The sequence below is a fragment of the Psittacula echo genome (genome assembly GCF_963264785.1).
Source record: "Psittacula echo genome assembly, chromosome: 7".
Taxonomy (NCBI): Eukaryota; Metazoa; Chordata; class Aves; order Psittaciformes; family Psittacidae; genus Psittacula; species Psittacula echo.
This window is the reverse complement of record NC_137740.1, coordinates 63,281,436-63,353,524: the sequence shown is the minus strand read 5'-3', so window position 1 is coordinate 63,353,524 and position 72,089 is coordinate 63,281,436. Positions and strand designations below refer to the sequence as shown.

Sequence of the window (72,089 nt, the reverse complement as noted above, 5' to 3'; positions counted from 1 at the left end):
TTTCTAACACATGGGGTTTGCATGTTTGAAGGGAGAGGCCACGCTGGTCAGGCAGAGCAGCGCAGGGATGGGGACATGCAGCAGCCTGCCCATGCAGCGGCAGAAGGCTCGGACCCCAGGCCACAGGACCCAAGGAGGGCTCGCTTCGCGCAGCAACCTCACCAGTAACGTGTTACATACACTACCTGTGGCAGTTGCCATGGGAACCACTTTTCCTTTTCCCAGGCAGGGTACCACAGATGTGTGCAACCCACCAACTCGCTCCTTGTGAATGATTCCCTTCTCAAGGGCTCAGAGTAACTCAGAGGCTCCTCTCCAAAAGTTGCTTGAAGTGTTGTTAATAAATAAACTCTTTCTGGGGGACTAATTCCCCGTGTGCCAAGAAAGACAAGAGAAAAGGGGAGGAAAGGGCCAGGAGGTGAAGTGTGCTGGGTGCCAAAGCATTAGATGCCCCATCGGAGCTCCTGTATGGCCACAGATACAAAGGGAAGCAGTTGAAGAAGGGAAGTCCTATGTAGGAAAACGTAGCATGGAAATACAATTTCAACTTAAATGAACCGTGAGTATTATGAACCGATCAATCAATGCCAGTAGGTTTCACTGGAGCCGCTATTGTAAGTCATAGAATCATAGAATCAACCAGGCTGGAAAAGACCTTTAAGCTCTTCAAGTCCAACCGTTACCCCAGCACTGCCAAGGTCACCACTAACCCACGGCACTAAAACCCAGAGGGTTTTTTTCACAGTGTGCCATTTTAAAAACCACCTGCAAGCTTAAAATCATACCTAGGTTGGAGCTGAGAGTTGAGAAGGGCACATGAACAAGGCAAGGGTTTCTTTTGGTACAGTTATTAAGTAAAAGTAAATGCTCCTTTCAAAGCGTTAGAAGTGAAGACTAAACAGTTCACTAATGCAGGTGTAAGCTGTGCATCCTTTCAGAACGTAACACAAGAAGAAATCTTTCGTGCATAGAATTCAGTTCCCGAAGTAAAGCAAATACATAAAGCAAATCGGTGCATTCACAGTCAATGACTTCTTTGCTTTAGTAAGCTCTCCAGAAATAAACACACAATTATTACACTAGAAATCATCTGCTCTGTTGAAGCCGAGGGGTGAACGCTGGCTTCCGAAGAGATGATGGATCCAAAGGGCAAAGCACACTCCTGTTTCTCTGGGAAGCGCTCCCTGCGCAAGCCAGAGCATTTACAACTCTGTGTGTGTGCAGGCTTTGGCTTTGGCTTTTTGCTTTTTATAGAAACCGAGCGGGGAGAGCTGCTGCTGGTTTACAGGCTACAAGACAGGATTTGCAACATGCCATATTTTGTGTGGTCTAGCAAGCTACTACTGGTTCAGGGAGCATACTATTTGCAACTGTTTTCCTGGGTAATAATAACACCACGTGCAAGTGTTCTATAACCAAGGCGTATAGAAGGTTTATAATCCCTATGTATAAACAGCCAAATAACCTTATGCTAAAGCAGGTAAGAAATGCTGGAGAGGAAACAAGTAACAAGAAATCATGTTTGGGGAAGGAAAGAGAAGAGAGTGAAGGAAGGTGCTGCTGCTGCTGTTTTTCTAATGCAGCGAGGTGGTTTGAAAGAGGCTTTACGTTCCTGGAAGATTAAATTATAACCATACTTCATCCATTCAAATCATTAACAAGATGATTTAAGCTATCTCCTACCAAGGACCTGATCTGGGGTAGGAAAACACAGGAATGAAGGTGCTTCACTGCTTGCTATATTCTGGAAGTATTACTTAAATTACATTCAAGTCATCAGATAATTATGAACTTTCTTTCCCTTTATATTTATATGGAATATTTATTGAACTGCACAGTCTGCTTTTACAATAAAGTGCTTTTTACATGGGTTTCTTTGTTCATCCAAAATAAAACTGACAGTTATCCTTTTACGAGCTATTCTGAGAACATTTTCTCTCCTTTGAAACTGATTGATGCACTACTTTAAATGTTCCTGCAAATATCGTCTCAATTCAAGTTTCTGCATAATGTAATAAGAAGATAAAAGAATTCTATACTTCAACAAGAGACATTACAAAGCAACTAGAGACATTATCAAGGGCATTAACAAGCTCCTAATAGCAATAAAACCTTTTAACTGTCTGATGTAGAACATGCTCTCACCAAACCACCACATATTATGGTAATTGGCTCCAATTTCGGAATCTTTCATTGTAGAGTTATGAAGAGTTGGGTAGAACGGAAAAGGGAACCTGGAATCCACAGTTTAGTTGCTTATCCTTTTTCATGATCATTATTATTGTTACGATGGTGTTTTCTTTACAATACACAGAAACAGCAGGAGCCCCAGCTGCAGAAGCACTTCATATTCTGCTCTAAGGCTCCTGATTCTCACCTGATTCTTGTTTCTTACTATTCAAACAACATGAGGTGTTAGTCCTTCTAACAGCTTATCATTTATAGAGTATTACAGTGTACGAGTTAGTCATATTTCAACCACTCCACGTGTTCATCCACTGGAAGTTTAGGAAAGGAAAAGTAACTTCACTTCAAGGCTCTGATTTACCTTAGGAAACAATGTGGGCAATGCTGTTTGCTTCTCTCCTTTTGGGTTCCCCTTTCAAGAACATCAAACTCAGGCTTCAGCCAGGGTCCCATGGAAATAACCACAAAAGTCAGGAAACCACAACCTGCAGCAGAAAAGTGGAGGCGTGACACAAGGCTCTCTGGTGACTAGCCTGCAGTATAAAGCCATACATCCTGCTGACATGCCTGTTGTGCCATGTCACTCCTCACAGCCTGGCAACCTATTCACCTGAGAAGGAAAATCCTACTGGCATCTAGAATTGTGCTCCAAAGAAGAAGCTTTCATTTCATGTCTCTGGAATGATCCTGCCTTAATGGACAAGATGCCAAGAAACAAAGTGCAGCAAAAAAAAATCTAAGGAGGAAAAAACCCCCAAAAAATAAATCCCCCATAACGTTTCCAGCCCAAAGCTTGCTGTTCAGATAGCACAAAACCTATCAGGCCAAATCTGTGTTAAAATGACCGGGGTTTGGGGCATATGTGCGAGGTTGGCAAAAGAAACACATACTGGAAACACCAACTGGGATAACTGGACTACAGACATCTCTCTCTCAAGATGAGGGAGGAACTACCTCATCCCTGAAGTTCTGATGGCAAGAAAGAGGATCACTTGGACCTCACTGAGATCATACAAGCACAGCATGCAATTTCTATCTACTCTGGAAAAGTAGTGCCACTATTTCCTGTCATGTTTAATGGCACAATCCTTTCATTACAGTGTAAATTAAAGTCATCCTTTATTATTGCCATTATCAAAGGCTGCTTTAATTAGACTCACTCAAAGGTTTGTTAAGGTTTTTGACAACAGAGCACACAATTATTACACAGTTACCAACATGCTTTCAGCGCCGCTCCTAACAAACCTCCAGAAGCCTGCTCAGAACTACAGTAAACCCAGGAGAAACAAACTCCTTCATCCCCAGAACAACATGAGTGTGAGCTTCCCACCAGGGAAGTTTGGGGGATAAAAAGGAATAGACAAAAGAAGAAACCTTGAGGAGCAACAGAACAGAATCAGCATGCCATGACACCAATAATGGAGCTGACATTTGCTATCAAAACATGGTAGCTACCACAAAACATGGAGGTTTTGCTTCCCGTATAAAATTCCACTGAAATCTATATAGCCTTGTGCTCATTCCAATCTACTGTATCTCTGGCGTTAACTCATTAACTATTACAAGGGGGAAATTAGCCCTGTGAAAATAAAAATGGCATCACTCCATGCCGTATTTCATGCATTTCTGCAGTGAGACTGGAGCTGAGGAACAACCCCTTCTCCAGAGGGTGCTCAGGCATTGGAACAGGCTGCCCAGGGCAGGGCTGCAGTCACCGTCCCTGCAAGGGTTCACACAGCGTGGAGACGAGGCCTCAGTGCCATGGGTTAGGGGTGGCCTTGGCAGTGCTGGGGTAAGGGTTGGACTGGATGAGCTTAAAGGGCTTTTCCAACCTGGTGGATTCTATGCTTCTGTGAAAGCCAATGCTGACCTCAGCCACAGACCCACCTTTTGAACAAGCGTGGCATTGTTAAAGGCATTTTTAGGGTGTTGTAAAAGAATTCCATTGTTGAAGCAACACATTTTCAAGTCATTATTTTACGGGAAATAAGCAGAAAGCATGCAACAATCCTAGAGCATGGGAAGGGGAATAGTCAGGCACCACCACACTGCCTCCAGCACAGAGCCAAGACAAAAACCTCATTAAAAACAGGGAGACACGTTGGTTAGCCCCTGGGAACGCATTACCGGCAGGCTATCCCTAAAGCCGAACGGCAATCCGGGTTTGCACCCAAAGTTTAAATCACCGTATTAACGTCTTCGAGTGAAGAAACGAATAAAGAAATCAGGATTATCCTTAAGGGGACTTCATTACAGCCGCATTATACTTGCGGGGAGAGATGCGGGGGTCGGCAGAGGAAGAGCCACGCAAGGAGGGGGGGTGGGAGCGGTGCGGAGCAGAACCGGGAGGAACCGGTGCAGTGAGGACGGGGCCCGGGAGCGCTGCGGGAGGAAGAGGGACCGCGAGCAGGGTCCCGGCCGCCGCCGCGGTCCACGAGCAGCCCCTGGCGGAGGCCGGTGCAGACGGCGCCTGATTCGCCTCTTCTCCCGGGGCCGACGGGTTTAGATGTGTCCGTGCGCACCCCGCAGCTCCGAGACACCCGCCTGGCTCCCGCGGCTCGGCTCGGGGCGGCGCAGCCCCGGTTTTCTGCTGCTGGCGTTCAAAGAGAGCGAAAACAGCGATAAAGAAGAGGGTAACGTTCAAAAATATCGCTTCATTTCAGTAAAGTGCTGTTAACTCGAGGAGGAAGATTGAAGGGATGAGCTGCTGCGCACCAAGTCAAAAACTGCCTCCTAAAAACATCCTCGCATCGTGCCCCCTGCAGCATCTGTGATACCTGGCGTCTAATATGGACCCCAATGAACTTCTGTTTAATGAAGACCAAAGTGCCACGCTTCGTGAGGGGAGGTGAGACACCCATGCAAGGGCCACGAGGATGAGCAGGGGCTGGAGCACCTCCCAAATAGAGACAGGCTGAGAACATTGGGGCTGTTCAGCCTGGAGAAGAGAAGCTGCGTGGAGACCTCAGAGCAGCTTCCAGTGTCTGAAGGGGGCTCCAAGGATGCTGGAGAGGGACTCTGCATCAGGGACTGTAGCGATAGGACAAGGGGTGATGGGTTCACACCGAACCAGGGGCAGTTCAGGTTAGATCTAAGGCAGAAGCTCTTCCCTGTGAGGGTGCTGAGGCGCTGGCACAGGGTGCCCAGAGAAGCTGTGGCTGCCCCATCCCTGGCAGTGTTCAAGGCCAGGTTGGACACAGGGGCTTGGAGCAAGCTGCTCTAGTGTGAGGTGTCCCTGCCCGTGGCAGGGGTTGGAGCTGGATGAGCTTTAAGGTCCCTTCCAACCCAAACCAGCCTGGGATTCCATCATTATAAGTGCCCCACCCATGGGCAGAGCTGCTGCTAGGACCTCTGGGGCTGACCCTGCACTGGGATGGGACCCCCAGCAGGAGAGCTCTGGCTGCTCCACTGCCCAGGCCCACAGTTAATCATAGAACACCAGGTTGGAAGGGACCTACGGATCATTTGGTCCAACCTTTCTTGGCAAAGCAGGTCCCAGCAGCCTGTCCAGCCCAATCTTAACAGTGTCCAGCACTGGGGAATCCACCACTTCCCTGGGGAGATCATTCCAATGGCTGATTGTTCTCACTGTGAAAAGCTTTCCTTGCGTCCAACCGGAATCTCCCCAGGAGTAACCTGTGCCCATCACCCCTTGTCTCTTCCATGGGACTCCCTGTAAAAAGGGAGTCTCCATCTTCTTTGTAGCCACCCTTTAAATAGTGGATCGTGGTGGTTCTTCCCTGAGCCATCTTTTCTCAAGGCTGAATAAACCCAGCTCTCTCAGCCTTTTCCACATAGATTCACATCCTTTGATCATCTCTGTGGCCGGTCTCTGGATCCTCTCCAGCTCATCCACACCTTTTTAGTGCTAACCACCCCATGCTGTGGGAGCTGCTGATCCAACTCCAACTGTGAGGCGAAGCACATCTGCCTAAATCACCAACTCCAGCACATGACTCATTCTCTCACCTAGGAAACGAATTGCTTTTGCTCCTTCATGGAGCTCAGGTGGCACGAGCAGCTCAATTTTACAACCAGCTCTTCCCAGCCTCGTTTGCTTCTTTCAATACCAGAAGTGTGTCCCTGCATACTGCAGTGTTCCTCAAAGTCTCCTGTTTCAGTGTGGCTGCACAGTATTTAAGATGCAGGCCAGCTGAGACTAACAAATTCCCAGATTTAGGTGACAATTCCAGCACTAGAAGCTGAGCAGGACTGGGCTCTCTGAGTAAAAGCAGCTACATTAGCCCACAGTGTTAGCTTCAGGAATTAGCCAACCAGAACTACGAACGGGTTAAATACCATCTAAAAACACTGCCCTAGGCAAACAGATCCTGCTCTAAGGAGTCCACAGAAAATCCAACACCCAAACGTTGCAGAGCCTCAGCATCAGGGTGTCCACCACTGAACTTCTGAGCAATGTATTGTGATCAGCTCTTCTTTACCCACTCCCTGTTCCATAGACCTGCCAGACAACTCAGGTTGGAAGAGACCACGGCACTCCCTCCTGCCCGGCCTCTGCTCAGGACAGTCATCCATGACACCAGATCTGGCGACTCAGGGCTTGGCCCACTTCAGTCCTGAAAACCTCCAAGGATGGGCACTGCATGGCCAGATTCACACAGGCCAGTCCCAGGACAGACCGCTGGTACCCCACTTGTGACTTGCAGCGTGAGACCCACCACACAACCACCTGGTCATCGACTCATCCAGGCCTTAACACGCTCATCTGGACACTGGCTAGCTTTTCCTCTTGTACTGAAGTAACACGGGAAGAAATGTCATTGTAGAAACATGCTCAACAGGCAGAATAAGCAACCCCATCACTGTAAAAGACCATTTCTCCCAGCAAAGAGTGAGGAAGTAGGAAAACCACCAGAATGCCCTACATTTGATTTTAGAGACAAGCCTGTTTATGTGGTTTGCAGTGTTCCTTATGCCGTAAGTGAGCAATTTAAGGAGTTATTACACAGTGTAACAGATGTTTAAATGCACATGTAACTAGCAAATGATGGCCACACCATGTTGCTGTCACTTTCTTCAGTGCAGACAGGGGAAGAGACGACCCCAACATTGTTTCTTTCACAGCATTCATTTCTTTCTTCATCACTGCCTCTCCCCTGAGTCCCCACTGCCTTCACCTTTCTGCTGCCCTGTGCCAAGGCTCCCATCTCCCCACTGTCCCTAGGATCCCTGTTTCAGTTTTCCCTTTCCCTTTCCTTCCACTCCTTAAGGACATGAGCAGGTAAAGCCACACAGGCTGAAACAAGGGGTTTCATATGGTCAGAGACCAAGGTGAGTCTCTCCTGACTCCTGCCTGTCTCCTGCTGGGGCTCGGCTGCAGTTTGCCTCCAACAGTTCACGAGGAACATTTTCCATTACATTTCTCATTTCTATCTCAACCTCTTCATCGTACGATTCGAGGTTAAAACAGCAGGAATTTTGTACAGTTTATCTAGTTCAATAGGATCTTTCTGTCAGCTGCTGCAAAAAGATTAGGAGATGTTAAAGCCAAAAGCCAAAATCCAGCTGTGATTTGTCTCCAACCTCACCCTAGAAACTTAACCTCAGCCCAGAGACAAGTTTTTCCAACTGAAACCAAGGCCTCGTGCACATGAACCATCATTTGTAACCTTAACACTCACCACAACACACTTTCAACTATCATAACCGGATTTTCCTCATGGTTTTTAGTGATTAACATAGTACCATAGCTAAAATAGAAAATACCGCGCAGTTTCAGCTATGGAAACCTGTATTTAACAGCTGCTTGCTGCCTTGTGGGGCTGCCAATGCTGGTTTGGCTACAGGCAGGTAGAAGAAGAGTGTGAGAAGAGTCATGTCGGCTCAGACTACCAGCACACCCAGGCACGGGCTCTTTCCAATGGGGAAAAGAAGGAATATCACCTACAGGGATATTCCTTCTGGCCTTAAAGATAATGCCTTTGTATTCAATGAGGAAAGATAAGAAGAACACCACCTCACAGGTGTTCCCCATGGCATTCCCAGAAGAAGAGGGAAAGCTTCTGACAAAAGGCATCTTCCTACAAACTAATGGTTTCCAGTGCTCAGTGCACAGCAGTTCCAGGAGACACACTGCAAGCTCTTGCCCTAAACCTAACACATACCCGCTCTATAATGACATATGGTTTACATGCATCACAGTAGATTAGCAGAGAGATTAATGTTCTTGCTGCCACTACAAAACTATTCCCACATGTAGACTTTATGTATTGTTCCACAGAAGGCTGCATACTCTTTTGGTAGCTACCACGTCTGGACCCTGTGATAGTTCCCTATTTTCCAGTCAGAGCAGTGGGTCCTGGGCTGTTCCAACTTCATTGGAATGTCCAATGAAGTTTAATGGGGAGGACACCTTATTCCCCCAGTCAGCCCACCCCTTCCAACCTCACAGTTGTCTGTGCAAAGGCAACAGAAACTCTGGGAGTCACTGTCTGCTTTCTGCTCTAAAGAATAATGTGTCCTTAATGGAATTTTCCAATGAGGAAATTCATCTGGCCACATAACCAATTAGGAGAACGAAGAAATTCATGAAAGCGTGCCTCTGCAGCAAAGTACCCAGATTCCAGAATCCCGCAAATCCCAGACACCAACTGCCTTGATCTCCTAATTGACACTGACACCACGTTACAATGGCCTGCCTGTATCTGACATTAAGCATAATTTAATGCTTGCTAATCAACAATGAGGGGAAGTGTAAGCCCTGCGTTCCTTATCTAACACGTTCCCTCTCCTCTGTTAGAGGATTTGCCTTACTTTGTTTATCATCTCCTTTGGTAAATACCAATCACTGGAGTAAATCTGATGAGCAGACTGACTTCTGACCTCCCTGTTCATATTTGTGTCACCTATAAATATGTTGCTGGCAATATTTCCTGGTGGTAAACTTCAGGAAGGGAGGGCGGTTAACCCATTAAACAGAAATGCCTTCTAGAATAGAACATAAGGGAATTTCAATGTATTACAAATATAGGATTAGGAAACTTGCCAGCAATATCTATTGCTGACAGCTGACTTTATTAAAGTTCATCAGCATTAATTGCCTCATTGTTGAATGACTTTTGCATGTAATTACCGCCAGTCTAAACACAGATTGCCTCAGGTACAGTATCTAATGTGATCATGTGTTCTGAATCCTATTAAAATAGCCAAGATGTCGCAGAGATTATTTTCTCCCTAACAGTGAGGAAGTGAAAGAAGCAACAGAAACGGGGGGTGAGGATTATTTTACTCAGCCTGAAGGGTGTTCATTTCTCTGTCAAATTCCAATGTTTCCAGCAATGCTTTGGTGCCGCGGAGGCTGAAGCATGACTTAGAGATGCCAATTCTCTACCAGTGTCATTTATCTCAAGGACAAGTGAAAATTCCTGTGCCCCACTAGAAAGAAAATGCCTGAGGCAGGATTGCTAAAATGGGCTTTAAACGTCATGCTATATTTTAATAGACAGAAAGATGGATACATCAATGCCTAAACCAATAAGTCTTAGATTATATTTATCAGAACAAGGCAAGGCTGGAATGGTAATTTGAACAAGTCTGGGCTCCAGCATTGTGAGCTAATACCCAAGGAGAGAGGACACACAGCCCCTCCTTTGAACTTCTATGCTGTTTTAAGATGTTTTCAAGATCTAAAGGCTCACCATCAAAGACAAAACCTCATACTTTTCTACACTGACAGAAAATCTTCACACCACGTTACTATCCCATTCCCAAACCCCACGTCCTCAATGAAAAATAAATAAACCAATTACCATTCCCTTTTCCTCAATGTCCTGGTTCTTCTGAGACTTAACAGAATACCCTCTACTCTCCTGAATCATTCCATGCAATAGGAATGCATAAAGGGGTTTAAAAAAGGAATGAAATGAAAAGAAAGTTTTGCAATTTGGATTGTAGATTTATTTATAGGATTCAACAGGATCGTCTTAAAAGCCTCAATATCATCTTAGGAATGACTTGCTCGTCATAACAAACATTGTCAATGTCAAATACCCACCACTCTCATGTAGAAGCCTACCTGCTTATCGCCTGCCAGGGTTCTGGAGCGATTTACCAGAGAAAAGAATCTTCAAGATTGTGTTTCAGCCACAGATTTAACAGCAAAGGACTTTAAAACTCTGATATGCACTATTTAAAACACAGTATGCTGAATAAGGACTTTCAGCAGAGAAAAAAGGATCTGACTATAGGACACAGGCAGAGAGCTTCAGGAATTATATAGTCTTTTTAAACACCACTAAGCTGCTCTTGATCTGCTGCTGGGTGTTGTCTGGGGCTTCTGCAGACATAAATGCCTGAATAAAGACAAGAGTTGTCCCATATTACCCTCTCTCGCCCCTCTACACGTTGCCTTTTCCCCCAGGTTTTTTAGCATTAACAACTGGAAGCACTGACGTAGCCTTTTAGGGTTATTAGACCAAACCTGTAAATGAATGCATTGGTTTATCACGATTCATTAATCAGCCTGTGCTGGACTGAACAGACAGCAGATTACTGAAGACACCAAATGACCCAGACGAAAAAACCCAGCTCCCAGAGGGTCAGATGTAATGCGACTGGTTTTGCATAAAACCATCAACCTGCTATTAAATTAAAAACAGGCAAAAATTATGTCCACTGCTTATCTAAAGTCATTGTTTTTTAAAGGGGATGTTACGCTAATTTACTTCTTCACTGGTCCTGGTTACCCAGTAAAGGACTAAAGGTTAACTGCAATGGCTCCTCTGATGCTTGGTTAAGCAACTTACGCTAACATATCCTGACTGAGGTGAGGAAATTAATGAAATTACTACTATAATTCATTACTAATGGAAAATTGTCAATGCTTTCAGCCAGCAGTTCACAAAGATTCTGTGCAGACATGAAGACCCAGCTCAGTGACTCATGCTCTTAGACGTGCTACTCTTATTTCAAGTCCTAGCACCATTCATCAGGGCTGAGCTTCATGCCATGCTCTCCAGCAAAGTTTAGCAACCTTTGATCCCAATAGCTGAGGTCTTTCTACTTCTGTGACACGGGTTTATGAAAGAAGGAAAAATAACGTGTAATTTTCAGCATCAGTCTAAGGAATGCTAAAACAAAGAGAGAAAGGAGGCAGAATCCCTGCAACCAGCATCCAAAGCATAACAAACACAGGAAAAGACCGTAATTTGCCAACTAACGATGCCAAAAGCAAACAGTGTAAATGAGTGTAAAGCTCATACATCAGTTACCAATTTAAAAGATAACATTTATAACAAATAGCGAACACTAACAGCTAGCGAAGAGCCTGAGCAAGGCTGGTCTGTTGTGCTGCATATACAGTAAGACCAGCATAGAGCTTCTCGTGGAAGAATACAGCAGATTTGCTGTCCCATCCTTCTCTTCCTGTGGGGAGTCGGGCTCTGCTGAAGAGGTTCAGCAAGCATGGCCAGAAACTCCCTGTACATCACCTATTTTAAGTGCTAAATGGTCTCCTCAGGAGCAGCCAGCACAAGAGCCAAAAGGATGTGGACAAGGGCAGAACCCCTCTGCAGATGTTATCCATTCCTTATTCTCAGTCCACAAGCATGTCATCGGCTGCTTTCACAGAACAAGTGCTGAGGCAGACAGAATCCCTATGTACCCCAAATGGTACTTCTCAGGCTAAGCTTTTGCCGAGTTCAAAGATCAGCATTCCTCATAACTCAGTGAAAGGTATCACAAGGATTCGTACTCAAACTCCAACTACCCCAGGCGTCTCAGTGCACATGGAGAACAAAGCACCATGCAAGAAGGCATCTACTTTGCTTTGCAGCTCTTACTCCTGCGGATTAGTACATAGGCAGAGCTCAAAAATGAGGTGATGCAACTCAGAAATCAAAGTAGTGATAAGGTCTCCATGGACAAGGGATGCTCAGAACGTATTCAATGTAAACCCTCTGGTTATGTTGTTCATATACAAAAACGATTCACACTTCTAAGTTAATTCTCTCTGAAATCAGCTGAGTACCACCTTTGCATACACATCTATACTGTAATACTAAATATACTATTTATACTAAACCAATTATATACATTAATATACTGTCTACACTAAACTATGATGTACTGTATCTAGTACAGTCCTTTTGCCAGCATCCCAGGCCAAATCTCTACTTTAGACAATGGACTTGCAACATCTTACAATTCAAATCGGTAACTTTTCTATCAAGTTTTTAAAGCATTGTTTTTAACTCCCACTTTAGCTTTCAGTGGGATGGTACATATAGTTCCAATATTTGGACTTCTATGGATTACAAGCAGGTGAAACCAAGGAGTAGTTTAATAGCCACAACAAAGTACACCTTCCTAGCGCTATAAAAACTACAACACTTGAATGTGTTCCTTAATTACACAAAACACTGCAAAGAATAACATGGTTTAAATTTATTATGCAAATATTCTTAATTTATGACAGATTGCTACTTCAAATACAAGTATTAAATCTCTATTAGATTCATTGAGGTAATGCACTAATATGCATCACTGAGGTCTTAAATTTCCAAGCAGCAATAGTGTTTGTTAGCTGCAATAAGGATTACCTTAATTAAAACACTATCCTCAGCATCTCAGAAGATTTAATCCAAATCTTTATGTAGGGCACATTCATTATCTATCTCCAGTTAATAAAAATATGACCTACTTTGGTTACATTTCAGAATTTAACGTTGATTACCATTTTGTTAATAGAAATAAGATACTAAAGACTTTAAAGACAAGGCAAAAGCAATTTTGCCAGCCTAATTAAAATCCTATTTAACAGCCTCAGAAGGAGCTCTATATTTATTCGTAACTGTAGAGGTAGAGCTTTTAGGGTTATTTTTAAAATATCAAATCAGATAACAGACTCCTATAAATATACCTAACGAAAGCAAGTGAGATTTATAACCAACGAGCTTAAAGCAGAGCCCGAAGAGATTCAGAGAAGAACTCCTAAACCCCACAGGGCCACTTCGGAACATGCGAGCTGTTCCGATAAGCTCAACAAGACTCCTCACTTCTGCAGAAGGAGGCCTATACCATGTGTCTTTGCAGAAGCAAGGCTTAAATTAATCATAACACTCCAAATGTAGCATCAAGTTACTGCTAAGTAGTAGTTTCCAAGGAGACATGATGCTTATCAAAATACTCTTGATGCGCTGCAGCCTGTCAGATCTAAGACAGTATTTGAATGGGTTAGTGCACTTCCTAGCAAAATGCAGCTTATTCTGGATTAAGTCAGGGACACAGCAGGCTCAGTGAAAAGGCAGAGTTTGGGGAGAGCAGGGGGAGGACACATCCTCACCATACAGCTTCTCCTGTACAAGTAGTAGTACCTCCTACTGCCATATTAAACAGGATAAAGGGGGTCAAGAGGAAAAACAGCCAAACAAAGCATCTGGTTGGAGACCCCATGGGGCCACTAGCATGAATCTCTTACTAGGGTTCTCACCACAAATTCCCAGTTTAATTACAGTCAGTATATACTGTTTTCTATTGATCTCCAGCACGTAGAAGCCACTTGCTCCAAGAAGGGATCCATGCAGCCACTGGGGTTTACAAACACTGGGAGACTTCAGTGGCAGCAGCATCCTGCCCCATCCCACCTCGGGTCCCCATCCCCGCAGCCTCCTGGTACATCCACTGCCACAAGCCCAAAAGCTCATCACCAAACACAAGGAGTTAATTTTATGAGAGACGGAATTTTTGAAGCCTAAAACACCAGATGACATTAGAAAGCTCATTGTAAATTTTACATACAGAGGTCTTGTCTCTTTATCGTGTACATAAATGTCACCCACTAGAAGACTGTTGTCACAAATGCCTCCTATGAGTGCCAGATCTGTCTGTAACATAGCATATAAGATGCTTGCTCTTCTAATAATCTGCACTTTTCAGCAATTATTAATTCCTTAAACATTTAAAAGAAGACCTTTTCTATTGTGCTTTCACCTCTTGAGGTCACTGCAGCAATCTCAGCCCATGTGGCTTACAGTCCCCCTTTTAGCATTCATTTTCAAAGACATATAAAACACCCAGACGAACCAAAAGTCACAAGCAGACTCCTGAGCCCAAGATCTGTTTTTCCAAATCCCTCTTCCATATGTTAATATAACTCCCTTTTACCAGGTTTCATGTACGAGGCAAGGGACTCTCAAACATTCCTTATCTCAGGGAAAGCACAATAGTCAGGATTTTTCCCCTTTCAACTCGCAGCTGCTCCTCTCCCTGAGCGCATAGGCTGGGGAGATGATAAGGAGAGCATTCCAGCAGATCTAGCCCTCCCTCTTCCTCTATTATTAAGAAAGCAAAAGAAAAGTAAAATACAAACCCCATTACCTCCAAACTGGAGGCAGGTTTTTTGTGAGATAAACCACTCCTCCATATCATGTATTCCACCGAAGGGATTCATATTGGGCTCAGGATCTTCTAATGGTTTCATCAGTTAATATTAAATTGGTTTCAGATAGGGGAAAAAAAAAGAAAGAAGAATTTTCCTTGCACTGCACTAAATAATTTGCCTTTATAGAGATTGCATAAACTATGTTTCTGAAGAGGAACAAACTATTATTGTCCCATTTATGTAAGTGCCAGTGGATGGATTCTCACAGATTGACAGTCTGCATCCCATCCCATCTCTATTTCGCTGTGCAGTTGACTTTCTCTATTTGTCTCTACTTTCTTCCACTTTGCAAATGGAAAGATATTTCAATGTAAAACCATGAAAGGTTCATGTTTTGTAGCACAGAGCTCTGGAATCAAGGTCTTCCCATCCTCACAATGGCAAGAGAGCACCTAGTGCTAGAACTGGGCTAGAATTGCCCATATATAACAACAACCCATGCAACTATTTGCACAGTTAATGGACTAATGTGGCATATAATGTACATGGGTGACGGCTGGGTGTCCCTAGAGGCATTCTCAGTACCAGTTCTCATGCAACCTAAAACCAGCTCTGATGCCCACCTAACTCCTTGTGCCTGCTACAGGGCTGGCCAGGGACAGGCACTGCTGGGAATAGCCCCCTTTGCTTGGAGAGAAAGCACCTCACCTTCGCATTTCCTCCATCTCCAGCTGCCAGTACAAAAGGTCAGTATAAAAGCGGCTGTGAAACAACATGGACCAAACGAAGAGCAGCCTGCTAACCACTCACTGTACAGCTCTGCTCTTTAACACACTGTGCAATGATTTTCCAGACCTGCCAAAGCTTCCTATTTCTGCAGAGCTCAAGTTTTCTGTTCATCAGTGGAAAGTCCACCCTTTTTACTTCTGTTCTGTTACCCCTTCATGACATGTTCCCAGAAGCACACCTCTTTTCTTTCTGCTATTGGAAAATGGCATAAAGAGAAACTCTTGCCTATTTCTATCCAGAAAAATCTTAGACCTCCTTTCTGCTACTCCCAAGTCCCTGCAGAGTACTGAGTAACAGCAGTTACACACATTCACACCTTTCTCTGGGGTAGTTTATTCCACAGCAGCTGACATTTTCTACCATTTGTTGCTCCCTTTTAATGATTTAATAAGAAATTAATCCATTCCTACTTCAGATCCATAAGAAACCTAACAGATAACCTTGCTGTTAGGACTTGCAACTTCAAATTCCACCTAAAGGCAGGAGAACCTTATGCTGCTGCTAAACAAGTATCCACAATCCATTTGTTTCAGCTTGGCAATGAAATAATAGACAAAAAAACCCAAACCCATCAACTACATGAGAATCAATTACTTCTCCTTTTACATAGCTATTAACTATGCAAAAAATCCCAATGATTAGCTACCAAGAACACTCCAACTGTCCAGCTTTCAAAATCAGTGCCCCCAGTACTGAACAGCTTGAACTCCTACAGGCACCATCTCCCTTTGGAACTTATTACATGGTTTCAATTAACCTTTTCCAATAGATTTGATCAATTAAATAAGTATTTCTGAGCCAGTACCAGAGCTCCTGTGGGTAAATGAGCAGACTCCCCTGAGGTTTTACTACTGTTCCTTCATGTGCTTTAAAAAGCATTCCCCTGATTCTTCAAAATGAGTCTGAATGAAACCTGGAGCATCTTTTAATAATGAGTATTGTAGGAATAACAGAATCCCTTTCTGCAGAGATCAATCTGGTGCATGGCCAGCAAGGAAGACACACGCTCTGTGCCAAGCTCCAGGAACTCTCCAGATACCACACAGCTCAGAAACTCTGAGTGCCATCCTCACACCAGCTGAGTTGCTAGCATTCGGCTCCTTGTCAGTGCAAAGGTAACAAAACAAGTTCTCCTTTGCCATACCAGTGCCTCAGAAACCCAATTTCCTGGAATTCTTGTAGCCATTCCACTGGAGTATTTTCTTTGCCTCCCATTCTTGCTCTTATTAGATGTGCCCTGTCTAACCCATACTTACATGGTGGTTCTTAATCCCATTGCAAACCCTCGATCCAGAACAGGTTTGCAGCACTTAAAGCTTGTTATGCCACTGACCATTATAATCCAAACTGATTCTTGTATCTCAGCTCCACATCCCAAGATATTATGCACTATTTGAGCAAGGACCACACCATATCGCTATAATATCAATGCAGAAGAAGTCTCAAAAACACTTACCTGTGTTCTCTGATTCCATGTATGAACAGACATCATTTTCCCCTGGAAGTGATTTGTCAACCCTCTTAGTCCTTACTTTCCAGAATGCCCGTGTTTGAAGATAATGTGATCCTGGGAGCTGCTGGTCACCTCTTCCATCCATCTTCCCAACCACATGAAGCTCCCATAGCCTGGTTTCCCAGTTTTAGAATACTTCTGGAAGTTGTTGCCTCAACACAGCCTCTGTCATCCCTGGGTCATCTGAGGAAAGTTTCTAGGAATTGCTCTAATTCCTTTGCAGACAGCCTACAGCTCTCGAGTGCAGTTAGTCACCTCTACACCCAGGAAAACCTCCATTACTTGTTCTCAGTTCTACACAGAGTTCCTACCAAAAAGAGAAAATTACAATGAAGCTGTGTATTTATTTCAGGCATTTCTACTTGAAGCTTGGACCCTGTAGCAATCTCTTTGCTCATATTCCCAAATCTCTTTCCAGAGAGTTCAATCCAAAAAAGACCTTTATTTTGCTTTCTCCAAGAGCCACATCACCGGTGTCCTTATTGCTGCCTGTTCCTTCTCAACACCTCCACTTCTACCAAGTAAAAATCAGCCTTTGGCATAGCTCTAGCTGTACAGCTCAGCTTCTGTTCAGCATCTCACGTGGACACTGTTCTCACAAGTAACTCAGTTATCTTACTTTAAGAAAGAACTGCTTTTTATATTATCTTAACTGAGAGGTACTCATAACATCAACACCCATCAAGATGTACCTTGCTTCTCTATGCTAGTACAGATTAGTGATAGATCAGAGACCAGCAGAATCATGTTGCACTCATTTTTTTCCTGAATGCACGCCAAGAACAGTAAAGGTACATTGATTTTAGCACTCTCAGGCATAAAAATTACCCAAATTTTGCTCTGTGACTAGAGCAAGGGTAAACTTTAGGCTACCCAGGCCCTGGCACTAACACCAAATGAGTCCCAGGCAGCTTTCCTGATGTAAAGCTCCATCAAGCAGCAGTCAGATGCTTTCTGCGTAGGTGAGATTAGCTCCCTCAATTCTCTACATCAAGAATTAGCCAACTAATTGCTAAGAGTAATTAGATGTTGCCAAAAGCAAAACGCGTAGAGAGTACCCCACCACCAACCAGCAGGTATCAAGATCTAGTGTATGTAACACAGTGAGTTGGCCTGTTAAGTTCAGCTCAAAAGAACTGGGATCAGCTGACTACTTCCCATAGAAATCAGTCTCCATTTCTCATTTGCAAGAATGTAAAAGGTGACAATAGAAGAAGCAGCCGAAAGTCGAACTGTTCTCATGCAGAGATCTTTTCTATCAAGCTTCATCCTAAAGGGACACTTTGCATTCACGTTGCAATAGATAACAATGCATACATATCATGAGTCAGAGGTATTTATAATGGGAAATACTACTAAAATATTGACCTCATTTCCATGATCAGCTATGTTCTAATGCAGGATACAAACAGATTATTTGTATTATATCAATAAGCACAAAGAAAATCAAAAGTGCAATTATTCTTACCTGATTGGCATAAAATTAAAGCACCTGAATGCATAATTAACTGAAAAATATTAACGGATTAATTTTTAGAGTCTAAAGAATCCCTTAAATTAATGTCTTTCAGGCAAATTTTTCTGTCACTGAAGAGTTCTCTTCACTGCAGGCTAATACTTGGAGGTTAGAAAACACAAACCAATACAAAAGCCAATGTACGAAAATAGCACAGAACAGTAACTGCAAAATGCTATTAGTAGATTTACTTTTCAAGTTCCACTTATGTCTATAATTAAGCAGATAAAACAATAACTCTTGCATAACATAAAATTAAGCACACATTTACAACAGAAAACCAGAACAGAGTGCTGCCAGCGTTGCATGTGTTCCACACAAAGAAACAGCATGATAATGCTTAATACTACTATAAAATATATGAAAGTTGACTCCAGAAATGGCACTATTTCATAATATAAGCAATTTTAGTCTCAAACTCTGGCAGAAATACAGTGAGTGCACCATTTCATCATCTGATTTCAAATGAACTATAACATGATTAGGTTCGTATTTTCATAGATGAAGCTGAACAGATCCAGGGACACTTGGTTTTAAATCATCCATTAAACTTATTAAACTATAAATAAGCAGCAAATAATCGTCTTATAGGAAAGTGAGATAGAACTACAACCCCCTAAAATCAGCCTTATTCACAAACAATCCAATCTACTCTCCATTTTTTTAATTGATTATATCAAGGATTTTCATCTATGAGTTCTTTCAGTGTCTCATCCTCCCTCCAACAGCAACTAACAAATATTGAGGGGGGTTAGGGGCAGGGTGCAAGAATTATAATCTTAATGAGACTGAGTAAGTAAAACAAGTTGGTGAATTCTCAACAGTGATGATGTCCCCCTTTAAAAGTATTCCCCTCCTCTGGAACTCTGCATTATTCCCACTGAAGTTATCACAGAATCAAACTAGGTTGGAAAAGACCCTGAAGATCAAGTCCAACTGTTATGCCATTCTCCTGAGTGGTAGGCTACTGCACTGTACGTGCTGCTCATAAGTTTCTTCCCAAGAGACGATAATAAAAGCAATAATAGGAAGTAGAAATTTTGATTTCTTGCAGAATTGAGTAATTTAATCTGTTAGCACTCCAATGTCCTTGTTTCCACAGACATCACTATCCTGGTGTAGTAGCTCCAATACCTGATGTTACATATGTAATAGTTAAAATTTACCTGAATTTCATGTTGGCCTTTCAGTCACTCCAGTTTAAACTTGCCACATGAAGCGTAATGAGAGATGTGCTCCTCAGATGACCAGAGCATCCTTCTTCTCACACTACAGAAAATGCAGACATACATAAACCACTCATGATCATATGAAAGGAAAAGGGAACAGCTCTCCAACAAACCTGCCTGACACAACCAGGGCCACCTCTTCTGAGACTTGCAGATGCTCACCCAACGCATTCATTCAATTGCTGTTCAGCACAGCCTCCTGCAGAAGCAGCATGTGTTTCCAGGATCAGAACGGATGCTTTGGATGTGATGTATTTGCACAAAAACAACTGGGCGAATAGGGATGATGTTGGGTTTGGGGTTTTCTTCACACTTAATAAGCCAAGGGATTGAAAAGGACCAAGCAAACCTCAGTTTTGTCCTAAAACCTTGGTTCTTCAAGTTGTCAGTCCTATTGCAACTGCTTTCATTTCTGCCTGATTTTCAAAGGAAACTACAGTTAATACTATACAATTCTTCTCCAACTTTTTAACTCCTTTCAATTGAACTGAGAGGTTAACAGCCTGAAAGAAACCAAGTACCTACAGCTTTGATGAAAACAGGTAGCACTGAAGAAAAATGCTACAGAGACTTTGATGATGTCTGCAGAGAACGCAATCAATATGAACTCACCTGGGAGAGCACCATCATGTGTGTGTCTTCTGCAAGGAAGTCCACAGGAAGCAAGGCTTTATTAACAATGCTGTTTGAGGAACTATTTGTAATACAATATCCACAAGAAAGCTAGCTTTTTATTTGCTAAACCACTTCTTTTTCTTCATGGATTGCTTTTTCTTTGCAATGGAGTTGTCTGATTCCAACAGCTGTATACACTTCACTAACTTTTTAGACACTGATAGGCATTCTTTACAGGATTCTCAGGACTTTGTTTCCATGCGTATTGTTCCTCTGTGTCTGCTTCAGTTCCCTTGGAGGGCAGGAACATGCACCACAGTATGCATCTCGATGACTTTCTTGCCCCAGGGGCTCAGAGGCTTGCCCATCTCTTTTTACAACAAATGCAAACAAACTCTCAGTGAACAGGCAGCTGCAACATCCTTCCAAAAGAACAACCTTTAAATGTATTTGTTAACTTGCCTGAACACAAGATTTCCCCCTACCCTTCAAACTGAGTGACTGATTGACAGGTAGGCAAAAGCATTTGCTTTGACAGCATCAGACTATCATCAGTTTTCATGTTCTCTGCTGTCTGAGCTGTATCAAGCTGATCAGATTTGTAATTCTCCTGCAGCAAATCAAAGCAAAGCAAAAAACCTCCAGTCCTTTGCTACACTGGACTTCACTTGTCCAACGTAAGTTAGCGCGTAGCACATTCAACTATGATAAAAGTCCATTGTATAAACTGCTTTTTGTAACTCCTGAAACACAGAAATCATCCGGCTTCTTAGAACAACTTCATCTGGTAAGAAGATGAGTGCAGATAGAAGACAACTGCAACTTATCTAATTGTAATTTGCTCTTTTTTCACTTGGCTGTTGCAGAATGCTGGCTCTGACCAAATAATTCACCAAGAAGCCATCAGGCAATAATATCCAAGAAAATACATGAGCTTATATCCAAGTGCAACTGGCAACCACTGACCCTACAAACGGCTTTTCTTATGCAATATTACAATAGCTTGGACAGTAGGAAGGAACAATTTGGACAATCTGCATCTGATCTTGCCAGAAAGATAACCACAGTTGTGTGCCTCAGTTATTTCTGTGGTCACATGCAGTTCGGGATCCCATGGTTAGGTATGCTATTCACCCCAAATCAACAGCAAGCATACACAACTGATTGATATGCATGCTGGATAAAGCCCCAGCTAGACTTTAATGGCTAAGATTGTGATGGAGGATTTGTTCTGAAGTACCTTGCTATTCTCTTTCCAGAAGAGTGGAGCATTTTAAAGTAAAGATCTGGCTGGGGAAAGAAAATCCATCTGGCAAAACCTTACAACATTATGATTTGCAGAGAGACACTGATTACATTTTCTGACACTGTACATTTCAGATCTATCACACAGAGTAAGGAGAGAGCCTCTGCATCTTCTCAAGGCTTTATACTCCACTGACACATGGGTTTTCAGCACAGATATTTTAACTGCGAACAGCTCAATTCTGAAGACTATAATTTAAAATACGTATTATTTTAATATCTGAAATATACTTCGGCTTTATTCTTCTTTAGAAAAGTGAAATTTCATCTTCACATTCATTTAAAGTGATAGAAAATTCCACTTTGTCTCCAGAAGCCATTTCAAAATAACACAGAACAGATCTGTAAAACCTGTTTAACCCAGTCTGGTTTCTACTGTGCCTGAAGTACTCTATGTACACATAAAAGCCTCATTAAGCAGACCTTTTGCTACTCTCTCATTAAAAACACCTCGATGCAAAAAAACAACATGCAACGTAAGTATTTGAGACACTCCGTATCAGGAAAATTACCAAACTCCTCAAAAACTAAGAAACCCTCAAACAGCCTACAACTCATTTTGCATTTGGTATCTCAAATAGTAAAACCTACAGATTCTTACAGGTCGCTTTAGCTGCTTTTCTAGTGTACATATAGAGATCGGATAGATGGGCTGAGTATGAAATCGGAAATCATAGTGTCTTACCTAATGATTTGGCAGACCATACTATAGGAACTAACCAAATTGTTATCAGTCTTCCCCCGGTACAGCAGAGAGAAACTGGTTTACACTGAATTGATCAAATCTATTCAGTTAACAAAGAATACGAGACATTTGTTTTTAAGGAATGAGGTTTAGAGAGCAGTAAAGTACACGTTTAGCTACACGCTAAAACAAATTGAAATGGCATTGCTAGTTACTGACAAAAGTGTCTACTACTGGACAATTTATCTAGTCTTGCTAGAGAATGGTATCAGGTAAAACAGAAACCAAAGGACATTAATAATTAGAAATAAGTATCCAATTCCCCCATGGCAAACAGATCTTGCATGACTTAATTTGCACAAAAGCTAAAGGTGAGGAAATTTTAACAGGGTGTAGAACTTCCCAGCTTCTCAAATCACAGAGACTTGACAGAAGTCTTGAGAGGCACAAGACTGAAGTCTGTATATAGACTGCTCTGACATTTTAATTCATTCAAGATATCTATAGACACACAGACAGTAAAACCAGATCAAGTGCAAAAAGGAATCTGTAAAATACTACAATTGCCTTTACCTTAGGTTTTTAATCAATTTCAATTCTCCACTTGGGTGTTTTTGTGCATTTTAGAACAAAAACTAACATTCAAAATGTCACTTGACGTTTTTTCAGGCCACAAGTGACATGAGCTTTTTCTCTACATCAACAGTCCGCCATTTATAATCAAATAAATGGAGAAGAGGAAGTCAGCCCATGAACTCCTAAGGGATATTAAGTATATGTTGTCCTCATACTAAAATCAGTGTTTGATACCCTTTTTATAGAAATATCTTCATATAAACTTTCAAAGCAAAATTCATCATGCTTTCCAGCAGGCCACTATGAAAAACCACCACCATGAGAGACAAAACTCAAAACACTGAAAAACAGGGGTTGCAAAACAGATTCTAACTAGAAGACTATTATCACAACACGATTTCTTCCCCAATCTCTCATGCTTAACCATGCAGTTATCACAATTAATTTCACATCCCTTGGAATAAGTTATCAATATATAAAGGTCAAGAAATTATCTGTTCTTAATGTATGCATTGCTTTCTCCTTCTTGCAAGAGGATGGCTACTTCTGGCATCTTTTGCAGAAAAGCTTTAACGTTGTTTGCCAAATTAGACATTTTCTCTTCAATCAGCACCTGCAGTTTACTACTGGTTTGCCCAACGGCCCAGTGCTTTCTTTTACTTCTATTTCAAGAGAGGAGGCACAAACTCCGAGAAAAGAGCTGTAAGTCCTGCAGCCTCAAATTCCTTTCGTAGCTCATTCAGTGTTGAATATTCTTTGACTTCAAATGTCTGAAACCTGAAATTGTAAAAGGGTAACTCATGAAGATGCCCAGATCTGTCAGAATGGAGTTTTCAATTCTGTTACTTTTCCATCCACAACACTACTACGTTATACCTTTTCTGCTGTGCCTGTACTTTCGTCTCACACAGCACACTAATCATTTTCTCTTTGCATTTCTTTCCGCTTGAGTCCACATCTACCTTAGAAGTTTTCTGCAGAATCAAGTACTCCTAAGTGAAAGAAAAAAAAAGAGTAAAATATTAAATGTCATCTTAGTAACTCTGAGGTTGAGTAAAATGCAAAAAACTATACAAAATATACAGGTTGTTTTCAGCACATAGCAATCAAACTTTCAAAGGGCCCATCGCAAAATGTGCATGACTGTTTCTAGTCATCAGCTTGAAGTTACATACAGTCTTCAGTGATGTAGACAACACGAGTTTGAAAAGACTAAACATTCTCCTTTAGTATCACCACAAAAAGCTGCCTAATGCAGTGGGAGTTCTTCAATACAGACAGGCGTTCAAAGCCCAGGCGTGCATCAGGAGCACCATGTGGTCTAGGGCAAGAAAAGAGATGGTAATGAGCTAGAAGTATATCTGCTATTTGTTTCTAATCACAAATTTTCTGTTTTCTGAGGCATTTGGGAAATACAGGAGACTGAACCTAGGCACATTACAGTCAGGATACACAGGGAATACAGGGGTCTAACTACAGTGGGAAGCAAAGCACTACAGGTCACAGATCTACAAGTATCACTGGTTTCTTTCTCACAGAATACCTTTTTTTCCTTAAATACAGCATGAAGTTGCTGGGCCTTCCTATTCTCCTAATGATCGATTTGCTTCCAAATTGTTAATCTTAGCAAAACACACACAAAATATTCAGACACATAGGTTTCAGTGGTAAATCAATAGAACTAGTCAACATTCATTGTTCCTGCACCTTAATGTTGCTCCTGTCACCCTGAAGAAGAATCAATATTATCTTGCCCATGAACATCAGTCTTCCAGTCAGCCTTAGATCCAAAGCCCATTTTTCCACAGTTTTGACATATTTTGCCTTGGCTCTCATGTGATCTAAATGCAAAAGGAGCATCCAGATACCATCCTCTGTACTTTTCTCTTTTGACAAAGTAGTTTTTTCATGGCAAACTGTTGCTGATTTCTCAATGACATATTTAAGATGCTGCTGTATCCAAAGAATCAGATCGTGCACCATGGGTTCAGAAAGATGCTTCTTTGCTTGTTCAAGTAATTTATCTTTCACATCCGCACATTGGGCCCTTGTAAGCTGGTCTGAGCCAACAGAAATATCTGGTAGAGTCGATGGATAATTGACTGGTAAATGAAATAGCAGCTTTAAGAGTACATCTGTATCCAGCAGTTCTTTAACACTGATCTGAATCCGAAATGTGATTCCGTGTGTCTCTAGAAAGAACAAAAAAATCAACATGAACAGATTGCTTTTAGTTGAAAGACATATGTATTATTAATTCATGGCATTTTCTTTAACAGTTCAACTCAAGTGACTGCCAGTCTATATAAAATAAGGGGTGTGGGTTTTTTTTTTTTGCAGGGTGGGAGGTTGCAGCCAACGGCTCAAGGTAGACTTGCAGGGAATCCTGAAATGAAACACTTCCATATCATACTAGAAGGAAAGTTATTAACACATTCTGAAAAGCATTCACACCTTTCGGCGCTTTCAAAGTCTAGACAAGCCAGTAATAAAGAATTGCTTCTCTAAGAAACACGTAAGTCAGCTTCTACAGCTCAATAGCAGCAGCGAGGACAACCGAAAACAGAGACTCTTCTGGATGGACTCAGCACTGCCCTAACTTTGCTCCTAGAGAAATCTATAAGACTTCTAACACCAATATAAGTGCAAAGCTGATAGACTTGCACTGGGTATTTTTTAAGACAACCGCTCAGAAGCAGTTCCACACTAAGGAGAGACTTGGAATATAAAAAATGAAGATTCTTTGTCCCCTACAACTTTCAGATAAAATCCGCTTAATTCTGTTCTGCCAACATCTCTATGTGTGCAACAGTTGAACTGACATAATAAGAACATCTCTGTTCTACATCTGACCCTCGATGCTACATTCATGCATATATATGCATATACTTACATACACGTATGTGTATACACCCACGTTATCTGCCCAAAACCTGTTGTTGGTCTACTTTAGAACAGAATTATTTTCAGAGTGAAAGAGACACATACAGTATGTAGCAGAAAGGGCAGAAGGTATTCTCCTGATAAATCACATAATAAAGATGCTGAATATGAAAGTTATGTATGGTAATTCCTGCCATAAAACCTTCTTGACTAGAACACTATTCATAGAAAAACAATACAAAACCTCATCAAGTGAAAAGTGGGGACAAAGACCTAACCTACTTTTGGTGCTCTGCCATGAAGAAACAGGGTATCAAGATAAAAGAGGATCTTATTCAGATGTTCTCTGCTTCACCCCTTTGATGCTTTCTAAGCACTTCACCCCTTTCCTTTAAAGAAATAGCTAAAATGTCTGGTTGATTCATTGTATGAGGGCAGGAGAAGCCAGATCTGAAAGGCAGATTAGAGTAGAGCTGAGTTTCAGAGGAGCTCTTTTGAAGTGACTTGCCTTCTTCTCCCTCTACCTCATCTTACCTTCCTTTACATGACAGTCATCTGAATTATGTTTTAGTATTGCTGATGCTGCTAACCAACCTCAGTGCTCTCTCTGATTTTTTATTTGAACCCTACTAAATAAGTGAAAGAAGCTAAAAGTGACTTGAACAGACAAAAAGCACTTTAGAGAGCTTAGCCAAGGGCCTGTTCCCAAACCTCCCTCCAGGGTCATAGGAAGAACTTTTTCTAGGTCAGAGCAGTCACCAAATGAAATAAGCAAACCCTCAAAACCCAATAATCAAACTCTAATGTTACCATGAAGCAAACATCTACAAACCATTGCTACCTAAACAGAGTCAAATCCAGTGCTGAAAGTAGTGAATTAAATTAAATTACACCCAACCATACCTATACCTACAGGCACTACACATCAAAGCCTCATTCGCGGCCATCAGGAAGTGGTTTCCAGACTTCTAAGATGCTATGAAAGGTTCCAGATTATTTTTAAGGCAAGTTTATTCCTCAGAAATGCACCTGCTTTGGAAGAGACTTCAGTTTCCACAGCATCTATCTAGCAGCAAGCAGCTCTTGCTCCCCTAGGAGTAACTATGCAGGAGGACCTCAAGCCTTTCCGTTCCAATCTGTGTCTTCTGCTGCCCTGATAAACATTTCTTAGTGGGCAGCAGCAATGCTCTGTAATAGTGCAATTCCTCTGTCACTAGGGTAGGCTCGGTACACATAACCTCACACACAGGAAGAAAAGCCCGCACTGCACCTTCTGGGACTCCCAGCACACTTCTGACCACCATGGAGGGTCTCCAAACACACAGAGTGCCTGTTACCCATCTCTTTCAGCTGCTCCCTGCACAAGGCATATATACATATATACACCAGGTATACAGCCAAGCTGCCTTTGGCTGAACAGTATGATTATATCCCTGCCTGTGAATCACTTCATTTTAAACCATGTTGCCAAGAAATGTAAAACTGCACAGCCTATAAATGAGTTGAAGAACATTACTGCCAGCTTAATTACAGTGACAGAAAAACACCTGGTAATCTGATAATCCTCCTTGGGTTTTTTCACTAGCTTGTCATCTCAGATCTCACCAACTCTGAAGTAACTAAGGGCTAAACACACAGGCCAGCCTTGCCCCTTTGGCAAGGGCCTCCTGCTGCAGCGATCACATCTTTAAGCCTGCAACAACCTCACACCTTTCTTTCCCTGTGACGACGAACTAATCCAAAGGAAGCAGCGCGGCCTCGAATCCCAAGGTGTGTGTATCACCCTGAGCCACACTCATTTACATCTGCTTCAGCCTTACTTCTGATAAGGAGAATTGGTCTGAAACGTCTGTGGGGCTACAGCATCTGAAGTTTATGTCACCATCCCAGCGTCCATCTCATTTTCTGCACCAGCACTGCAGATGCCTGGCAGAACAAAGAGCAGAGCACCCTGCATAATGAGGCTCTGGAGCAGTATCTCCTTTGTTTGCACATGCTACCAGGTCTGAGTTGTTTGTCTTCGCAGGGAAACAGTGATGATTTCTGAAGTAAAAGCTTGGGAATGACCATTCTGCTGGCATTTAATGTGCTAGTAAGACTGAACTCCATGCATTTTAACTCATTTCCCCCCATAGCTGCATGCTTATCAGTATATCTAGCTCTAGCATCCTTGAGATTTTTTCTTATGTTCCATGTCAAGCAGACAGATACCCCCCTCCTCTCCTGCCCAAAGGCATTTTATGCAACACATGCAGTCTATTTTTACATTCAGAAAATGGCACCTACTAACATACACGCTTCGAATATATAAATATATTTTTATAGGAAGCTTGGTGAGCAAAGCAGAAGAGAACAGATTAACAAGTACATTATGGATTTCCATCTGTAACACTGATCTTTGTAAATAGATATGGAAGGTAAAGAAGATATGCTGTAATTAGTTTATCTAAATGCAGCAACACACTGGTTTTGATAAAAACACATTTTACATTCTGAATACTTCAATTGTTCAGTTCCAGAAAACCAAAGTTTTTAGCTTACCAAGAGACATGCAAAAGCATTTTCCTATATTCCTCAAAACCATAAATCCCCAATGGCCTCCTTGCTGATGCTGTGGGTCTACACACAAATCGCTCTTAATGTATTAGAGACAGCATAACGTAACAGTCTTACTGGAAGTTACTTCTGTGCACTGTTTGTCAATGACAATTTGTATGGTTTGAAGACATAAAGCAAAGGTGAGTTAGCGGTATAAGACTAAAGGATTCTGCAGCTCCAACGGAAACAAGAAGTAAGTTCCTGAAGTAAGAAAACTACCAATAATCATTCTTGTAAATAATCTTTTCTATTCCAGCAGAAAACGATGAAAATAACCAAATATACGTGATCCTAACACATGAACACAACCTGGCTAAAGGCCCTGCCAGGTCACATAATATCAATATAAATACAACAGCCTGTTCCTGCTGTGCACTTGTGGCACTTCCCTTTATGTTCCAGGAAGGTTTCTAAGCCTTTTACATCCCGGTACCTTAAACACAAGCCCATTTTCCTTTATATGAAGCAGAGAGAAGGATGCTCACGTATTTCTGTAACAGCTTTGGAGCAACAGACGTGCATATGCAATGTTCAGATATGTTCACGTTTTAAAGTGAAACGTCTGGTAGGCCTGGATGTTGTCTTTTCAAACAACGCCTGAAGTAACAGCCCTGAACTTCTTGACTTTTAAGAATATAAAACTCACTTGAAACACGTATGAAGACAGGCTGAGAAAGTTTGGGCTGTGCAGACTATAGAAGAGAAGGCTACACGGAGACCTCAGAGCAGCCTTCCAGTATCTGAAGGGGGCCTATAAGGATGCTGGGGAGGGACTCTTCATCAGGGACTGTAGTGACAGGACAAGGGGTAACGGGTTCAAACTGAAACAGGGGAAGTTTAGATTGGATCTAAGGAAGAAATTCTTTACTGTGAGGGTGCTGAGGCACTGGAATGGGTTGCCCAGGGAGGTTGTGAATGCTCCATCCTTGGCAGTGTTCAAGGCCAGGCTGGATGAGGCCTTGGGAGGCATGGTTTAGTGTGGGGTGTCCCTGCCCCTGGAAGGGGGGTTGGAACTGGATGATCTTAAGGTCCTTTCCAACCCTAACTGTTCTATGATTCTATGATTTCATCAGTCCGGTTTTAAAATAGAACTCTAAAAAAAACCCCAATCTCCCAACTAAAATGGCAGAATTACAGCCCGACATTGGAGCAAGAGGCGTGTCATGGAAAGCTAGACACAAAGCAATCCTGCTTTTAGACTACCCCAGTTACTCGTGCTCCATGCTGACACTCACGCCTTCATCCCTCTCAGGCTGTCTCTGCACAAAGTCCCCTTTTCAATTCACCACTTGCTGTTCTGCACAAACCTAGTTCAACTGTTTTTAAATACAAGGTTGAGGTTTATTCAGTTAAATTTCCTAGCGACTTTTTTGTTCAAGTGAGTCAAAAGCAGCCACGTTATTTTATACCAAAGTGATTTTCATAGCATCACAAAATAGCTGAGGTTGGCAGGGATCTCTGGAGATCATCCAGTCCAACCTCCTTGCTTAAGCAGGGCCACCCAGAGCAGGGCACACAGGAACGTGTCCATGGTGGGTTTGGGATGGCTCCAGAGAGGGAGACTCCACAAGCCCCTGGGCAGCCTGTGCCAGGGCTCTGACACCCTGAAGGTAAAGAAGCTCTTCCTCATGCTGAGGTGACGCTTGGCGTGTGTTAGTTTATGGCTATATGGTTTATGACCATAAGCTAAATGTTAATATAGTATCATAGAGAATCACATCTATCATAGAAAATATATAGTCATAGCATATTCTCTATAATAGAGAGCACACGCACATTATCTGTATCTACAACAAACATAGATGAGAGCTCCCGTCTATTTATGCTCTTTATCTGAACAGACCCACAACACTCACATATCCCACTTGATACTTCTTTAAGGCTGACACTAACTGCTGTTGGAACCAGTGAGATTTACTGTCCCTTGATGGAGGGGCACCTTCACAGCACTGCTGGAAGTCACAACCAGCAGGCAGCAGCTGAGGGGAGCGAACACCCCACACCTCAGCCTCCTCCCTCAGCAAACATGGCGGGTGAGCCTCAGCACCCTGTAAACCCACACTGCTGCAGCCGGAGAACCTGCTACATGGTAAGGCCCACATTACCACCTTACCCCCAAAAAGGCAGAGGTGACCCAAAGCTTCTCACACACTGCAGCAGCTGCACCCCTAGGAAATACCACAGGATAAATACCCACTCTTGTTACATGCAGGAGATGCTTGTTCTCTGTCCATGGCAGTGGGGTTGGAACTAGATGATCTTTAAGGTCCTTTCCAACTTAAACCATTCTATGATTCACCTCAATAGGCTCCAGCCCATTCCCACCGCTGCCCTTCACTTACTGCAAGTTTCAGCGCGCACCGCAAACAGCTGCGATTAAGAAGCTCGCTAATTACAAACGAGTAGGATCCGATGGGATCTGTCCCCTACAAAGAGTGAGGACACAGGGACGGGCGGGAAGGGACCCATCCTTGGCTCTGCCACTAACAGCAAGCACCTGAGCCGGCGCTGCCCCGCTGGGCAGCCCCCTGTGAGCCGCTTCCCCTCGGGGCCGGTGCGGGGCAGCGGGGCGGATCACCCCCGGCTGAGACCCTGCCAAGCGGGACGATCCGCGGCCGCCTTCACCTGAGACCGCCAGCACCTCGCAGGCGTCCGGCTCGCAGTAGATGGCGGCGAGAGCCGAGAGCTCCTCCAGCGCCAGCTCCGACATGGCGGCGGGGCGGGCCCTCCTGCCGCCTAGCGGGGTCGGGCCTCTGGAACGCTGCCGCTGGCGGCCGGGGCTTTCCACTCCTGCGGCGGCCTCGTCCAGCCTTGCCCCTGGGCTCCGGCAGCCTCCGAGGCACCGGGCGGCAACGGGCAGCAGCAGAGGCGGCGGCGGGGAGAGGCTCCTTCTCTCAGCGCCGAACAGAAACATGGCGGCCGCGTGAGGCGGCGCCGCGCTTCCCGCTCAGGGTGTACGGCTCCTCATGGCAGCCCCGACACACCGAAGGGAATAACCCGCCCGTCCTCGGCGTGTGGAGGTCAGCCCGCGTACATAAAGCGGGTTTATGCTGGTTATAGTCAATTGTTGTGGTTCCGTAGTTCTGTTAGCTGACAGGTCTCCTCCAGCCAGTGGTCTCATGAACCCAGGTACAACCACCTCCAAAGCAATAGTCGGCATCTCGCTCTTACAGATAGCTTTTAAACAGAAGGGAGAGTGGGTTATTTTTATTAGAAAATACGTCGTGCTAATTTTAATCCCCTAAATTGTGTTCAAATAACAAGAAACATCGGAGTGCTGAGCTGAGAATGAGGGACATAATGAAGGCGAAGGAGACAGGAGCTGCCAGGTAGGAGTCCATGCTGTTGTCAAAGGAGGCTCTGCTGGAAATTAGCCTTAGAAGTGCCTCAGTCTATTACTAAGAACTTTCTTGCCCCTGGTCTTCACCCCCCCTTCTCCTCACCCACTTTGCATATTCCATTTTACACGTTTAAATAAAAGAAGTCGATGTAAATGTCTTTTAAATTGACACTATCACAAGACATTGAGGTCCCCATGAATAAGTTACTGCACTCTGACATTTGGAAGTCATCAAAGGAGACAGCATAATGTCAGCTTGATATTTTTCACGCTAGGAAAATATCAGCTTCACGTCAAAGATCTAAATTCCATCTTAATGTAATAAATTTCCTTGCATTCGCAGACTGGTGAAAATGCTAAATATTTAAATTGGAAATGAACTTCTACAGTTACAGCCTGGCCTTCATATTCCACCATTATTAAATTGGAGTTCAAGATCTTTTTCTCCCCCTCTCTCTTTCTTTTTCGTATGGTTTCTTCAAACATTGCAGTGTTTGATAGAATAACATCAGCCGTGTTCAGTGCTCTAAAAGGATGCTTTGCTATCAACGTGGCAAATACAAGTTAAGACAGAAGAACAACGTGCTTTTTAGAGTCAACCAGCTCCAGCATCCCGTCATAAATCAATACACCACTGATGAAACCAGCATTTTCCACTTTGCCTGACAAGGCAAACACAATGCAACCTTTCATACACAGGTAAGATTCATCTTCCCAGTGTTATTTGCAAAAGTGGTATCCTTTGCTTTCCACTCGCTATAGCTGTGGCCCCAATCAATTAGGTGCTGTGCCGACAACCACTGGTGATTTTATAGAAAACTCTGTCTTTGTACCTGTTTTGCTGAGTGGTAAATAAGAAGAGGCAGACATTCTGGGGACAAAATGTAGGTTTGGAACGTCTGTCTACATCTTTTAACCATCATTTCCATGCCAGCCACTCTCTCATCTCAGCAACCGCGACTCTAGAAGGCGTTAAAGAACTAGGAAGAGTCTAAAAACCACTGCAGTTGCCCATTTTGGGGTCACAAGACAAAGACTAACAAGGAACCCATAACCTCACCTCTGCAACACAAGTCACATCCACCTTTGGGCGCTGCTGCAGGTCCTATGTTTTCTACTCCAACAATGCTGACAGCTCTAATGCAGCCAGAAGGGTATTCTTGCCACCTAAGCCTGTTTTAAACACAACTAAACAGCACTGATTTTTTTCAGATACCAAAGAAAGAAGCCATTATTTCTGCAATAACAACTCTCAAGTGTTGCCGCAATAGAAGTTTTCCCAAAAGTGGATTGTACCTAAAATGGCAAAGAGAAAACAACATGAAAACCCATAAAAATCACTCCAAATAAGCTAAAGGGCAAAAGTTTAAAGGCAACAGGAGGAGAAGCAACCCCTGTAATTGTGAGAGATTGTGGTAAAACAGAGATGTTTCTCCTCAGTATTCTCAAGCACAGGTAGTAAAACAGTTTATAGCATCTTTTTCTTTTGCCCCAAAGCATGTTTGTTAAAGTTGAAATAAATGCATTTAGCAAAGAAATGAGGTTGCAAATTAAAAGCTGCCAATGTTTGTATGGCTTGTTCTGAGGTTCAGTTCAACATTTGCATGAGGTTTTGCTCTTTGGTTCTTGAAAGCGAGCCAATGAATTCACATAAAAATACCTCTATTGATAGGATATATACATAAAAATATATGTATATGTTTTTTATGCAAAAACCCCTTCTCTAATTTGAGGAAAAAAATACAAATCAGAGGAAAAACCTTTTCTGTTGCTTTTAAGTATTTTAGAAGCAAGCTTTTCAAGGATTTGTGCTCTAGCAATGCTTTCTAAAGGCACTTGCATTTATCCTCCAAGCATCAAACTGCTCTAAGTCAGTTCCCCAAGACATTTAATCTTTTGGCAGATGGAAACTCATTTTGAAAGTCTACTAATGATCAATTAAAGCATTAGCTATCTCTATAGACAGGAGGTTTATGGGGTCGCAGGCTTCAGAAGCTGGAGGCAAGAGCAGCAGCATGGTAGAAAAACAGCTAAAACCTTCTGTAGTTACCTCAAAACTGGCAAAACATCAGAAAACAAAAATCATCCCTTGTTTTTTTTGGTCATCTTATGTTGAAAACAAATGTGATGTTTTCTAGTTCATAAGAGAGGCCATGGTTCAAACTAAGCATCAGCAAAGAAAACTGTTCTTTTAATTATTTTTCTTTTTTAATGAGGCCTAATAACAATCCCAATACTGCCAATTGATGAATTTCCATTATCCTTTGAAAATTGGGTTCGCTCAGACTCCAGTCCTAAAAACATGTACCCAAGCTGCAAATACGCAGCTGTGTCTTGTGAGTCGCTGCCTTTGGGATGAGCAGTTCACTCATAAGCACCTTCTGTATGGAGCCAGGCTGAGAACATTGGGGCTGTTCAGCCTGGAGAAGAGAAGCTGAGTGGAGACCTCAGAGCAGCTTCCAGTGTCTGAAGGGGGCTACAAGGATGCTGGAGAGGGGGGCTCTGCATCAGGGACTGTAGCGATAGGACAAGGGGTGATGGGTTCACACTGAACCAGGGGCAGTTCAGGTTAGATCTAAGGCAGAAGCTCTTCCCTGTGAGGGTGCTGAGGCGCTGGCACAGGGTGCCCAGAGAAGCTGTGGCTGCCCCATCCCTGGCAGTGTTCAAGGCCAGGTTGGACACAGGGGCTTGGAGCAAGCTGCTCTAGTGTGAGGTGTCCCTGCCCGTGGCAGGGGTTGGAACTGGATGATCTTAAGGTCCTTTCAACCCAACTCATTCTATGATTCTATGTAAATAACACATCATTTCACACAGGCTCAAGGCCACACGTTTAGGTTTAAGTCCAAATAGATGCATCTGTCACATTCATGAAAGACTTTAAGATTCTTTCTCTAGGAGTTTGGCAACCCATTTGTTTTTCTTGAAGGAGATGCAGATAAAAGTGATTAACCATCTAATGCAAACGAAAAATGATTCTTTTTACAAAATGTCATAGCTGGTATGCCCATAGGTACCTGTTATTATTAACATTGCCAAGAGAATCAATACTTACTTGATTCACTGCATGTAGAGCTTTGCCTACAATTTACCTTGTACAAAGGAAGATGGAATAACAAACAGAACACACTTCTTTTTTCAGTGAGAGTAAAAATACATGAAGTTGCCTACTAAAACTTTGTAGAAAACTAGCAATGCTATCTATTTTTAAAGAGAACATATGTAAAGATACTTGTGGGTAGGGAAAGGTATGATACTGAACACATAAGCACAGCTTATGAGCAGTATATTCTACCCTGACAGTAAGTTCAGCTTCCACATGAAGTACATCTGCTTGTGTAACATCACTCGATGGATTTGCCTCCAGGTGTAAGCTAAGAGAGACAATTCAAGTGTCATTTAACTTAGTAAATGTTGGGGACAGATCTCTTTAAAAAGCAAAGGAAGGGTGTTTCTCAAAGCGGCGTTTCTACCCTCTAGGAAGAAACACAGCACTAGGAAGAGCAGTGCTCCTTAGTTTACCAGTTTCTGCAATTTTAGCTGCTGAGCTACAGTAACCTGAGGATCTGCACCTCCATCTTTTGAACCTGGGCACATTAGATATTACTCCCCACATTTTGAGGCTAGAGTGAACAAACAAAATGGGGAGTGTATAAGATGACAGACTATTCATGGTGGTTTTCAGAGCACCCAGAGATCCTTTACCACTCTCACACCTTTTGGAAGCAGAACAATATTCATCATCATACTTTAGACTTTAACTGATTATTTACAGAACACATTAAAGTCCTCGTAATAAATACATTATGTAAGCACCAGACAGCATTATTACCCCATTTCACACGAAACTAGCCTCCCTCTTTCACACCAGAACTCAAAAACGTTAGTCTAGAACACTTTGCTTTGGCAGTAAAAAACAGTAATAACCAACAAGGGGCACAAATACCTTCTTCTCAGCAAGACAGTTTCTTCTGTAGCAAAGCAAGGCAGAAATCCTAGACCTTAGCTGAAAAGTTAGCCGAGATTGAAGCTAGTGTTGGCATAGTATGAAAGGAAGGAGTAAAGCTGTTTCTAGGGGAGAGGGAGGGAGATACATAGATAGATAGATAGATAGATAGATATGGAAGAGCTATAGCCCCCCTTTTCAAACTGCCTGCTAGTGGGGAAAACGTCATAGGATGACTAAACATGAGCAGGAACTCCAGGTATTCCAGCATGACAAGCCTGTGAATTACTCTCTAATTACAGGGCATTTGTGTTGGCCAGATGCTAACAAGACATACTGTGGAAGAGCAGTGTTGGGCCAACGTTACTGAGTAGGGAGGGTGTTGTGGGCACAGCCACCCCTTGTTGGGTGCCCCTCTAGACTGGCATCACCCTAACTACAGGGCAGTCACTATCTGCCTGCAGCAATGCAACAGCAAGGGGTCAAACCCAGCTATCTGAATGCAGAGGAGCCTCCTGCTCCAGGGAGTAAAGATCAGTAATACTCTTGACTATGTATGTATGACCCAAGACCTGATTACGGTTGGAGTGTTAATGCAGGAGTCCTTCTCCATCAATCAGCCACAGATTTGCAGTTCCTGAGCACCAGAATACCCGTGAAGGACACATCTTCAGCTGCAGGCCTAGAGAGCTCTAACTTGTTTCAACTGCAAGAGTCAAACACAATAGGTCAAGTGGGGCTTTGGCACATTATAGCAGAGCTTAGGTGAACTTTAGATGCGTAAATACACAACTGATTTAGTGACAGTGACCATATTTTCCCTTTCGAACATGCACAAGGTTAACCTGGTTTGAGATACTGGGTTCTAAACTTCTGTTTCAGCCTGACTGGGAACTTGCTACTGCTGCAAAATTCCTTGAAAGGGCCAGATCAGGATATACCTTCACTTGTTTGAGCTTCATGAACTCCCCACACCTTTCCATACAAAAGAAAGGATATAAATCATTTATGCAGGCACACTCATTAACTTGAATCTAGCCTAAACAACAGTTTTACTGCTCAAACATCCCCCAAAGGGTAAAACCACATCAACTTATAGCAGTTTTTCAAGTTGACGTTAGAATTCTGATCACTCCGACACCCATCTTCTGGGAAATAGCGAACTGCCAACATCAGGCATAAAGTAACTCAAACCAAAAAGGGAAAACTCCATGTTTGCTTCCTTCAGTCTTACTGCTTGTAGATATTACATTAATTTCTACTTCAAGGACTATTAAAAAACCTTGTAATTCCTTGCATTCCTCTCTTCAGAAGCTACCCAGACTCAGGATGAATATATTTGTTGTCATATGCTCTTCTGTTGAGTGCTGCTGCACTTGAATTTAGTCCTTGGCTCTTCTGTATTCACCTAAATAAATGAGTAGTGTATACAAAGACGTGATTAGTTCTAACAGACTACAACCTCATAGGACACATGCTCATCTCAATGATTCTTACAGCTAAAAATACAGTCACCAAATACCAAAGTTAAGAAAAGTATATTTATTTGTCATCAAACAAAAAGGAGAATCAAAGTGGTACATTTCAGTAAGAGCAGCACAGAAAAGAGCCGTTTTCAATGCAGGCATGTGGCATGAGACACCTTTCACCAGAGTTAGCAGCTATCACAATTTCAACATCACGCTTCCCAAATCAACCAGACTCATTCTCTGGAAGCTCCTCAAGCACTCCCTCCACTGGTGTGCTTTTTCCCTCTTTAGCTGATAGAAATACACAGTTCTGTGTGTGCCAAGTTACTGATGCACAATCCAACCAAGAAAAACAACCCACCTCAGAAAGAATGAGCTGTTACAAGAGAGAGAAGCAGCTCTTTCACTATCAGATACACTTCATCCAAGCTCACACACTTCTCAAATCTCATCCATGCATTGCTTACTCAGATGGTTTTTATTTCCCCAAAACTATTTCTCATTTATATATATATATATATATATATATATACACACATATGTATGTATGTATGAATCACTGAAAAGCAATTAAGGAGTGGATAAGGGTCAAAGTGTGTTTTTCTCTTAGGATTTGGACTTCCGAGTAGTATTTATTCTTACCATGCAGCACAGTTGGTTCTGAAGTGGGAACCATTCATCTCAACGAGAACCCTTAAACTACAGCAGCTTTCCTGCACAATTTTTTCCTAAACGGCAAGTTACTTGACTGGAACATTGAGGAGCTTTCCAAATATGAATGTACAGCTGGTTCCCTGTTAAGGTTGGGAAGTTTCATGTAGCTTCTCCCATTTGAGAAGATACAACGTGAAACTCTTGTACATCTTCCATTCCCAAGTGTTTTGTGTGGAAGAGTTCATTCTCAGGAGTAATCTATGCTGAAAGGAAGGAATCATTTAAATTAAGGGGCATGTGGCACCTGAAATTTAGCAAGCCATGCAAATTTAAAGCTATTACAGTGGAAGACCTATAAAAAAGTTAAGTTTCCCTTATTAAGCACGAACAGTAATCACATCTTTAAGCCACACAGCATTAACACGCATCACTCTTAGGAAACACTCAAATCAACCTTATTCCTTGGCACTTTTGATACCCTTTTAGCCAAGTTATACACACATCTGTAAAATCCCTCACTGCAACCAGTAAGCAGAAATACATAGGACTGTGTAGTCATACACCTTTGTGCAATTCTGTAGTATAGAAAAACCCCACACTATGGTTCAGTTGATGAAGGCAAGATGCAAAATAGAGATGCATCACACAACAGTTTATTTAAATAAGGCTTAATTCTGCCCTGAATGCATTACATGAGACACACATTAAAGACATGAAAATACTAAGGCTACTCTTTTCTTACATCAGAAACCAAATCTTTTAAATACTCAGAATAAATAGCCATTAAATCTTAATTTACCTCCTTTTAGAGTAACTGACACTTTCTGCTTCTAACAAATGTTCTCCTGTTCAAAGATAGATTGCAGATTAAGGCATGAGTATATCTTCCTTTTCAACTTAGCATACCTTCAAAAATACTCCTACTATACTTCTTTTAACAGAATAAACTGGACTAAAGTTTTCTGAGGAAACTTATTTGAATAGGTAAAGTGCCCATGTGAAGCAAATAAATGGTTTTATACAGGTCATAAAACATGCAGTTTGGAACAGTCCCTTTATTCATCATCTCAGTATCCAAGTACTGAACTCTGTTAAATTGCTTTTGACATTTCCAGTTTTCACTATGTAATACTCAGAACTCCAGTCAGGCTCAGCTAGCTAATGGATGCGGTGCAGTACTGGAGGCAGGAAATGAAGGCAAGCTTCCTGAGCACCTGTGACAAAGTAAGAATACCTTCCCCAGCTCTTAAGAAAACTAAGATACAAGTTTTTGCTACTATCACTTTATTCTTTCAAAACAACGCATTTCCCCACCACCCAAAGAACAGTGGTGATGACGAAAACATCAACAGTTGCATTGAACTTCTATATCAAGTCCTAGTATTCACTCATCCTTAGTCTAGGAGAGCGGTTCACATTTTGATTACACACCACAGGAGTAGTTAGGAGGTCCACCGCCACCAAGCTACCTTCATTCTGTCCCATACAGCTGAGAGGGAGTCAAAGGCAGGGCGAACATCCAGGATAGTGAACTGATAGTTCTTGTCTACTGCTCCACCATCATAGTAATCAATAACGTATCGCACTTCCTTTCCACATCGGTCAACAATCCAGTCATGCCTGTCGAAGGGAAGTTCGTATCTGGAAAGACAGAGAATGAACCATGCAGTATTTTAATGGATATTATGAAGCAGGGAGAGGGAGTGGAAATCCTGTTTGAGAAGTTTTATTTATCTAGATACTGGCATAAGATCCCCACTAGTACTTCTGGTAATTATAACTTGCAGTTCCAGTTCTGAAACAGCTTAATTCTACACCCTGTTTTCAGACACATCTCCCAGCCCTCCCACCTCACAGAAGATCAGCCTCCTGTCCACATACCCCATCCACGAACGTATTCTGGCTCTTGGTGAATACTTCTTTGCTTTGCCTCCAAACCGCATCAGTGATGGTCCACATGGACACTCCCTGTGCAGACAGTTCATAAAGAAAGTGTTTAAACCACTACGGCCGTTTGGTTTAGTAACAGAAAAACCAAATAGGAGAAAAAGCAACAGTAAAAAATTAATTACAAGTGATCTAAACCACCATCTTAGGATTGGAAAAGCTCCCCAGTTTCTGACAGCACTTACTGCTGGTACGACACAGAACCTTTAACATGCCCCACACCATCATTCTGAGTTACCTACAAAGCACTTCTCAACAAATCTAATCCACAGATTCAAGAGATGAAAGAACAGAAAACCACAATCCAAACCAGTGTAACAAAGATCATGGAATTCCAGAGAACAATTTCTCCATACAGAATGCTTAACCAGTCTGTCCCTTCTAGGAACAAGGACTGTCCTGACCTAAAAAGGGACTGTTTTACAAACTTTTAATCAAAGTTTACATCTCATACCTTTTCCATAATATAAAGTCTATTCTCCAAGGCTTACCAGAGCAAGAGCTAAACCAAAGGATTTGCTTTTCATCCCCTATGTACGCACATAGCATGGAGAGCTTCCCACTTCAGAATCTCCTTCCAGGCTTGCTCATTATTTTGGTTGTGAATCTTAATAATGTTGGTCATGTCTTCACCTGTTATGTCATCATCTTTCCACCTCCACCTGAGAGAGAAGCATTTGAGAACAGCTTACAAACATTACAGCGTAACTACTCCACCTTCCTCCCTTTATCTGGAGGGCTTTTGAATCAAGAGGTTTAAGGTTTTATGCAAAGACACAAAGCAAGGAGGGGAACTTCTGGCTCATCTGCTTAAGCATCTTGAGAGCCACTATCAAAGTTACCCCCATAGAGAGCCACAGATTCTAGGGAGATAAATTAACAGCTTAGCTGGATCAGAAACTTATCAGAGCGTGCAAACATCAGCATACCCATGGTATCTGTAAAAATGAGTTGGAAAAATCCCACTTGCATTCCTAATGCACACAAATCCTGTATCAATACATTCTACATACATTTAGGAACGCCTTTCATCTCTCCAACCCTGCACTATTAACTACACGTGCGCTTCCTTTTCAATAGGTGTTAACACTGAACACATTGAAGTGTTTACAGAATTGAAACTTGTGTGTTCCGTACAGACAGCTCGTGGCATATTGTCTTAAGAACAACACCGATATGCAGAACAAATGACTACTGTTTTAACCATAACCATCTTTAAAGTTGATCTGTTTGAGAATGACAAACAATTACAAACGAGTGAGGAAAGAGCAGCACAGAAGGCTTTCCGAACCACAGGAGACATTTATCCTTCAGATCTTGCCTACACTGAGGTTTGTTTACAGGCTGAAAGCCTCTACTTGTCAAACCATTTCCCCACTTTTAGCATCTCTGCAAAGTCAGATTAGATGTTCTCACAATCACAGAGCCTTTACTATTGGTTTAGAGGATGAGCATGAAGCCAACTGAGTCTGAAAGCTGGCAATCATGCAGATTCTCTAGGCCTATGCACTGAGTTGTGGCAGTTGCCTGCCATTCCCCATCATCTTCCTGCTCGCTGGAGGAGATATGGCCTTTGAGACCAGCTCACCCTTTAAAATAAAGCTGCGTGTAAAAGCAGTCCACAAACTCTTCCATAATACTGATTAATAGTAACCAATGACATTCCTTCATGAATTCCAGACTCTCACATTCCATCTGGTAACTCAGAGTGTATTTACCCTTTTCTTAGCATAGCATTCCAGAACATTTGCTCTGAAGGGTAGACCCATTTCTTGTCAGAATGTGCTCTAGGAATGGAAGATTCTTCTCTAACAGTTGACAATGGAAAGGGTTGACCTGGGGATGGCTGCTGATTAGGAGGAGGCATCTAGAAAACAAGGAGAATCAACAACAAACTTGAATATGAACATGTTCTTATGTTACGGTGCTTGAAAAGAAAAACAGAATTAAAAGCATAATTCATCAGCTGCTAAAAAGTTCAGCCTTTATTTAAGTCTACCAGAATTACCTTTCCCTTCTGCAGTAGAACTCTTTGGATGAGTTCATCATCTGAAAACCTAAAGGAACCCCCCAACTTCCAAAAGCTTAGTGCTTTTTGTAAATCACAGGAAATCTTGGAGAGACCTGAACGAGAGCTTACCCATACTGCTAGCACACAGAACCCACTGATGCAGCACCAAAACCATGCATGTAACCAGCAGATAGACAGCAAGAGGTATTCACAAACTGTGAACACACCAACCTCATAGCCTTTTATGAGGAAATAACACGGTAGATGGATGATGGCAGAGCGGTGGATGTGGTCTACCTTGACTTCAGCAAAGCATTTGACACAGTCTCCCACAGCATCCTCATAGCTAAATTGAGGAAGTGTGGCCTGGATGATCAGGTAGTGAGATGGACTGCAAGCTGGCTGAAGGACAGAAGCCAGAGAGTTGTAGTCTATGGGGCAGAGTCTAGTTGGAGGCCTGTATCTAGTGGAGTGCCTCAAGGGTCAGTACTGGGACCAGTATTATTTAATATATTCATCAATGATTTAGATGAGGGAATTGAGTGTACTGTCAGCAAGTTTGCTGATGACACTAAGCTGGGAGGAGTGGCTGACACGCCAGAAGGCTGTGCTGCCATCCAGCGAGACCTGGACAGGCTGGAGAGTTGGGCAGGGAGAAACTTGATGAAATATAACAAGGGAAAGTGTAGAGTCCTGCATCTGGGCAGGAACAACCCCAGGGTCCAGTATAGGTTGGGGAACGACCTGTTAGAGAGCAGTGTAGGGGAGAGGGACCTGGGGGTCCTAGTGGACGGCAGGATGACCATGAGCCAACACTGTGCCCTTGTGGCCAAGAAGGCCAATGGCATCCTGGGGTGTATTAGAAGGGGGGTGGTCAGTAGGTCGAGAGAGGTCCTCCTTCCCCTCTACTCTGCCCTGGTGAGACCGCACCTGGAATATTGTGTCCAGTTCTGGGCCCCTCAGTTCAAGAAGGACAGGGACCTGCTGGAGAGAGTCCAGCACAGGGCGACTAAGATGATGAAGGGAGTGGAGCATCTCCCTTATGAGGAAAGGCTGAGGGAGCTGGGTCTCTATAGTTTGGAGAAGAGGAGACTGCGGGGGGACCTTATTAGTGTATATAAATATATAAAGGGGGAGTGTCACGAGGATGGAGCCAGGCTCTTCTCAGTGGCAAACAATGATAGGACAAGGGGTAATGGGTACAAACTGGAACACAAGAGGTTCCACTTAAACTTGAGAAGAAACTTCTTCTCAGTGAGGGTGACAGAACACTGGAACAGGCTGCCCAGGGGGGTTGTGGAGTCTCCTTCTCTGGAGACATTCAAAACCCGTCTGGACACATTCCTGTGTAACCTCATTTAGGTGTTCCTGCTCTGGCAGGGGGATTGGACTAGATGATCTTTTGAGGTCCCTTCCAATCTCTAACATACTGATACTGATACTGTGAACTGGAAAAGGATGCTAATTTGAAGAAGAGGGTGTTAAAGAAGGTCTAACCTGGTCTGAGTCAAGTATTTGCACACAAAATGAGAAAAAGCAGTGTTTAAAAAGTAATATTATTGACCAAATAATGGTAAATATAATAATAATGGACACTATCATCACCATTAACATTTTGGGGAGAGTATTTCAGACCAAACAACCAAAGAAAAGAGTTGAAACAATCAGAAGTTACCATATTGCTAGGATCTATGTCATCGTTCATCTGAGGTGCACCAGTCACTGGACATGCTACGTATTCATATGCTCTTTCTTGATGTGCAGGAACATCTTCTGCGTTCTCAGTTCTATGATCAAGAGTCTTCATGTGCATTGGACACCCTGAAATACAAGAAAAAACTCTTAAGACATGACAAGGAAGTGGAAAACAGTTCATTGAATGCTCATGTTAATACAAACTGGTATTTTACTTTTCTCATGAGTTTTGCAACAGTTTAAACTGTTCTTTCCTATGTAGCTATCACTATGGTAAGACCTAGGCTTCTTCTGCAGTCCTTGAATACTCAATCCCCACTCCATGATGGCTCCTATACTGAACTGTTTGTACCTAAGATTTCCACGGCAGTGGAATCCAACACGTGCTGAATGTGCCAGTGAAAGAGCGGATGTGCTCCTTCTGCATCCACCTCACTGCGCCCATTTGCTGCCCCTTCCCAGGTAGTGGCAACTGCCTGCTCCCGGTTACCATCCCTGCACCACCCTGACCCTTTCAGGGTGTGCGCCTAGACGGGAACAGACTGCAGGACCCCTGTGAAACGTGACAGTTGCTATGAAACCCGGAGGTTCTACAGCAAGCACTTCTCTAGAGCACCCAGTCCAACCCCCTGCCAAGGCAGGGCCCCCCAGAGCAGGGCACACAGGAACGTGTCCATGGTGGGTTTGGGATGGCTCCAGAGAGGGAGACTCCACAAGCCCCTGGGCAGCCTGTGCCAGGGCTCCGACACCCTCACATAAAGAAGCTCTTCCTGATGTTGAGGTGACGCTTGGTCTGTGTTAGTTTATGGCCATTGCTCCTCGTCCTGTCACTGGGCACCACTGGAAAGGGTCTGGCCCCATCCTCCTGGCACCCGCCGTTGAGCTATTGATCTGCATTGATGAGATCCCCTCTCAGGCCGCTCTCCTCCAGGTTAACCAGGCCCAGCTCCCGCAATCTGTGCTCATGAGAGAGCTCCAGACCCCTGAGCATCCTTGTGGCCTCCGCTGGACCCTCTCCAGTAGCTCCTTGTCTCTCTTGTACTCAGAAGCGCAGCACTGGACACAGTGCTCCCCCCTAAGAGTTTACTTAAAGTCTCAATAGTAATTACCACTCATCTTTTCCCGATGCATAGGGCATTCTGAAGGCCGCGATGCCGTATGCTGCTGCTTGGACGCACTTGGTGACTGAGCCGCAGCAGCCGGGGAGGACGCAGACAAACCCATGGCTTCCTCACACTGGCTCTTCTCAGACCGGGTCTCTCAAGGACAGGAAACACATCCACGTTACAAACTGCACCGGTGCCGCCCTGCATCACCGATTACACAGCGCCTTCAGTAACGAACACCCAAGCCCTGCAGCGCCCACCCACGGCTGACAGCGAACGGGACCAGGCCCCTGCAGGGGCCCCCCACCGCTGCGGCCTCCCCGCACCCGAACCCCGCCATGCCCACGGGGCCAGCACGCACCGTACCCGCCCGCAGGGAGCGCCTCAGGTAAGGCCGCGGCCGAGCCCGCCGCACCGACCCACCCGGCGGCCGCGGGCAAGGTCAGGCCCGCCCCCTGTGCCCGGCGAGCCCGGCCCAGCGCCCGCCTCCCCGCGCCGCTCCGCTCCGCCTCACCTCAGGTCACCCCGCCCCGCTCGCTGCACGACACGGCGCGACAGCTCCGCGCCTGCGCCTGCGCAGAGGGGCTGAGCCAGGCCGGGAGCGCCGGAGGGCGCTGCGGGGCGGCTCGGTGTGCGGGCAGCGGAGGGAGCTCAGCGCCGCTGTGCTTAGGGCACGCTCAGCAGCAGAAACGCTGGGTGAGAAGTGGCCAAGGCCACTGATGTTCCGGAGCGAGGGTCACCTTCAGCGCTTAGGGCAGCAGGGAGGCGTGCTGGGGGCGTGACTGAGAACTCGTGATCCACATGCGAATAATTCAGAATGAGTAGCTGATGCCTGTAAGCTTGAGATGTTCTTTAAACATCGGCTAGGCAAGAAGGGTATCCCAGCTCTGAGATTCACTAATAGTGCCTCGTCTCAATGCCAGAAGGGGCAGTTTAACCATGTGAAATGCTTGGCTCATCCTGCATCAGAGCAAGGAGGAGCGCGTACTCCATCCGTCCACCTCGGCTAATGGGGGTAAGAGCCAGCTCTGCAGTACCAGTGCATGCAGACCCTGCAAGGCTCAGCCCATGCCGTGGACTCGAGTGCAGAAGGCACAACACGAACATTCATTATGGATATATAACAATTAGAACTGATTCATCCTGTGTCACTGGAGGGATTACAAGTGACATTACAGCAGGAAGGAGCTGAGGCTTCAGCGAGTACCTGAACTTGGGATGCAGAAAACCCGTGTTTAAATCTGGGAGAGGCGTCTCTCGCAGCCTCTGTATCCAATCTGGTGTAAAGGAAAACCCAAGTGATTCCCACTTCCCTTGAAAAAGGCCATGAAGATTAATGGGGATGAACTCTAAACCCCACTGAGGCAGCTCTAACCAGCACTATTTCAAGTTACACAACCACCTCCATTAAAAAGCTGCTTTAGACATTCCTCGAGTGCTTTGAAGCCCATGTTCACGTACCACCTTTCACAATAGGATCTTTCTCATTAACAAGGACATCACCATTCAGTGTGAACAGGAGATAAGAGCACAAGTATAAAGCTGTCCGGGTGCTGTCTCCCTGCTTTCCACCACCACGCTCCATCAGAAGCAACCACTGCTTGGTGCAGCCATTGACTTGATTAACCCTTGCCTAGATCAGAGTTTTTGCCCTGTGTAGGCCAAGCCAAGAAACAAATACCTTTTCCTAACTAAGATGCAAACTAAGATGCTCAGACCAGCAGTCCACCATCTACGAAGAAAGGAGATCTGCACGGGGAAGATTAAAAACAATGAAAAATCCCAGAGCCATCACAGCAATCCAAGTACAGAAACCACGAATTTTCAGCAAGAACAAAAAAATGCTGAATTTGGGAGAAAACGAAGAGCACCTTTGCACCAAACACGACACAGAACTGGATATACAACATGCTTTCTGTGTCCTGCAATCGAGGGAGACGCGTCTCTCACACTTGAAGCAAGAGTTGCTGGGTTCAGACCGGCTCAGTGAAAGGCATCCCTTGTTCCCAGCCATGCTCAGTGCTTCCTTCCCACCATTCAGTGTTGAAGGCTGCCCAGTGCCAATACAAAAGCCTCCCACCGAGCACCCATTGTCCTTCCTCAAGCAGTCGGAAATCTGCCCCCAGACACCATTTCCAGACATTCCCAGTCACTTCCAAACAGAGGGGCTGGTTAGTGAGTAGTTTTCTACACTAACGCTGTAAAATTAGTACCCTAGGAATATCACCTGTAAATGGAACTAAACGCCCCTGAAACATGAGAGGAAAACAGTAAAAAGCACTGGAATGCTTTGTGGTTTCTTGTAGGGATTGAACCACTGCATAGTGCAAAAGAAAACTCCAAGAAACTTGAGCAATTCCTGTGCTTGGAAGCCGATTAAGGTACAAACCAGCACCAGTTTCATCTGAGGATGCTCACGGGAGTTTCACCACACAAGTCACACTTCCCAAGCGTACGTCCACGGCACATCCAGAATCTGGGAATGGCCGTATTAAGGAACTGAATTACCCATCTTGGTATTCAGCAAGGCACTGTGTAGTGCATCACGTTATAATGTGCTGCGACAGTAGCTATCCCCAAAGCCTTCAGACAAGTGTCCGGTTTATGCCCTGAAACACATGGCTTTGCAATACAGTGCAATGTAACTGTACTATCCAATATGAGAGGTTTTCCTCAAAACACAACAAAACTTGTAGTTTAAGGTACATTGCTGGTCCATTTCAGCCTTCAAAAGACCTCAGGCCTCATGCTCCCTCTCCATCTTCTTTTGGATCAGAAAGGATGGAGCATGAGATTTCAGGTTACCGTATAAGCCAGTTGTTCCTGAACTCAACCCAAAGGAAGATGTTCTCTCACGATGCATTCGTTACAGGTACATAAGCCATCAATGAGTTAAGACAAATTCACAGAGTAAGAAGATGCGTTCCTTTCCTTTATTATGAAGTACCAATATCTTGCATACAACATGCAATTTATTGCTCATTGACATTATTGCATATATCAAAAGGGAAAAAAAACCCAGAAGCCAGTATCATTTGAGGCAAGCTCCTAAAGTGTTCAAACAAAAGAGAGAAATGCTTTACAGTATCACTGAAATGCAAACAGTTCAGGGGGGTTTACTAAAAGGAAACCGAAACCCATAATACTTAACCATTTGCCTTACTACGACTGACGTATCACCAATCTGCACAACTGTTATGTCGCATTTTGAACTTCTTGTGCTGTGGTAAGGACTGCTACTACAATCAGGCCGCATTCCTATCTGACAGTAAGAATGTGACCCTGGTTTTGTGACGGTGTTAGTATTTACGGCAAACCAGATTGTCCACACTTAGCAGAACTCACACCGTTTTCATCCTTGCTCTGCACATATGTTAGATGTATCTATCAAATTGCTTCCTAGAAGATTAAACGTTTTTGACTTGCAGGCTCAATTACTCATGCCTAACTTGTAACTCATTCGCTCTTTGTAAGGTTGGGTTTGTATCAAGCTGTGCTTACCTGTTAAATTATACTAAATACATAGCCAGTATTAAAGAAAACACTGTTTGGTATATGCATGCTCAAACCAAATCCAGGATATTTGGATGTGTGCATATTAAGTGTGCAAATTACATAGCCGAGCTCACAGTTAGCCCTTTTCCTCCTTTCCCCCCAACATATGCTGGATTTCTCTTGTGACAGTGAATAGGGTTACAACAAACCAACCCCATGGATTCTGCACTGCGTTCGGAATGCTGTGCTCTGCATGACATTAGTGCTGATATTTAAATGGCGCTACCAACCCTAGCAAAGGTGTTAAAACACCAACATTTGAAAATTTAGAAGACAAGTCACATGCAACATGTGCCAATTGGGTGCAGGTTCTCAAATACTTACATACGTATAGGCTCATACAACCACGTCCTGTCCACAAGACAAGCGCGATGTTTGACATCCCACACGCAGATTAAAAAGTAAGATACACTCTGGAATATCTTATTTGCTTTTCTATTTTCAGTTTCAATAGGAAGGAAGTCACAAAGAGCACATTGAACCGTGATGCGTTCGATACCAAGCCATGCTGAACTCTTCGAGACATTTCCCTTCCAACTAGATTAAAAATGGAAATCCTTGGGTATCATCAGATGCCCTCTCAAGTGCAGGACATCACCAAATGAAACTGATCACAGAAGAGATTTTGCCAAAATACTTCTGACACCAAATGACACCATTGATTCTTCAGAGCTACCTTCCATTCCTTACTGAGCTATAAAGTGCTTGGTTACTATAAACAGAGCAAGAACATCAAAGGAGGTAGCTAGTAGAGATTTGTAATGGGTAACGAACCTTACCAGGTGTTATCAATTCACAATATGATTTGATGGTTAATCCCAGAGCAATAAACATCCCAAGCAGCACATCTTCCATCTTCTCCACCATAAAAAGAACTTTCAGGTTGCTTGCAAAAAACCCTAAGACCTTCACCTGTCCAAAAAAAGAGAGATTTTATCCAAGTGTGGATGAATGTTAAAGTTCATAAATATTGACGGCTAATTCCATTTGCCTGCTGTCAGGATCTCAGCAATGAAGTAGTGTTCTTTTTCCAGCCGTCAGATATATTCCGCAGACAAAGGGAACTCCACCAGGAGCAAATCCTCCCTCATCAAGTTCCTTGTAGCCAGATATGATGTTGTACAATAGGCTATTAACAAACTGAAAGGGCTGCTCATGCTTTTCAAGGTCTTCTACACTTGCATTTTTCCATCTCACAACTTTAGCCCCTTTCTATTTGCTTTATCGATGGCTTTCACCAGCAGCCAGCACTGCACCAGGTCCTAAGCTGGAGTAATGGTCAAGCAGTCCTTGATTTTCACCTGAATGGCTCAGCAGAAGCAACACAAAACATTTTAACAAACTTCTCTATTAAATCATCTTTTAGGGAACTCTTTTATGTACATAAAACACACACAAACGCACGAGAAAAGCCCTCTTCATACAGCAACTCATGATCTATTTTACACAGTCTGAAAACATTAAAGGATAACGGCTCATTTTCCACTGTGAGCAGAGAGATGGAAATACCCAAACCTTTCTGCTGCACATCAGTCCGCTGTTGTGCCAACCACAGCAGTAGGAAGACATCTGGATCCCTATACTTGTGCTCACAAAGTCTCCTCCGCCTCTCCTCTGTAAACCTGCTTGAACCCATTGGCTCCCTGGTGTGAGCTTCTACTCTTCCATCACCACTAGCTCTGCAGCCTGAGTAATCTTCTCCCAGGATACGCGAAGTAAAGCTGGAAGCCATCATCTTCCAGCCTGTGGAATTCATTTCATTTGTAATAAACTTTAATACAAAATTTGGACCTGTTAAGAATTCCTATATAAAGTCAGCTCTCCTCATTTTCCCATGCATAGGATATCTTTCATGAGTCAATTTTTTAGGCAATTAAGCTGTTAAATTATTGAGCTCACTCAAGACAGCATTTATTTATAGAGGTAGAATAGGCTCCAGAGATGTAACTCTTCCCACTGAAGAATGCACACAGATAACCCCTGTAGTGTAAGGCCCTTAACATCATGGAAATCAACTGGAACACTCGCCAAGGAAATGAGTATTTGATGTACATTTCCTCTCTACAGGTATCCACCAATCAATTATGAGAGCAAAACTTGACCTACAACTCCACGGTAGTAGTTCTGGAAGTGGCATTTACTCAGCTTCTGATGATAAAGTAAAGCCATAAAAAAGGGGAACTTGCAGTCCTACATACAGCCTTACCGGTACAAACAGACTCTCCCATGATCATCGTGCTGATTTTATGTCACCTGGTACCCAAGAGTGTCAAAGAAAAGAGAACCAAGGTATCCGAGCATCTTTTACAAGAGGAACTCCTTCCATTTGGCATGTCCATCACAAAGACACCCGGTGATACACCAGAAGCTGCTTGTAGACAATGCAGCTATTAAAACAGAGGAGTTTTAAGCCATTAATAAGATAACATTACATTCTAAAGGTAGCATTTATTGTGATGCTACTTATCATGCATTTACTTTCTTGCATTAAAAAAAAAAAAAAGCAAAGACACACACTTGCAACATTAAGTTTCAGCAGTATTTCACCAGAGCTTTTAAACTAATAAAGTGCAATTAAAAAACGGGTGCTGCACCTCTCTAATTTGCTGTATTACAAGCTTTGAATGGCAGGTCAAAAGTGCTCTGTACTCATGTATTCAGTCCACAACTTTGCAACGTGTTTACTACATCCCTTGCCGATACACAAGTGTTAAGAACTTCCTTCAATAGGAAGTTGTCTCCTGACACACAGTAGCTGCATCAGGACAGAACTGTGATACATGGAAAAGGAAATTTAATCAAATGGAGGAACACATTGCAAAATACTGCTTTCATTACACTAATTTTGTCCAGCAATCCAAAATACTACATGTTTTACAACATGTTAGCCCTTGCTCTTCCATTCTGGATTGTTGCCCAAAGTGTATTATATAGGGGTTTGGGTTGGTTGGGTTTTTTCAGTCTGGTTTTAACGTAATCTTATTACAGCTTAATTTACATTTGTGTCTTATAAGGGAAAAGAAGTATCTAGAAGTGACAGAAATGGAGCATTTCAATGAATGTTCTCCATTGAAAACAAAGATACTGAAATATTATAGATTATGCTAAGAAGGGATGAGTTTTTTTCATGAGTTACCACCTTAAGGGTTGCCCCAAATCACCTTACCCATGTTTTTCATCCTGCTTCCTGAGTAACAGAAGCAGAAGGAACAAGCTAATACAAAACGATTCCCTGATCTAGTGACTTAAAAAGCACGAGAAAATGAAGTATTTCATGTACACCTTTAAATCCTAAAGGTGACAGAAACACAGAGCCTTTGTATGCAGCCTAGATTGTGCATTTGATGCACTGAAATCACTGGTTTAGAAGATACCAAGTTCTCCAAATCAGTGTAGAATGGAGTCTTTCTTTCAGCACAGCAGGTCACAGGATCTCAGACTATGGGTTTACTGGTACCCAAACCCATTCAGCACTCACTCAGATCATCCAGCTAAACAGATTAATTTCTAACTTTTCTAAGGCATAAACAGCTCTTTTGTCTGCAGGGTTTGGGTTGTGAAGCATTTATATGCCCAGAATCCAAACAAGAGTACTAACAACCCTTGATATCTCCCTTAACATGGGAAATGGTTCGGGAAGAAAGCCTGCCCAGTTAAAGAGTGGAACTAAGCTTATAAAAGTGTGTATTATTCAGCCCAAACAATACTCCCTAGCATCATCTAACTGGGGAACTACACTTATCACAGCTGCCTCAGTTAGAAGGCATTTCAGCCAACGTAGCCCTCTTGGGGCCTTACAGCCATCCAGTTCCTGAAGGATGGAAACACGGAAAGCACAAGAGTGGGGCAATCACACCTCTGACTACAGAGGGGAGAGTTCACCTCACCCAGCTTTGTTACAGGGAGCAGGACAAGAGGAAAACTAATGATCCTACACAGGGTAAATGCTTTACCTTTCTGTTTGAAAAGGAATTGCTGAAGCAGTCTGCTAAAGTAACTGGGTTGTGCACTGGGTGAAAATGCAGGCTTTCAGCACACCTAACCAGAAGGTGTAACAAGCAACATGTAAAAAACCCCAACAAACACAGAACCCAACCAAGCACCACAGCAAGGTAAAAACCAGGAGTTAATCAGTCCCATTTCAGCTATGGTATAAAGTGAGCAAACCAAAACCAAACTACACAGCAATGCAGCTCTCAAAACCCTTTAAAACTCAAACAGACCCCAGAATTTCCTCAAACTGTATTAGAAAATAGATTCAAGGCTAGTCCTAGATGGTCAGATTCCTCTTTCATACGCTCCAAACCTTTCCGCTTGCAGAAGAAGGAACAGAGTACCTACTGACAGATCTGCTCCGGCACAGTTAACTCAAGAATGGGTTTAGTCAACATCTCAGACTGTGATCAACAAGGAAAACGTGACAAAAACCTCAATACTTTGGATCAAATAGGTCATCATGGATCAGAAAACGAGGATCGCTGCACGTTACACATCACATCAACAGAAGAATTTCACCTCTTTACAATGAAACTTCGCTTCCAAATAGCCAGTGGTCACAAACACTCCGTGGAGAGTTGCAACACTTCTCTCCAAGGTAGTAGCAGCAGCAAAGAAGAAACGTGTCAGAATGATGCTATTTCCACACCTCATTTACCATATTGACTGCCAAAACCAATTCCATGGGCGATTTAGAAGAGTTAGAATTGCATGTAATGTAACAGAGCAAAAGTGAATCCTTCCCATCAGAATCAGAGCATTTTAACGCTTCTTCAGCTATTCTCTAGTCTTATAATACGGCGTTTTAGATCATTGTATCTCATACGTTGCCCAAAATGGTTTGCATTCGTATAAGGCAGAACAAAAAAGCAGTAAAAGACTTCACAGAACCAAAGCTACATTTTTAGGTTTTCCTGCAAAACTTGAAAAGTCGTCAAGACTGAAATCTTGATTGTTATTCCCAGAAGAAAACATAGAAACGTGCCAGGAAAATTGCACCATATCAGGAGTTTGGGGAGTTTCTGTTTCCTAAAAAAAGGAGAGAGAGAGATCTCGATACTCGCTGGGTTTATAAAACACATTGATCTGAGAAACCTGAGTGAAACACTTCGAACACACTGGTGGACAACAAGCAAGTAATAACCAGTCTGCTCCTTTCTAACTTCAGTGGCTTCTAACTGCTTAGAACACACACATGGAACTCATTTGTGGGAGCTTTTGCTTTTATTCCTCACCAGACAGGATCCATAAAGCATGGCCCTGGGTGTGCAGGCAGTGTGGTTAGGGGAAGAGTAAGGTCAGTACAGAGGTAATACCTTGTTTTCTTAAGAGGATCATTCCATGGCAGAAATGTGCACTGTTTCAGTGAACCCAGATTACTTTTACAGCAGGAATTGCATTTTATGTGTGTGATTTCTAGTCAGATTTGCCATTTCTGTGAGTTTTGACTTCCTCCCGTCCGATAAGACACATGACTCTGTAGCATCCTTTTGTAATTTTGACCATCCACATCATGTTCATAACATCCAAGACCACACTTGAGATAATCCAGGCGCTCTGGGCTGCAAATCCTAACCTGTGGAAAGCCTCTGTTCCAAAGGAGGCAATGACGTGGCTGTAATATGCAGGCATGACGGCAATCCTTACCACGAAGAACACAACTGTCATCAGCAAACCATTGATGATGTTGGCCTTGGAAGATTTAGGATATCCCAGTATTTCAAAGAACCACCTGCAAAAGAAGCAGTCACAGAGACGAGGCAGACTTGAAGCCATCTCATTAAAGAAGGATTTTATTCCCTTTTTTTAAGCAATAAGTTATTAGATGCTTCCACCCTTATAATTTCTAAATTCTTACGCTGTGTCTTGGCTTAAATGCAAATTCTTCTCCTTGGCTGAAGCCCACTTAAGCAGTGTGTGATAACCGGTATATTGCAGAGTAACATATAGAAAATCCCGACTGGAACTGGAAACCAGCTGACAACCAGCATCCTTTCAGTGCTATTGTATAATACACTACAGTTTTAATTCAAAATGATAAATTTCACATGAAAAAATTAGGATAAATGATACAGATTCATTACTTGATACTGTATTTTGCACCAATAGGCAACTAAAAGTCTGATTTCCTCCCCTTGAAAGCAATTCTAGCATTGTATTTGGATATGGTAATCTAGACAGTGCTCTAGTTTCCAGTTTCTCAGAGTTGGGACTGCTTCTGTTTCTCCCCACCAGTGTAAATGGCACTGAACCATGTCACGGCCAGGTATGCTATGGAAAGATAAAATTAAAAAGCCCTCTCCTGCTACTACTACTGTAAATGGTCTTAAGAAAGTAATTATTGCATATGAATTCATTAGTAGAGAGGCACGATTTATGTACTGCTTCATACACAGAACCCCTGTGTTGAACTCCATTAGGAAAAGGAACACTTACACCAAAACAAACACAAGGAAAATGTGTGCAGCAGTGGCAGGTTAAAGATAGGAACAGAAGAAAATTCCTTAAATCACTGTATTCATGATAGGAGATGGGGAGGAGAAGTGGAATAATCCGTTTATTTCCAAGGAGATATGAGGGTAAAACTGTTTAACACAATACCAGCTCTAAAATGGGTTTTGAAAGTAATTTTCAATTTAATTACCTACAGATTAATGCTTACTATTAATTAGAGACATACCAGGTAATATATATATATATATTAGGTAACTAGAGATGTACTAAAGAGAATTGGCAGACATCCAGCTCTAACACAAGTATTCTGAGACAGTCAGAATCCAGGTACTCAAGGTGGCAGCCCAGCCTAGAAGCAGGATACCTCACCACAGAAACACTCACTGGGATGCCGAACAGAGAGAGCTGGTATCTTTGGTCGGACTGACAATTAGAGCCTGTACTTTCATTGATATCTACAATGCAGATCCCAAAAGTAATATAAAACCAGGTTTTAAAATACACTGCAATGGGACAGTGTGGAAGACTGGACGTCTGCTTAGCAACATCCCTCTCCCTGCAAATTCAGCTAAATACAAGTCAATAAGTCACATGTATCGCTACAAGTTTACCCACAACAGTTCATACTTAATTACATAGACGCTCGTACTAACATTACAAGATTTAAATGCTTGGCATGGAGACAACCTCCAATTAGATCTCCCTAACAACACAGGCAGGAAATACATAGACAGTTCTGAGATTAGAGTATTTTTTTATACTTTAATAATAGCTCTTCTGGTAATCCTAAGAATGCAAACATGAAACATAATGGAAGTCATTATCATTATCCACTACTTTTTGCCTTGAGGGTCTGGTTCTCTTCAAATTTAATTAAAAAAACCCTGAAATATTCACACAAAAAACCACCCAAAATAACCCCAAAAAGCATTCCTGCACTAAGGAGGTTATGTCCCCTAGTGCAAGGAACTATTATCTCCTGCAGTGATTTCTGGTGTTCTGAGAAAGCAGTAAGAGCCCATACTCAAAGACACGTGGTCTCCCCCCAGGCATTAAAAGAGTATAATATATATTACTTTTAATAGCCAGACGTATCACAATGCTTCCTAACGCAGCCTCAAAGATAAGCATTAGTACAGGTACCACTTCAACCTAGGATGAAATCCTATCTCAGTGGGAGTCAGCTGGGACAACAGCCATTCAGTCAGACACGAATGTCAATACAGAAACCTAGAATATAACACACCCTTTTTCATCTTCTTACTCTCCTCTTCCTTGTATTACTAAAAATGAGTTTAAAGAAGTTGACTTATTCCTCAGTTCTTCTGTGCACACGGAGCACAGACTACGTTGGACTCTAATCTCTGACTCCACTGTGCTTGGGCAAATGGAAGCAGCCTCTGGAGACCTCCGTTATCCCACCCTTCCCTCCTGCAACTTCAATTTGCCAAGCTCATGTTTGAAAGGGGTCTCAGCACAATCGTTTTTATTCTTAGAAAGCCGAGGAATGATACAGTCTCATCGAATAGTCTGGGGTTTACAGTTGTAATGCAGTGATGGGTAATACTCAAGATACCCTGTTTGCAGGAGGACTACAGTCCCTCTTTGCCTTACATCATCCTTTCTCTACCGGATGCCTGGAAAAGAAAATAGATGGCACACACGTACAGAAGTTATGGGAGAGGAGGACAGCACTGCCCTATACCAACACCCCTCTCCTGAGGTGAGGTTTTCCTGGGGCAAATCCCTGTACCCAGCTGGATCACAGTGGCTACAGCACAGGAGAGAGGTCACCTTCCCCAGAGCACTGCGAAACTCCCCTGACTGCTTCCTCTGCCTGCGGTACAGGGCATTATTGAGCTCCCTTTCTGATACCCACACCAGCAGTTTGAGTAGCAACACTATGATCAGAAGCCACAGCAGGCTTCGACTCACTGAGCTCTGCAAAATGCCTTCTGCCACTTCCTTCTTTGCACACCAGTGTGAAGATTAACCAGATATATTTAGGTGCTTTATTATCTTTCTAGTTTAAGTCCTCAAAATAATATCCAGATCTATTTTTGAAAGGAAATAAAGAATATGCACGTATATTATTCTATGTGTTCATATATATGTATATGCATATATACACATATATGCACATATACATGTGCAGCACTGCAAAATAAACTTCCAGTTACGTAGGGCAATGCAATTCCATTCTAGGATTCTGATGATGGTGTTATCTTTTCCTAATCCACAACACTAAAAAAATCCCTATTGAAAATGATGGCTTTATTAGAATAATTAAATGAACATAAAAAGGATAATGAACAATATTATGTTAGTCAGGTTTTCTGTTCAGAAGCTTCATTTTAAAATGGCATTAGATATGAAGACTGGTCTACTCTAAGAAGGACCTTGGGTGAATTCATTAGTTATACTGCTGCAGCTATAGCAGCAAAAAAGGTTTCCCCGTAGTAATCCTTAGTTCATATATATGAATATATATATTTACAAATACAATATATATAAATTCCCATTTGACAACAGAAAAGACTTCACAAGTGACAGAAATCATGCTACAAATTACGATGTAAAGTAATGATGCAAGCATTCATTGAGCACTTACCGCTGATTGACAAAAGGAGTGGAGAACTCTGCAAGCAGACGGAAGTTCCCAAAGTAAGCCAGCAGACCTTTGCTCTGGTTAGCAAAACAAAGCAGACATTGAAACATCAACAGGGGAGATGTGAAGCCTTGATTACAGCCTTCAAGAACACACAGATTGACACAGTGTCTCAACTTCTTTATTAAAACAATAGCAAACAAGTTCACCAGCTCCAGGCAACTTCCTCCCAGCTTCAGAGTAAAGGTTTACCTCCAAAGCTGCAATTGTCCTTCAGGTGGCTCAGATCAGTACTGTTCAAATTAAGAGGCTTACAGGCCATGGAAAGCTAGCTACACAAGACTGGCACAAGTTAGGCTGGAATTATAATAATGCTATTACTAAGAGAATTATAAAGATTTGGGGTTTCTCAATGTTTAAACAAGCCCCAAAATAAACACTGTAAGCTAAAGAAAAGTGTCCCTGCATTGGTTTAGGAACATAATTCACCCAGTGAAGGTGAACTCCCAGCTCTTATTTGGCAGCAGAAAGGGCACATAAAGCCTTTTCTTCCCTCTCACACACTGCAGGGGAAACCCTTTCCAGCAGTTGTGTCACAGCCCCAGCCATGCCCTGTCAGTTGGAAGATGATCACATCTCCTCCGTGGCAGTAGCCGGATGACTGCGTGGCACATTCACATTGATACACCTTGTAACTGAGCACTTGCCTCCAAGTGACAAAGTACAGCATATTCTGTGCCTTATTGTTTGGTTGTGTTCCATTACACCATGGCTGGGCCAGCAGCAGATGTAGAGATGAAAAGACTTTTAAAACATTTTGGTAGGCTCCGTGAACTATCTATGTAGTGCATGTCATGATTCCCCTTTTCCCCATCAAACGTGTTTGTACCCACTGCTTCAGTGATTTCACATCAGTTCCCACTACACCAAACAGAGAATCTGTGTTCTTCATCAAACTCTTTCCTATCTTCAAGAGCCATATTTTAAATAAGATACTTAGGAATAACTTTCTCTGAAGATAAGAGAATGAGAGTAACACAGACATCCAAGGGCAGAGCTACAGCCAAATAATAAGAACTGATTTAAATGAAGTTCCCACAAAGTAGACTTTGTTTAGTCCAGAAACAACTAATGATTTTCCTGCATCAGGGATTAGCCTTGCTACTGGTATTTTCATTTCTCTAATCTTCAGCTCTAATTCACTTTCATCCATAACATTAGAAGATCTAATTATCTTCAGCCTGAAACAGAGCATTTACTTCTCAGTATACTTCATCCCCATTATGTAGGCAATCTGACAGTAATCTGGCGCCTCAACGCTTTCAGCACTGTAAGGCTGGGATTCACACAGTAGGCAGCAAAGAAACGTGGTAAATGAAGTAAAATGCATTTGGTAAGATTTCTTGTTTACTGCATAAGCTTTATGGAAGGAATTCAGGAGCATTATTCTAGAGGCCAGTGGGACTTCTACCAAGTCACATGGGCAGCTCTGAGAACTTCCAGCAGCAGCAAGGAATAACAAAGTGAGGTTTTATCCTAGGACAGTATCCTTCTCTTCCCCTTTTCCCTTCAGTGTATGTATGTGACAGGTATTTATAGATAGACACAGTTAATCATCCATTGTTTCCCCACCAAAGTAATCGTAAAGAAAAAAGCCCACCCAGCTGATTGTAGCACATCCTCCAGTAGGATTATGGATCACTGACCAATGGCCTTGCCATACAGTCACAAGCACAACATAACCACTTGGAACCATTTCCTTCCAATTCTTCAACTAACTATTCAGACTTGGGGGCTTATTTGAAAGCCTTTTCTACAACCATTTGAAAAGGCCCTCTGTCAAAAGTCCCTCTACAGCAAAAACTGAGCAGAGTTTTAAGTTCAGCTGTTGAATAAGTTACACATTTGTGTTGAAGGACCGTAATATTAGACACGTACCACAAATGACTGATAAAACCATTTAGAAAGTAACAGTGACTGTAAACAGAAATACACCTTTCACAAAGCTAAAGCACCAACCAATGAAGAACTTCATAAACATTAAGCAAATGAGATCTCTAAATTGTCTTCAATGCCACCTGCTTGCTATGTGACTGGAAAAATACAGCACTCACCAGTACAAAATAGTAAGCATACAGAGCTGCCAAGTGATGTATTACAAAGTACTTGTCACCAATAGCCTTCCAGTAGTAAATAATAAGCAACAAATCTACAAGAGAAAAGAAATAACGATAAAGAGCAATTCATTATATTACCTTTTACCTCGCAATAGCTTTAGAGGTGTAAATGCCCACAGAGGGCATCAGTAGAAACACTCTATCTCAGAAGAGAAAACCCTTTATTCTGAGGCTCGACTTTAGTCAAAGCATTAAGCAACAATTCTCTGCCAACAGTTGCCATAAATTACAACTTTCCACTTCAACAGAAGTGCAGAAGAAGTGAAAAAAACCCACCAAAACCAGTGGCGATGGGGGCTACAGCAGGCATAGCCATATAGAGATACATGCAGGGATCTATTACAGGGCACTTGTGAATCAAAAAGGAGTTATATTAGCTAACAGTGAACCATTTCCTAAACATATTTTGCCAGGGACACTTGGAATGAGAAGCATGTTTGCTTTATTTAATCAGAACTTTCCATTTACTGCAGCAGTGATGCAGTGGGCCTGAGTTAATGCTTTGGCAGAAATACTCTTTCTTCTCCCATGATGGCCTAAGATTTCAGAAGACTTTTGTATTGGAACAAGCAATTTCTGCCCCTCCTTGCTCCAAATGAGTACTTTAAACTGGAATATTAGTGACCAAGGTTTCCAGTCAAAGACTTTACTCCTGTGCCTTTTGCATCTCCAAGTGAGAGTCTTGATCTCTTTTATATTAGCTACCTTCAGGCAGGACTTTTTATCACCTGACATAGCTGCTCCACTTCCTATTAATAATTAAACATCAACTATACAAAAGGAAGTGAGAGAGAATGAGTGGCCAGGTTCAGGTCTCTCTTCAAAGGCATTCATTAATTCACCATGAAATTCTAATGCATAATTACTCAGAAATAGATACCAATGAATTTAAACATGAAAGCTGAAGTTCTTATGGAAAAAAACAGAGACTTAAACTAACCCACAGGTTAACTGAGGGTGCCGATCACCAGACTATCTCCAGTGTGATGAGAAAACTAGTCTGGGAGACAGTGAAGTCCAGTCTCTGACCAGACTCTGTCCTAACATGAGTACCTTTCCCTGAAAATAGTCCAAGGCACACTAAGTTTTTGCTCTGACAAGTCAGTATTATCTCCACACACCATAAAAGAAAGCTCCAAAGCAATTTGCAGCAAAATTCCCACAACAGTTTCAGTTGACAGTAAATAATTAAGGACACATATATAGGATAGAATGCCATTTCAAGAAAATAATGAAAATTGCCCCATTGTATATGGCTAAATTTTGGCTTAAAGGGAGACTAAGAGGTGGGCAGGCAGGATCCTATGGCATTGTTTGCCTCAGCTTGTATTGCAGGCTATTAAAATCCTTCTGCCAGCATTCTGAGCTCATAGGAAGAAACATGTGACAAAAGAGCCACAAGCTGTAAGCACCCCGAGGGAGTGACAGGCACTGCCTTAACACCTTCTCAACTGGCTGAAGGACAAATCTGAGCTGGAGTTGGTGGTTGTGTAGCAAACCATAAAGCTGGGCACTTCCTCCCTACTTGGGGAGATGATGTTTCATCTTCCGCATCCACTGGCAAGATCCTGCGATTCCACCACAACCCACAACTCCATTAGCAATTTTAAAAGGCACAGGAGAACATGCATTGTATACACACGTCACATCCCTGGCACAGTGGCTCAGTATAAATATATGGGCATAGTGACTCAATGTAAATATACAAGTTCTGGGTGTTATATACACATTGCATAATTACCAGAAATGAGGTAGCCTGTGGTAATAGCAATATTCAGCTTCACAATTGAAGGGTCACCCCTGCAAACATACCAAAAATACATAGTTACACCCTTTGTAACAAGGTGATTTGCAAAGGATATACACATACCAAACACATAGTGTCTACTAGATCACCTTATTCTCAGCCCATCAGTAAGACCTTTCAAGATTCAGTTAAGAAAGGTCCTAGTTATGCAGATGGATTCCTTTTTCACCCAGCTGTAAGACATCTACTAACTACCTTAACCAGGAATACCCCCTGCCTTGGAGCAGAGAGTGCCCCAAGAGCCTTGCTAGAGTCTAGAACTGGAACAGAGCAAATACCCTTAGCTGGCTTCTCTGGAAAGAGGATAAAGGAGAAGGCTGTGTCTCCATTTTTGTTCTTCTGCCAGTGTTAAAACTTCGTTAAGGATGACAAAAATATCTTGCTCAGCTGGTACTTTTCATATTCATGAGAGGATGGATACTTATAGGGATAAACAGAGTAGGAGGAGACATGAAAGGAATTATTTGCCAGTTCTCTGAAACCAAGGAACCTTGGAGAAGAAATGCTTTCCAGAGGAGTTTCACACCTTCTGTCCCTTCCCTTCTGATGCCAAACATTCAGCAGGCATTCAGTAGCATGCACACAGCTTCAGTTCCTCAAGGATGTTCAACAAACCCAAACTTGTGAATACACCTCAAGAAAGGGAATCATTCACATTACAGCACTTACCCTTTCCTCTACCATCCTCTGTATGGCCACATTTTGAGTTTGGTAAGCAAATGTCTTTTTCCTTAGCATAAAGATCACAAGTGGTGTAAGCCTGTTTGTGTAAGTATGAATTGAGCTTCAAGTGACAGCTCTAGAGATTTACCCAACATTGACTGCACAAGACAAGCTGTGAAAGGAAGTTTTGCTGTAAACCTTTGAGATAAAAGGAACACAACTCTGCTTATAGCACCTCCAACACAAAGTCTCCCTCAGCTAGAAAGCAGTAAAACACTATTACTTAGCCTTTATTTTTTAATCCTATTGGAATGAAGCAGTGGAGGAGATTTCCTGTATTACTACAATCTGTTCACTAGATTGTAAGGCCTTCTCAGCATCTAACACTAACTGCTTCCCTGAAGGAGAGGGAAGCTTACAGGAAAACAGAAGGATTTGCAAAACCTCATTTCTGCTATTAAATGAGAAAAAAAACCATGACCAGGAGAGCCTGGAGCTCACTCAAGCCCTTAAGAATGGAGTCATAGAAGCTCTCTTAACTACAACTTGAAACAGGAACATTTTTCCATGGCTTCAAAACCTGGTTTCATGGACTATGTGGGTTGAAGGCCGAGTGCTTCTTTTGGTGTACCTCTTCTGAAAGTCATAGCTAGACACAGAGCATAAACAGATGTGTTCTCACACACAGAGACTCTTCAGATAGTTACAGCCCTCCCATTAGAGTTCTATCATCACACTCAAACTTGTAAGTGCTCCCAACGCACTTCAGTAAATCATCACCAAGACTGAGCCTGCTCTGAAGAACCTTCATATTCTTCTCCAGAACAGATGCAAAAGATTGAATGTATGCTTGCTCCTTGGTATCGGTAAATGTGACTTAACTGGATGAGACAGGGATGGTTCACTTCCCTTTGTTCTTTCCTTGAGAACGGTCACCTTGCAACAAACCTTCTATGGACTTTCTAAACCAGCACTTCAGCAACATACAAGGCTGCATTGCCCATCTGTCACATCCCTTCAAGAAGAGTCCATGTTAGAATCCCAGATTAAGATTAATTAATGGGAAACTTAGAATTTAGCCTACAGTCCTCTAGATTTCCTTGAATGGGAAGTGCAGTGGAGCTTACAAGCCCTGATGTTTACAGCCTAGGTTTGATGCAAGCAAGAATCAGGAGTGGCAAACAGGATGTTATTTGAGTAAGCGAGAGGGAAGAGCTCTCTCTTTTGTGATTGCTAAGGAGGTATGTGTGGCAAATGAACTACACATGAACATGCACAGCCAGATAGAACAAACAGAAGCCCACATGACTATCTTCAAACTTCTTTGCAGATACAGAGTCATATACAACAAAGAGTAATGACTATCAAGTGGACAGTTGTATGAAGAAGCCTGTTCTGTGAAGCTTCAATTTAGTTCACTTATTTACACTTTCTCCTTTTCCTTATCTGATCTCTACCACCTCCACACTTTCTACCCTGCTATTCTCACCACCTCAAGAAGAATTTCTACATCGTCTACATTAGCTAGTCTGTATTACGTCGAGAGAAAAGGTAAGGTGTTCTGCAATGTCCTAGAGCATCAAAAAAGATACACATACACTATGCTGATGCTTCCCTCTAAGTCATCAGTGATCCAGTCCTTATCCTTTCTTAGCATCTATCAGACCTAGATTCAGGCATTACCTGACAGTAATACCACATGTCTCCACTGAACCCAAATGCTCAGCAGGAGTCATGATCCTTCTCAAGACATATAGGTATCATCGGCATCATGCATTTAAGCTTTACATGGAGCCAGAATTCAGGTTGACATACACAGAGGCTCACAACTTGTGATTTGCCATTATAGATAGAGGTATCTTTAAATCCCACAGAAAAGAGCTGACTGGATACCGTTCATACAGTCAATGACTACACAAGGATGGTGGCAACTGTGAGAGAAAAAGAGTGTCTGTATCAAAACCTTCCCAGTAGTCTAAAATCAGAGCATCTGCGTAATATTTTCAGGCTGTCTGGGCTAGAACAGTGCAAGAAAGCTGCGTGAAGGATTCCTGGACATTTACTACAGAACTACTAAAACTGGATGCAAAAATGTGTCTTATATTGTTAATATGAGACTCCTATAGAAAGCCTTATGCATCCTTCATATCTGTAAATGACTAAGTCCTATAGCTTATGCCTGCACTTCAAAAGGATGTTAGTTTTCCAAACTGAGCAGCCTTGCAAGAGGCCATCTGGCATTTCCCACATAATTTGGTGGTTTTCCTCTTCAGTCATATTCAATTAAAATCAAGGCTAAGAGTAATATAAAAAGTCAGCCTTAGAAAAAGATGCACATCTGCAGATTCTGGGGAAAATCACCCTATGATTCTGACTTTAGTGGTAGAAGAAAGCCTAATGCAAAGCTGTATTTCACTCACAGACTGTATATAAGTACTTGTCAAGCCATGGGCAGTGTTCTGTTTGGTCTTCCTTTCCACTTAATCACTTGCATGAACATGAATTCAAATCACTGCGACTGTTTTAAGTACACTGATACTTCACACAATTTAGAATTATTATTTAATAACTGAGAACACTGATTTCCACATCCAGAGTATGTTCTGTGCACTTTCAGTTGAGAAGACCCTGACACTACTAGATAATTTTGACCAAGCAACAATGTACAGAAATACTGCCATAAATGAACCCGAAGCTTTCATTTAAAACACACAGATTAGATATACTTCCACTAGATTTTAATATATATATAAAGTTTTCCTTACTCTACCAAATGTAAATAACATCACTGTAAACAGATCCAAACAGAAGAAACTATTTAGAAGCAATAGTTGAAATAAAGTGGATTGGTTTCTGATTAATTTGATTTTTTCCTGGAAATACACCAGAATGATTTAGTAAATGCAAAGATTCAACATATTTATCATCACTAAGAGGCTTTTATTTCTGCCTTCATGACTTCCTTTGCACTATTTAGAACAAGTTTTACTCAAACAAAGCAGAATAAAAGCTTCTATCTAATAAACCTTACTACAAGAGACACACAAGAGAAGTCATAATAACGTGCTGCTTTCCAACATGATTAACAGATCTCATAAGACATTCAGACTGTACTCGATCTCTCTAAAGATACCAGAATGCAATGACAAAAAAATCCAAAACAGGCAACAATTTATTCACCTATTACTACGTACACAAAAGGCCAATGTTACAATTACCGCATATTTTAATGGGATCTTAATTATTTCAGTAATGAACATACTGAGTTACGTTACTTCATCGTATAAACACAAGATACATATAACACTCCTTACCAGAGACGGTCAGCATTAACGGCGTCATCGTATACCAAAATATAGAGGCAAAAGCCACCAACCACCAAGGCGTGGAATGTGGACACTGTCCTAAAAAAGAGATTACAGTCACAAGAAGGTACTGCCACTCACAACTGTCTATACTGTGCTTAAGCTCTCAGCTGCATCCAGATACCTCTGTGAAAGCCAATCATCTCTTCTTCACGCTCCATCCAACCTCAGTACAATGAGAGGTGGGCAAAACAGTCAAAAAGAAGGAATCTATTAGATTGGAGCAAGGGGCCTCTTAAACAGAACACAAGGTCTTAAAGTAACAGAGACCTTCATTTTCCCCTATTATCCCCTATATGAATGAATCCTTAAAGACAATATAACATCCGGTTCTCTAACAAATACTTGCTGTGTTGTCCCATTTTGCTGGAAAATCTGTATGCATTCCACATTCAGACTGGCCCACGAGTCCTGCAGCAAGTTTCTCCTTTCAGGCACCAAATTAATAAGGTGACCCATAATAAATCTGCCAAGTGAAGGTTTTGAAAAGAGGGGCATTCAATTAAAGACCTATCAAGGAAAGCATCCGAATTTCAAGTGCATTTGGAGTAGATTCTGGTTGTCAAAGAGAAAACTTGTATAACAAAAGGTTGTAGCTGAGTATCTGAGGTGTACCAGCTACAAGTTCATATGAACTAGCAGCTCACTTTGCTTTATTTACACTCCTCTTAAAGCTTTGCTTTATTCACACTCCTCTTGTCCTATATAAAGTCACAGTAATCAGAGTTGCCTTCTCCATACTTGGGTACTAAACACTTCCCCCTCCCCATCCAAATGACACCAGTCTCAAGCATACAGGGTGCATGCACAATGTAGATAAACTCTGAATGTTAACAAGCACTTAAAAAGAACTACCTATTTACAGAGGCCCTGGCAGGGTTTCTGCCAGCACACAGGACACAGCCATTCCTGCCCTTTGGAGTCCACATGTATTCTTGGAAGGCAGAACAATGCAATGGGCATGGGTCCAAAACATGTCACCTTGCTCCTCTAGCCATGGGTTTAACACTGCTAGAAACTGCATCTAATCCTGTGTAGCTGCTGTTTGCTCTCCCAGTTCTCAAGTGTGGCTAGGAAGGAAAAAAAATGTGCTAAAATAGCTCTACTGAATCATGGATACCCTTTAAAGATGAGAACTCCAAGTTTGATGCTGTGTCATCAGAAACATCTTTGCACCATATTCACAGCATGAAAAATAGGCACACAAATATAAAGGTGCTGTTAGTTATTAGTTTTGTCTTTGTACATATTAAATACATGTATTTGGAAGTCATTCACGTTTTAAACGTGCATAGATCACTCTCAGGAGTCTCACCTCCACCATGCAAGACTTGAGAAAACCATCTTACTCCCTCTGGAAGACTTTGCAAAGACAGAGTAGGCTGCAAACAAGGGTGATGCTCTCCTTAATGTGCTTAACATGAAGTTCAGGTAGTTGTGAATGCTGCACGTTCGTAAGAGAAGTCTCTATTTATGATTTGTTTAAAGAGTATCATCGTGTTATTTTCAGCACTTTTTCAACAGTGTTCCAAAAAAATGAATGCAGATTTATGCAAGCTGAATAGTCAAATGTAACAAGCTGGAGGAGAACATTTACTAACCACTAGCCACAGGCTGCTTTTTGGTTAGATCTTTACATCGATTTAATAAACAAAGAAAATTTAAGTTATCAGAATTAAGACTCTTGCAACACAGAGTTAGCAGAGAGCTAAGAACTTTGCTTTGTCTTTAAAACAAAGCATGGCAGATAGTTTTACCATTTGAGAAATGCCTGGTGGTTTTGAACCCGAGGAGAAGACAATGGTGAAAGAAGTAAAATTTGTCTTAGAATATATAGCTCAGTTGCAGTTTGTCTCAGGAGTGGCTGTTTATCCAAACCTTAGTGTTTAGAATGCAAGCTGTACACAAGCACAGCCCATGAAGGGGGAGAGGATAAAAAACCAAAAGAAAGAAAGGAGCAGATTGCCTCCAACTCTGGACCTTGACGTTTCTGTAGAAGAAGGGGCAGAAGGAGGGAAATAGTGCAACACTCCATTTTAATATGGAATCTAGGTCAAGCTGTCAAGCTCCACACAGTTCTTTGAGAATACTGACAAAGCTTGTATCCTTTAACTCCTCATTAAACCACAAAGGAACAAGTTGCCCTGATAAGTTGCATACTTATTCCTTTGTTACTGAATATACACATACTTACCAACTGCTTAATAGCAGTACAATCATGTATTAATAGAAGAGGTGACAGGAATTTACGCACAACAGAATAGTTATATTACATTTGTGTCAAAGTAGAGTTTTTTACTCAATTTGAGCATCTGCAATACTTAAGATTCCAGAAGCAATCACATTATTGGTTCTTAATTCTTGGAAGGTCAGAATGAACAAATTAACAGCATGGAAAACACAGTCCAGAGCTGCAGTTCCAATGTTTGATTACAAAACCCTCCAAACTGTAACAATGCATTTTCAATGCTGCGGCTCATTTCAGGCAGCTGAGCTGATAAAAATGCATAACCATCCTCTGTGCCAGTTCTGTTGGCAGTTTCCTTCAGGCTTGCCAACAGAACCATTTGTGTGAGCGCTCCCTACACCAGTTCAATATAGGACAAAATAACAACCATCTGCTTTTAAATCATTTAAGCTAACCCAACTCACTTTACTGGGAGATAGTAACTTTCTCTACCTGCACAGCTGTCTGCAGAGTGCATATATGTCTATCTCCATCCTCTGAACGTGTAAGATACTCCTTGGGATGCCTCCTCGTTTTGGTGAAACACTGGAGTGTTGAGGCAGTTTGACAGAACACTGGTTAGCAGAGTTAAGGGTCAGTCTTATGCAGAAAGGCAAGCACAGTTAGCCTTTCTTTCACTTTCCTCAGGTATAACATCAACAAGCTGTTGATGAATGATACGTTGTGTGTCACGCCTTCTAATTCCAGAACTGGATGCAGCACTGGACCGCGACTCATTTATGTGCTAACATCTACATCCTGCTATCAACCCTAAGAAAAAACTTGGAAAGAAGTAAAAAAAGGTGCTGTACCAACTTGAACAGCTCACTACAAAATAGCCCAGAGATTACAGCGCAGGTTATTTCCAGAGAGCCTGCTATGTGTGAGACGATTCACATGTTGTTATGCAAAGCTGTTACAACAGCTACGAGGCATGGAATAAGTTCTCAGAAAGCCTATTATGTAATTCTATGGTCACTTGATGTGGCTTCGAGACAAAAGTTCAGCTCCAGCATGATAACAGTTTAGTTTCCCTGCCTAGTTTTAGCTTCCCTGCCTGCCTCCACTGTAAGTTGTAACACAGAGATAAACCTAACCTGCACTGATATCATGAACTGGCATCCTACAGCGTTGTTCTGGCAGATAGGTAATTAGTCAAAGATCAAATGAAATTAAGATGGTGCCTTTAAGAACACTGCAGGTGGACATTTGCCAAATGGAAAGGCAAGACTATTTGAGTTGCTAATGCTGCCTAGAACAATGGAAACAACTTTAGAAGTATCCACCTGATGCTGCCTTTAAATAGCACTGAGGAGGAACAGTGATACAACTAATGCATTTTGAGTACAGCAACAGCCACACAGCACAGTTTTGAGCTTCAAATTGGAGAAAAACCTGCAAAATACTTTAGACTTGCAATAGGCTACTCAAGCATAAAGTTTTACTCTACCGATTCATTTCACCCAGTGAAGCTTGTGTACTATACAGAATCACAGAATGGTCAGGGTTGGAACTAGATTATCTTCAGGTTCTTTCCAACCACCACCACATACCCTTTCAGGGTAATATATTACAAATAAAACTCATCTTGCTATATTTCCTTTATGGCTCAAAAGGCAGAAAAGCACCCAGGAAAGATTCACAGGGTTAAACACACATAGGTGGTTCAGATGTTGACAAATTCCAGGCAGGTCATTAGCTGGATTTTGTTTTGAACACTCTTACCTTGAATTCCATTCAATCTTCCTTTTTTGGCTGAGATTGTTAAAACCAGGTGTTATTCGTGTTGACACCCAAGAACTTAAAACATGGAACAGGAACTGAAATACAGTAAAACTGGCAACAATAATGCCAATAGTCAGGTTGCTGAAGGAAGCCATTGTTCTTCAGCCTGTGAAGAGAAGAAGGCGGCAATTTAGAACCATAGAATGGTTTGGGTTGGAAAGGACCTTAAGATCACCCAGTTCCAACCCCCCTGCCACAGACAAGGACACCTCACCCTAGGCTATGTTGCCCAAAGCCGTGTCCAACCTGGCCATTTCAGTCCATTCTCCATTGAACTATTTTAAGCAGCCACAGAAAGTGGTTTTGACAGCTAACTTCTCAACAGAAATATTACTTACTAAAAGCTTCATCTTGCTCAACATTTCCACTTAAGCCTTAGTAGTTTAAAGGATCACCAAACTTACGCATACTACACATTTTCATTGCCTATAGTTGCGTGCATTTTATCTACACAGAACGGGCAGGAGGACCACAGACCAGTGCAACCACTAGCTCAAAAGCTTCCACTCCTGTCCCAAAATGCTCCAGAGTTAAAATTAACCTCATTCTTACCAGACTGACTGCTGCCAATAGGGTTTTAAAGGCAACAAAGAAACTGGGTAACTGTAGTAGAGAGATTCTCAGGTCAGCCTCAGGAAGCAACAGCCTCACTGCAGCTTTATGTTTGTACACTTCAGGGAGACAGCGGTTCTCAATTTGCACTCTGTTCACAGATGAGCACATAGGCTGTTGCACTTGAACTTCTTTTTCTTCACGTGAAAGTCTGAACTTCACACCGTTTCAGAGCACACCGAGAAGTTTCCTACCATCAGAGGTAACACACTTCTCAGGTGGTGGGTGTTTAGCTATTCCACGAGGTCTAAAACAATAGCCAATCAACTCCAAAGGTAAATGTCAGTCTCTAAATACTTCAGTCGTTCCTCCCAAGTCACCAACATTTTGCAACACATGAGCCACGAATTTCTGCCATAAAATCATAGAATCCCAGACTGGTTTGGGCTGGAAAGGACGTTAAGATCATCCAGTTCCAACCCCTGCCACAGGCAGGGATGCCACGTCACCCAAGGCTCTGTCCAACTTGGCCTTAATATATATATCCAGTTGGATGGTGTCGTGGAGTGGTTTATATTCCCAGACTGGCAAAGATTACAAGCTCATAAAAAGTCAATTTGTATGAAGCTGAACAGAAAAGGAGGAAAAAGGCAAATGGCTTCATTTAAAATACTTAAATAATTATTTTAATAGTTGTTATACACTGTCACTTGTAGTACTTTTTCCAAAGAAAATACCTAAAAATAACATGAAGAATTATGCTGGCATAATTTGATGTTACTACAACAACCTAATGGTCAGCAAAAACTGATACCATTACACAATGCACTTGCAGTTCACATGCATTAGAGACTGAGGGAACATGCCTTAGAGTTTTGAAGTTATATCTGCATTGCAGATAGAAAGAAACTTGAGCTTGGGGAGGGCAGAGCAGAAAGAGAAGCCCACCACTTGGAATAGTAACTTTTCAAAGCATTAATTACAGTGTTCTCACTTGTTGGTGTAAATGGTGAGTATATTGAAACATGGGTTCCATTTAAACTTAGAACTTTAATGAAATGTGTATTACACAGATCAGGGAACGATGTATTTTTGTCTTCAAAGATCTAGAAGCAGAAGGTTCAATGACCTCAAAGCTTTTTCCCCCCAAAAACCTGAAGAGTAAAAACAGAAAGTGAATTACCTGACTCTGACTGGTACCCACAGTAAAAGCTACAGCTATATAAGCAGAATGCAGGGCAAATAAGAGCAGATTTGCTAAGTGAAACCTGCATCCAGATCAGGGATTTCAAGTGTTTGCTTCAGACCAGCTTTAATCCTGTTCTAAGGACTCTGCAGTTGTCAGATTGCATTTAATGTGCTATTCCTGCTCAGTATAACCCAGAAGGCACTCAGCTGGCATGATCTGGGACAGCTATACATCACAGACCAAAGGGCAGTAAACAGGGTAGGATCACAAGAATCACTTCCCAAGTGCATTTTACTTACTCCAAACTCAAAGTTTAATGTGCACATGGGGCAGTGCATTGCAACAAACTTGCGCTCATTCCAGTTGTTTATCTGATGGCCTGTTCTAGTTCAGCAGCATACATCCTATAGCATACTCTTTAATGCTAGCCTATTAAAACTTCCAATCTGTCATGGTTTAAGCCCAGCCAACTCTATTCCAGCCAAAACCAAGACAATTTAAAACACCATACTGAATGTATACTATACATTCACTGTTCTCGCAAGTACTTTTTACTCTGTTCTCCACATACTTCTCCATTTGCCTCCATTGATCAAGAAGATACAAAATACAACTCAAGTTTAATGCCCTTTTTGACACAGTCTAAAGTACTAGAGACAATGGGTGTTAAAGTTGATTTTCTACAACTTTTCTATCTGAAGGAATAAAACAATTAATTCAAACTCTTTATCTCCCAGCTTAAACCCACTGACAAAACACTGTGGGGTGTCCATTGGGGTGTCCAAAAACTTCACTGTTACATCATCTCATTTGTAGTAAGCAAGTCCTCTCTTGGACTGTGAAAGGAAAAAAACCCAGCTGGTTTCATTCCTAAAGTGAAGGAAACCAAAATTAACGTGGAAGACAATTCTCTTCAGAAACACAGCAAAGCATCAACCACACCTACATCATCCTTTTGACTAGAACACAGCAATTCTCATGATGCTACCCATTCTATTTACCTGCAATGACTATACTGGTACCTCTGAGCTTCAAAGCCACTGACATAATCTCTTGGACAAAAGAGCCCTATGTTTTGTTTTGTCTCCTTAGTACCTGAAGATTTTATTAGATAAGTAATGTGTCGGGGTGTGACAGGTTTTCATTTTACTACAGGAGATTATGGAATTAAACAGAAAACCACCCAACCACCCCTTGCACGAAATGCATTAGAAAACCTCATCTTTTTACCCAGGAGCCTGTACACGGAATTCATTTTAAGGAAAAGCACTTGTGTGGACATTGCTTGACCTGTCTTCCAGAAGTATCAT

The 72,089-nt window shown here is 42.3% G+C and overlaps 3 protein-coding genes across 6 annotated transcripts; all 3 read right to left on the bottom strand.

The window, feature by feature from the left end:
- Positions 1-21,169: 21,169 nt before the first annotated feature.
- On the bottom strand, positions 21,170-30,946 carry RWDD3 (RWD domain containing 3; the record flags this gene model as incomplete). The annotated part of the gene is made up of 4 exons (XM_080623617.1): positions 21,170-23,532; positions 23,632-23,747; positions 24,463-24,947; positions 30,862-30,946. 4 exons carry the CDS (start codon positions 30,944-30,946, stop codon positions 23,418-23,420), a joined length of 801 nt encoding a protein of 266 aa, XP_080479743.1. The 3' UTR covers positions 21,170-23,417.
- A 6,239-nt stretch (positions 30,947-37,185) lies between these two features.
- HCCS (holocytochrome c synthase) lies at positions 37,186-44,887 on the bottom strand. 4 transcript variants are annotated; one of them, XM_080623459.1, is made up of 8 exons: positions 44,763-44,867; positions 44,405-44,602; positions 43,276-43,421; positions 41,308-41,456; positions 40,132-40,251; positions 39,524-39,610; positions 39,074-39,283; positions 37,186-37,905 (listed from the first exon to the last, which is right to left on the bottom strand). In XM_080623459.1, the coding sequence occupies exons 2-7, from the start codon at positions 44,517-44,519 to the stop codon at positions 39,085-39,087; spliced, it is 816 nt and encodes a 271-aa protein (XP_080479585.1). In that variant the 5' UTR covers positions 44,520-44,602; positions 44,763-44,867; the 3' UTR covers positions 37,186-37,905; positions 39,074-39,084. The 4 variants fall into 4 exon arrangements, with proteins under 4 accessions (XP_080479585.1, XP_080479583.1, XP_080479582.1 ...); XM_080623457.1 differs by having other exon boundaries at positions 37,186-39,283; positions 44,768-44,887; XM_080623456.1 differs by having other exon boundaries at positions 37,186-39,283.
- Positions 44,888-53,368: 8,481 nt separating this feature from the next.
- LOC308223775 (TLC domain-containing protein 4-B-like) lies at positions 53,369-69,135 on the bottom strand (the record flags this gene model as incomplete). Its single annotated transcript, XM_080623220.1, has 6 exons — positions 68,979-69,135; positions 64,976-65,065; positions 60,933-60,991; positions 59,129-59,223; positions 57,018-57,091; positions 53,369-53,684 (listed from the first exon to the last, which is right to left on the bottom strand). Exons 1-6 carry the CDS (start codon positions 69,131-69,133, stop codon positions 53,369-53,371), a joined length of 789 nt encoding a protein of 262 aa, XP_080479346.1. The 5' UTR covers positions 69,134-69,135.
- Between the last annotated feature and the right edge of the window lie 2,954 nt (positions 69,136-72,089).

Coding starts and splice junctions, on each gene's coding strand:
- HCCS (XM_080623457.1), bottom strand. CDS start 44,519: ATGGGTTTGTCTGCGTCCTCCCCGGCTGCTGCGGCTCAGTCACCAAGT. Junction 41,457..43,275: donor ACATAGATCCTAGCAATATG/GTAACTTCTGAT, acceptor CTTGTTTTCTAG/ATGCCTCCTCCTAATCAGCA. Junction 39,611..40,131: donor TGGGAAGCTCTCCATGCTAT/GTGCGTACATAG, acceptor CTGTCTGCACAG/GGAGTGTCCATGTGGACCAT.